The sequence below is a fragment of the Schistocerca serialis genome, chromosome 5 (genome assembly GCF_023864345.2).
Source record: "Schistocerca serialis cubense isolate TAMUIC-IGC-003099 chromosome 5, iqSchSeri2.2, whole genome shotgun sequence".
NCBI lineage: Eukaryota > Metazoa > Arthropoda > Insecta > Orthoptera > Acrididae > Schistocerca > Schistocerca serialis.
In genome coordinates this window covers 727,309,521-727,381,609 of record NC_064642.1, presented here as the reverse complement: position 1 = coordinate 727,381,609, position 72,089 = coordinate 727,309,521, and positions in this window count along the sequence as shown.

Genomic DNA, 72,089 nt, shown 5'->3' with positions numbered 1-72,089 from the left:
CATGTTTAAATAGTTTGCTACTGAATGGATAAATCTGATCTACTCTCATTACTTATTCTCCTCCAGGTGGTGGAGTTTTTTCAGCAGCAGCACAATCAAATCTGTAAAAAAGATTTACATTAGGTAAACGTTCTGACCTTGACCTAGTTTTTTGGAATATTTCTGCATGAAATCTAAACTCTTGTAACCCAATAGCATTTATTAACTCTGATTTCTCTGATTTACTGTATCCTCTCATACTAAGCTACTTACCTCTAGCTTTGAGTTCCCATATTTTCAGATTATCGAGAGTCTTTGTAGGAGAAGGTAAAATACATAAAAAATTTGATTATTAAAATCATCTCTTCTAAATGTGCTACACACCCATAAATTATTTCGTGTTGAGTGACTGAAAATCTCTCAATAAAGCTTCCTTTTATCTACATAAAAATATTAGCTTTGTGAAAAATGTGAATAGCAAAATTAAGTTTCATCTTCAGTTCATTTTTTATGCTTGTTTGTTCGCAATGATCTTTTATGATAGCTTTTAATTATTTATTTTCCGTATTTCCACACCATATTCTTTTATCCCTATCCTTAGCCGACAAATCTCGCATTTACTTGAGAGCTTGTCAGTAGATGTACGATTTAAGTAAAAACATCTAAACTCTGTAATTTCTTGACAACCAATACATCCTTTCTGCATTCATTTTTCAATAGTATCGAATGTTCATCACTTGGAAATACCTTCAAGCGTTATCTGTAATAATGTGCAGAAACATATTTTCCATGTACAAGCATACACGTTTGGGTGATGCTCACTATGAGGTTGTTTACATGAATTCTTATATTTGTTGTTTGTATATTTACATGAGTGAAAATTATGAGTTGATTTCTCCACTGCACAAATTTTGCACTTTATGACCACCTCCATTTGCAAAGAAAAATTTTCATTACATTAATTAACATTCAGATAATGGGTTCAGCTTGAAGTTCAACCAGAAATTCGAGAACATGGAGAATATAAGATAAGAAAAGAAATGATAGAATTCTACAGAAACGAAACAACGTATGTAAGATAAATACATAAGTGCGATGAAAACCGAATAAAAATGGAAAAGAAACAGTTGATATGTCCTTATGAAATAAACAGAAGAAACAGTGAAACAGATGCACTGTTACCTAATGTGGTTCCTCAAATTGAAAAACATAATTTAAGACCAACTTTTGTTTTGTTAAAATTATTTTTAGAACCGTTTGTCAACACAGTTATTGTAATATCTTGGGAGACTATACACAAGAATAATTTTTTACTGATATAATGAATTTCCACATAGCAGAGTTGTAATTTCCAGGATCAGTTTGATTAATTAATATTGCCAATTTTCATTTCCTTTTAACACATGTAAATTGGATGTGTTTAATTTTTCTAATGTAATAGTATCTTCTTTATCAATATGTTAAAATGCATTATATAGTTGATTATATTCCAGTATCTCTGCAACAGTAGCTTGTAGTTTTAAAGAGGAATTAACCGTCATGTTTGTCCCCCCCCCCCCCCCCTACAAAAATTCTACTTTTTCCTTTGCTGTAATTACAAGGAAAATGATCAATTGGAAAAGTCGATTACTGAATTTAATCCATTATCGAATCCCAGATGATACAATTATGCCAAAGAAAATTTTAAAGAAAAGAAAAAAGGATTACACTGACATTTTATCTTTTATGTATACTTCTCCAAGCATTAAACATTTAGCACCTGAAACTGTATCAGAAACGTTTACGTACCAATAATCTGGTTTCTAAAGTCATGATTATAAATAACATAATTGGTTTATAGATCTAAATGTATCTTCATTAGGATACCATATGGGTAGAAAAAGTGAAAGTGTAAGTTTCATTCATTCTTAGTGGGCTCATTTATATATCTAAATTTTGATAAATTTAGTCTTTATCTACCCAACTATTATGTGAGTTACCTAATCCCAACCATTCAATTCAAAGTTTATGATCTTAACTCCTAAAAACTTTTCCAACAAGATATATATCTGGATATTTTGTTTTCTATAGTTGTTGTTCATAGAAATTTCGATCACTATCTTTCAATTTATATGTAACTGGATTAGAATGAATAATATATTGAATTGTTTTACTCTTTCTTGTTGAATGTTTTGTGTTTTTGTATTCATTAACTAATTTTGAAACCTTATCGAACCATTTACAGTTTCTCTGAACAGCAAATTCCTACCACACATCGATCCTTTAAAGTATTTTATTGAACCTTTCAATATCAGATGCTTTTAATTCAGTAGAAGTTCGAAACTGGTTAATGTGGTGTCTTTTCATCAGTTCTTGTATATATTTATTCTAGAATTCCTTATGATTATGTGTCTGTAAACATTTTTTCAAATGTAACTACATTGTTACCTGTTTCCCTTTGAGTGGAATAGCCCAACCATATTTCGAACAGAAATCTATAACAGTTAATAAATATTTATAGCCTTTAATTATTTTTTAACTTCATTTTCATTTTCCTGAATCCATTTTTATTATATTTACTTATCATAAATCAACAGAGCCAAATGATACAACATTACTCAAATGGTTCAAATGGCTCTAAGCACTTTGGGACTTAACATCTGAGATCATTAGTCATGTAGACTTAGAACTACCTATACCAAACTAACCTAAGAATATCACACACATCCATGCCTGGGGCGGGATTTGGACATGTGATAGTAGCAGCAGCACTGTTCCAGACTGAAGCACTTAGAACCGCTTGGTCTAAGTGCCTGGCAAACATTTCTCCTCTTAATTTTGTTTTGTTTTATGTAATTCATTAATATTTTCTTCAAGTATATTGAGCTGTAAACCGTAACCAACAAATTTTGTAACGAATTTACTTTCTTTACTTTTACATATCCTACAAAGACCTTCAATCCTCTGTCTTCCGTTTTTAGTGGTGACTCGTTGAGGACTGTGTGTGTCAGTAAATTTTTTACACTTCAAACAGTAGATATGAATAAGAGTACCCATTAAATAGAATAAAAATTCATTAAATTTTAAATTATTGTTCCTTTCATCATTAGTGGTTTCTTACAAAAATTCACCAAAATTAGTAACTAACCTGAAACATGTACAGTTTTAACTGATTGATTTTGAGTTATAAATATTTTATTTTTCATATTCATTTCAATTAATGGATTATTGAATTGAGTTGGATATAAAACTTCTATTTCATTGATGTTATGTCTTTTTATCTCTATTTAAAAATTAGTAATTGACAAATTATCATCTGTATTGGTAGCTGACAAATCACCATCTGTATTAGCTCAAAATAAAGTAATTCTCTTGATTTTTTCATGATACTCAAATGAGTATTTTGATATTTATTCATTTCTAACAAAATTAAATTTAAGTTTCTGTTTATCACATATTCTTTTTTTCAGATTACTTATCTGGCTTCAGTATGGTGTTAAATCTGCCTTTGAGAAGTAATCTGAAAAATACATAATCTTGTTCCTTTTTTGTAGAGTAGTTGTTTCCTACCTTTGTTATAGAGCTACAGTTACCCATATGAATCTGTAAAATATTTTCCTTAAAATGTGTTATGGTGACATAGTTCCTGAGTTGTGTTGAAAAACTTGTGTATTCAGGTTCTGTATTACATAATTTTTCAGAGTATTGTTTCATACCTCCATCACGAAAGCTTCTTGGGTCTTTAAGTCAACCAATGTTTTCCTTCATAAATCAATATAACTCTTAGTGTGTTTAAAAAATTTTCCTTACAGTTTTTGACTAAATTATTTATTTTTGAATCAGTTTTTCCTCTTAGTCATGTAAGTTCATTTTTCCATTCTCTCATCATTACAGTATAGATATTTTTTCCCCAAACACTTAATTATTTTTTTTAGTGTATTACCTCCAAATAAATGAAACACAAATTTTATATCTTCAATCTTTTTTTGTTACTCTCATTCATTTTTCTTGCTAATTACTGCGTTTACAATAACTGCAGTATGTTTGGCTAGTGACCCAACGGCAGTTCAATATGTTGAAGCTGCGAAAAATAATGGTAAATGTCTACCATTATGCTTTGTTTCTTTCGTTTACATGAGATGCTGAACTATTTTTTACAAAGGGTATGAATAAATTTCCACCAGTTTCCTTATCTCTACTTCGTTTTTGTGTATCAGTTAAAAATTGTTCAGTACTATGTAGTTGAACATTATTGTTTTGAATTTTAATTCCTTTTTGTTTAATTTTGTCTCTATGTAGCAAAGTATAATCAATTGTAAAGTTGTTCATCTATATAGATAACAAATTTATATCGATTGATTATTTTATAGTCTCTGACCGTTTTTTCCCATAACTAAGCCAATTCATAAATTTCGTTTTCTATACATTATTCCAGTATTATTATACTGCAGTTGCAGCTAATTTTCCATCTACCGTAGCATTACTTACGTGCATTCGCCCTTTTGCTGCGAATTGAAGTTATTTATTTGCTGCATGACTTCTTTCTAAGTCTTTATTATCCCTAAAAGCAATATCATGTTTCTTTACATGCTTTGCATAATTTGTGTACTCCTGGATTACTAGTGCTAGTCTTTCTTATAGCTTAGAAAGTGGTCCACAGTCCGAATACCCTCGTAAATGCATCACTGACATTAATAAATCATTTAAAGCCTAATTTACTAGTACTTTTCCATTTATTTCACGTTTAAAAAATGTGTGAGGATGGTTATTCTAAAATATAATAAAATACCGAAATCCTTCTGAATTGTTGATTATGAAATCTCTGAGTTTCTCCGAACATTTGAGTTATTCCAACTTTCTTGGGTTGAGAATTTTTATTTCCAGCTAATTCTTCTCCATGAATTATAGCTAATCTATAAGTTAATTGAAAGATATTATCCATCCAAACACGTTCTGTTTGTTTTTGTGCATATTTTTTAACTAAACCTTCACCAACACTTTAATCTAAATCTGATGGCAATTTTTTTGAAAGATTAAGATCAACAAGTTCTTTTAACAAACATTTATATTTGTTGCCTTTACTTCATTTTATGTTATTGGGGTTAATGTCACACATAGTAATCTGTTTTTCAGTTACAAGACTCAATAATCCATCTATACCTTCATATGTTATATCACCAACTGTTAATAAATCTCCATCAAATATAACTGGTAATTTGCCAACCAATGTAAATGTGCCAACAGATCATCATAAAAAAACTTTTATTTTCACTGCAATTAATATATTCTAACATTCTTTCACTTATATTTACTTTTCTAATCACTTTTCCTTCTTTTGGAGCTATTCTTTTCCTCCCTTCATCATATTTTGTTAATAAACCTTATGTTTCAATATCACTTAGTGTACAATCTCTTTCATCTCTATCATATTGTTTATCTTCTGTTGGAATATCGTTAAATTCTTCTAAAAGTTTTTAATTATAAGGAACCCTGTGCTTTTCGACATTTCTATTTTCATCAGTTACTTTTGACACATTGTCACCTAACCCTTCAATTGTTTGATTAACTTGTTCAACTCCATCAATAATAGTTTGATATTTTTATGGTTTTTCAGATTCTGACCTTGGTTCTTACTTGCATTTTTTAAATCCTACTTTTAACTGTTCTTTTACTCTTCTACTTCATGTTGCTTTTTCAACAATGCCTGAGATGAAAAAAAAGAAGGAATAATTATTTTAAGAATGTTTTTATTTTATCTCTGAACTTGCCATTGTTTGGTTTCCTAGTCATGTGTATTGTACGAAATCCAGCCCGATATTTCCAACATTTAGTACACATATCGTTAAAATCATCAAATTTTAAATCACCTCCAGTAAACTTGTGATAAATATGTTTCAAATATGTGTCATCTTGAATGAAAATATTTTAGAAATTAAGATGATCTCTAAGTAATTGTTTCGGTTTTATTTTATGTCTTCCTCTACCAAAGTATTCTGTAACTGTATCCTGATTTTCAAGAATGAAGTCATCAAATACTACTCACTGAATTATTTAGACATTCATCTGAATGGAGTAATTTTACCATAATTTTCTATAAAACCAGCAATTTCTTCATTATGCTTATTTTCAATTTTTTTACACCTATCTATAAATTCTGAGTACATCGGTTGATCTAAATATTTGGAGTAAATATACAAATAATTAATTTTTTCCAATTCAACCATCCTGGAGCTGAAATAAAACTATGAGTTATTAATGTCATTCTTCCATGTTTATTTTGTCCTATGATAACACAGTGAGTAGAATTTGGTAAAAGTTTACCATGCTTACTTTTGATTTCTTCTCTGGAATTCTTACTTTTGGTTCCCAATCAGTTTTCATTTATTTAGTAATAATTTTAGTAGTTCATGGAATACAATCAAGACTGCTTCAGCTGTCACAGTAGATTATTTCAACAAAGCGATATATCATCTGTTGTCAAAGAAAGATTGAATGCACCTGTACAAGACAGCACTTGAAATGTCCTATTCAGTTTTTCTAACTCAAAATATTACATAAAAAATAATGAACTATATTGCAATGAAGAAATGGTAGAGATTTCTGTAGGTCATTATAATGTAAAAAATTTAAAAAATTGTTTGAAAAAGCCAGTCACATTAAAGCTGATAAAATTATAAACAAACCAACAATTGAGAGCTATGTATAATTATACATGGATATGAAAGATAGTATTGAAAGTATGGTTCGATCTAGTGAACAAACTACTAAAGCTAATGAACAGACTGATAGTAAAGATGTTCCTAAAATTATTGTATTCGAATTAATTATTATAAACTTAAAAGTAGCTGTTGCAACATTGTAAAATGTACTGATCATCTTCTCTAAGAAACTAATACTAATGCTTCATTTGAGCCTAACACTGCATTTGGTGTACCAATAATTTATGAATACATTATCTGTATTTATTCCCAATTTTGATTCTACTCAAGATTTAGAAATTATTGCAACTGATGAGACTGAGAACTTGATTTACCTTAACAGTGCTTGTGTAAGAGTTGTTTTAATGTCTTACTAAAATTTTTCTTTATTTAACCATGAACAAAATTGAGAGTTATCAGTTATACACATTCGCTGTGAATGGGAACACTAAAAATAATCTTAATTTCCAGAACAAAAACATGGAATTAATATAAATGTTGGAGATGATTGGGTTCATCCTAATCATATATCAGTTGTACATTAGCTGCAGTACTATTGGAGCTGATCATACAGATTGTTCCTTACATGATCGAAAATCCAATGAAAAATAAATTTATAACAATGTGCAAAGTTGTTCAAGGTTATCACTATAAGTAAAGGAAGCAATATTTTGCCTAGAATGGATTATCTATTCATTTCTTCATCTGTCCTTATGCAATTAATTTCAACAATAGCTCGTAAATTAATCATGGAAGGACTTATCTTCAATAATGGTTCAATAAAAAGTAAGAAAATTGAAGTACTTTTCCTGTTTGATGTGTTTGGTGGTTTTTATAGGGATTATAAAGAAGTTATTTGGGAAAGAGATTTAACAGTAATTTTTACTTGGAGACAAAGTGCTGGAGGTGTAGTTCTTAGAAGGCCTGATTATAATGACACTTGACTTGAAGGTGAAGATACTCTTCCTAAGGAAGGAAAAATTGCAGTACAATCGATGGAAATTCGTGAAGCATCCGTAAAATATGAACCACAGTAGTCACTATAGCTAGGGGAAAAAAGAGTAAAAAATCCATAAATTCCAATTTCTGCTATTTTGTCGAAAACTGACATTCTGAGCCTGCGATTGTGTACAAAATATAGGTTGACTCTTACATAGAAGGTAACAGTAACCAGTCACTTTTTAAAATGCTATTTATTTATTTAAGTAGCTCCATTACCGGTTTCGAACCGACCGGTTGGCGGTAATGCCCCTATTGAAGCAAATAAATATCATTGCAAAAAGTGGCTGATTGCTGTTATCGTCTATGTAAGTGTCAACCTATATTCCCGACTTCTTTCTTTGATCACAAACAGCTGAAATAGCCAGATTAGATGAAAAAAAGGTATTTTGAACTAGATATTAATAATTATTATAATTCTTCAGAATTTGATGTACCTTATTTTACTTTTGTTGTGCTTCAGACTAAAAGAAAACATAATCAGTTAATTGATTTTTCTTTACTCGAACATGTTAAATTACAGAAGACCTATATAATGAACAGATGAGATAAAATTTTCCTCGAGAAATATGGAATCTAGATCCACCAAATAATTATCTGAAAGCGCATGATGTTCTCCCAGAGTTGAAGAGAATCACTCAATTGAATGGTTATATCAATGCAAGCCCATTAAATCTGACTGAAAATTATCATATTTTTGTCATTAATGTGTCTATGAGAATGAATGTTTTAGCCACACAGAAAACAACAATGAAATTAATTGTTACTTTTAATGATAAAATTCTGAAAGATACAATTGCCTGTCAAGTATGGTAAGAAAAATTTAGCATATGATCCTCAGCATAGAGTTTTGAGTCAAAATTTTTAATTTTATCGTCTTTCATTCTATATAAATAGATGCTCTACTGAAAAAGCTTAATAATGTAAGCAATTCTAATTTTTTTTAAACGATTAGTGAGCTATAGGTAAATGAACTGTATTACATTATGGGCTGTGAATATTTAAAAACTAGATATGGAGAAAAATTTGCATAGAATTCGATAGTAAATTTAAAATTATTTTACCAAGGAAATATAATAAATTAATTAATATTTGGGATTTTCAGATTTTTGCAGAAGGTAATATTAAACTAAGCTATAAATGGATAGAGAAACTTATAAATTATGATAGTGAATTTCACAATCTGCTGTTTATTATGTGAGAATAAATTGTTTTGTTTTTGTATTAATTTTGTGGCTGGTTTGGATTTGTTCGGGAAATTAAGTCCTAGTACACTTAACCCACCCGCTTACTATGCATCAAGTGAACATTTTATGGTAGTTTGTGAAAATATGTGATGGCAAGATATTTATAGCTCTTGTGAACCTTTGCTAGTCTAGCATGTGGCTTGTCAATTTCATATTTATGTCTAGTGTTACTATGGTGTATTGACATCTTAGAGTAAAAATTATTGACATTTTCTTTAGTTTATGAGAGGTACTGTCATAATATGGATTTTCTTGAAACCGTGTCTACAAGGTCCTCATTGTGTGATTCCCAAAAGGCATCTGATGGCCTTTTTTCTAACCATTTAAACACAGGTTTAGATCCATGTGAGTTTCTCCAGAGCAAAATCCCATATGTTAGATGAGAATTAAAAGAGAAATAGTACACTTGCAGCTGCAGAGTGTCACTTACACAGTCTCTGAGCATATACAGCAGATAAATCACAAGTGGGAGTCTGGAGCATAACTTAACTGTATATGTATCATAGCTTAGATTTTGACTAATATGGAATCCAGGAAGTTTCATTGATTTATTGTCATTCTTGGTGGCATTTACAATAAATACAAAGTTTTCTGTTTTGCTACTAATTATATGTAGTCCATTAGCCTCTAATCAGGTGTTACAGCTGTCTATTGTTATTGCAGCATTCAGTTGTAACTCATACATGCTGACATTATGAACAGTTAATGTGGTGTTATCAGTGTATAGTACAGTGTCAATATGGAAGGCAGCTCAGTTGTATATATAATGAATAGAAAAGGGCCAAGAGTGAAGCCCTATGACACTCTTTTTTAACATGTAATGGATATGATTTTTGGTCATTCACACACACACACACACTAATTGTTTTCCAGTGCTTCATTATGACCACAATAAGAGGGTGCTTTCTCTCCTACTCCATAGTACTGTAATTTTCTTATTAGGATAGTGTGGGACACTGTATCAAAGTCTTTCCTTAATTCCTGTAGTATAATACGACTTACTGATTTACTCTTAGTGCACTCATATACTTTTGTATGATCCTGTCAACTGATTTGACAGTAGTGAGGGTAGCTCTACAGCCATACCGTGCAGGACAGATTATGTTATTTCCTTCGTCTGCTGGTACATCTCTTGGTGCTGTGTTATTTTAAATATAATTGGGACTAGTGAAATGGGTCGGTAAATGTTAGGTGGTGTTGTGCTATCTTTTTTATGGATCAGATTAATTGTGAACGTTTTTAGGCATTCAGATAAACATTTATTAAACATCGTCGGTCCCAAGAAAGGACCCTGTAGTACAAAGGACCTTCAGGGTACACATCAGATGCATTATCACCATTGGTTATGATCTATGTGATCAGAAGGATTTAATCTTTTAGTATATCACGGAAATTATAATTCGTTATCTTGCCTAATAAACCATTATGCCACTCTCTCGAAACGTTTGGAAAGTGTCCATTGTAATAGGCCAATTAGGCTACTATGTCTGTGGCATGTTTACCGATTGCTGTATCTTCACGGTGGTTTCGGCTGCATGAATGTATCTGCCTGAAAACTTTCTAGCGAGATTGACTTCGGCCAACATCTAGCAAGGGCGTGGTCGCCACACATGGCTTTCAACATTGGAAGCAAAACAAGCCTCCTCTTTCAATCGGTTCTGTTTGGGCTGCTCTGTAGTAATGATGTGTTTTTCTCGTACGTGACATGGTGTCCTTTGGATTGAGGCTTCATTGTATTACACTGACAAATATGGAGAGCGGTAACGGGAATCGCTTATAGCTTGCACTCATGCCGTCGCGGAGAGAACTGTACATATTTTTTTATATTACAAAATGCAAGGTAATTTGTTTCTTTATTTTACAATTCGGCGGGATCTATTGGAGCAGTGTGGTTGCTTAGACAATGTTATCAGATGAGTAGTAGAGTGACATTTCCGATTACAATCAATGTGGTGATACTCCATTCTGATTACGTGGTCCCTCTGATTCTTGACCGGTTCTAGCAAGGTAGTAGTTCACTCACTAAACGGGATATATGCCTCACATGTTTTTTTAAATGTACACTGAAGAACTAATCTTTGTATGGGTGTGATAAAGACAGAACGTGTTCCGTGTAACTTTTACCGATGTGGTCTGTATAAAGTTACATACACTTGAAGCACAGTAATAACCCAATGTTAACGCAAATCTTATGCCTTTATTTCATAAGCGTTGTATTCATATATCCATCTGAATAAAGCACAGTGTTGTGAGGTAATAGATGATAGAAAATATAAGGCCTTGCACGTACGTCGATGTAGAGGTAACTAAGCTAAATATATCTGTTGCATATTCAATTAACGTTTTGCTAGTCACCATTTTTACTAGAAGAGAATATTCAGAAATCGGCCATTCTATGCATTAGTAAATTATTTTTGCATTAAGAAACGTATGTTCGCAGAGACAGATTCACGGCAGTAGCTTTTTTGTAGTCTCATCATTATTTTCAGTAAGAGTATTGCAATACGAGGTCATCATAATCAGTAGCAGATCACTTCAGATGCCAAGAGACCGTTCGTTGTGTTACGTAAGCGATTCTAAGATAAATTCCTGTGGATAGCCAGATTGCTTAATACTATGATTTGCTTTTGGCTTATTCGCTTGTAAAGAGAGCATCTTTAATAAGGGCACTGTTACTGGCTAAGTGTCATCTAATTTAAAAGGTATCATACAGTTTTAGCAACGTCCAGGTATAAGAATGTCTAGAATTTTAGGAGTTATTACCATTCCAGCCACCTGTGACTACTTCGCCTAGCCACAAGAAATGCAGTGGAGCTGAGTGGTTTGGGCTACATCAAAACTGATTATATGTTGCAACTAACCTGTTATTGAATGTTTTGCCCATTAGAAGATATGTAATCCGCTCAGCTAGTTTCCAAACTGATGGCAAGAGTCTAGCTGGTGTGCAGGTTTCGGGTTACCTACGGTGTCTGTGTGGTTCAGGTGTAGTAAGTACATCTGTATATCTTCATCATTTATTTCCGCCCTTTTAGTCGTCTGCTGTTTGAGTTGCTAGCGGTAATAACGACTCATTGTTCGAATGCTTACCTACAGATTTTGTTATATCAGTTTCCCTGTTTGCCAAAGGATTTCTTCCCTAAGTGTCCTCTTATACAGTACTTGTTTCACGTCACATGTGAGTTTTCGTCTTCCGACACAGGCATAAGCACACAGCCTTTGTAGTCTCGTGGTTTGCGTTTATTTTCACTTGTAGTGATCAGGCAACAATATTGATCACCGTTGACCGCCTCAGATATTCTGAGCACGTGGGGCATGCTAGATTAGTCACTCAAAATGAGGAGTTCGTTGCACATAAAAGTAACAAAATTGACTACCGATTAACCAAAGTGGGGTCACATTGAAAGTCATGCACCGCGCTGGGTAGCACAGGACATTTATTTATTAGCAGCAAAAGCAGGAGCCGCTCTTCTAAGACTCCAGAGCGAGGTGCTTCACTATTTACACGAACGGATCTTAATTGTTGCAGGAGACCAGACCAGCTCCATAGGATTTGTATCTAGATGATATGGTGGCACCGGGAGGGAACCACTTTCTTCAAAATTTGAGTCAAAGAAGTAAATAAAACGACATTACTTAACCATAGCGTGCTAACATAAGCAAAAGAAAGTAATGGTTGAGACCAAACTATGCAGCAACTCCTCTTACTACCACCTGCGCACATCACCAGAAGATAACGTTATGCATATGGTGGAATAGAAAAGGTGTGGTATGCTACGATTTGCTTCCCTAAGGTGTAACCATCCCTGCTGGCATTTATTGTCAACAAGTGAGACGTCTTGCAGACAGAATTCAAAAGTAACGACCAGAAGAGTGCATGAAGTGACTGTACTCCACGATAACGCCGGCCCTCATTCTGCTAGACTGACAAAAGACACCACACAGGATTTGGGCTGGAAAGTCATTCCGCCCCCAACTTGTCGATCTGACTTTGCACACTCAAATTTTCATGTTTTCAGCTATCGAGAACTTTCCAGGAACTTCCTCTCACGATGAAAACACGCTCAGAACATGTGTCGACAAGTTCTTCGCCTCAAAGCCACATGAGTTCTACATTCTCGCAATCGAAGAATTACCATACTGTTGGCAATCTGTTGTAAATAGTGAAGGAAAACTATACTGTTGATGTTTAAATTCTCTGCTATGTATTATGTAAATTGTAGGGAGAGAGGGAAAAGGAAAATAGAGGGAAGGAACTAATGTTATCAGCTGCATCGAGACTTTGTGCGGAGTCATCGGCGACGAATGAAAATGTGTACTGGACCGGGACTCCAACCCGGGATCTCTTGCTTACAAGGTAGTTACGTTTACCACAGCACCATCCGGACATCTTGTTTATCGCAGATGCGCGGACTGTCTCGAAATGTTCCACAACGACCTATCCACAATCCCCGTCCACATCCTACATGCTCGATAGTATTAGATTCCCGCCAGAGGTGGTACGTAAATGTGCATCCGCACTAAAGATTGTGTACTAATTGTCCATCGAGACGAATCGATTACATGAATGAGTGGTGTCTGTTCTTTTCAACATATCTGAAATAACAGACACCACACATTTATACAATCTCAGTTATGTGTATCTATTGTGTATGTTAAATGTTTGGGAAACCCTGCTAACGTACGCGCTACCCTACTATACAGGGAAGAATATGAAGTGTAGAACACATTGGAGAAGCGTAACCCATATGTTCGTACATCTCCATTCGTAATTTTCCAATGTCTTAACGTGCAGTGCTGGACACCTATAGAATTTCCAAGACTTTGAAGATAAAAGGTCTGAAGTTCTAAATTTTTGGCGCTATTTGAGCTGAAATAAGTCGATCTGTAACAGTGGCCCAGTCTCACTCTGAAACAAAACAGTACGAAAGTCGTTAGACTATTTCAAATACAGAAAGTCCTAATCTTATATCTTAGCCACAAGAACATCCACTCAATCCCACCCATGAATGCTCATAAAACACTGGCTAATGGTCAGTTATATCATAGAAGGATCCGCCATTCACGCTGGAAATGGAAACATTTTCTGCTTCAAAATTTATGTAGGCAGTCTGATCCTACACTAAATACTGGAACACTTAGCACATTTGTCTCTTTGTAAATTGCATCGAGATCAGCTGGTAAAACGGTCGCTGCTCTACTAGCCGAAATACATGAAGTTAAAGATGATGTAGCGAAATCTGTATCCCACAGGCTATGTGCACTGGAGGATTTCGTCTAAGAAGTACTGCTAGGCGTCGTAGGACGGAGCCTAATTCTGGGGCCTGCAGACTGTCAATTCCGCTAATTACGGCTAGTGGTACATAACTTCTAACCATTCATGCTCGAAGTGCACATGACGCTGTTCCTCTACAAAGAGATGATAAAAAGAAATAAGGATGCAACAGAGAAGGCAGCAAACTGTTACGACTTCTGCACCACTTGTTAGAAGCAGACACAGTGGCTGCGCCAAAGACTGAGACGGCGTGGAGTTTTACTATTATTTATTGAACTTTCTTTACAATTTCTCCCTCGTCGTTGCTTCCCAGCCCTGTAGATCCCTCCGCCTTGCTGCTGCTTTGTAGATTTTCCGACAATGCGCGCAACGCGCGCCGCTGATCTCACTCGGGAGCCTCAGGCCACCAGTGCTCCGCTGAAGCCAGGATGCCCTGTGGTTGAGATGAACTCGTCGCCGCTTGGCGCCCCAGTACGGGCACGCCCACGGAGCTGCGTCGCCGTGAGGTCAGCTGCCGACGCCTGCTGCACCGGTAGCTGGGAAGCAATCAGTCGCGATGCCCACGAGGTCCCATCATGGATGGATCACGCACCGTGGGGCCGGGTTGCCGTGAAGTCGGGGCGTCAGTCCCTGGGGGCACCTGTAACCAAGACTGCACTGCGGCCGGTCCTGCTGGAAGTTCTCGCTGTAGTTAGTCAGCTATGGTGCCGACCGAACTCAGGCCGACCTCCAGAGCTCAAGTTGACATCTGGCAGCGAACGGATGACTACTATGAGCTGGAACAGACTTCTGTCACCTACGAAGATTGAGCATTCGGACACAGACCACGTCCGTCCTCATATCCGAACTGCCTCCTAATTGCTTCTCTCTGTTGCTGCCTGCGCTCCCTTATTTTGATCCAGCAAGAGGACGTTTTTTACCCTCGGTGGTAGTTTTTTGTTATTACTCCCTCAGTATATTGCAACATAGCTTAGCATGCTGGCCACACTTCCCCTTACTCAGCACTCTCCAGGCTTCGCTCGGCGCTCAGTCTGTGTGCGTCCTTGTGTCAGTCTGTTGGTAGACTGCTGCTGTCAGCAAGGCTATCTGTGCGTGCTTACTTCGCAACGCCTTGGTCGCCGGTGTGGCTCTGTTTAGCCATTCACCACTGCGTGAAGCAACGCTTACTACATGCGGCCGCAACACTGCTGCCTCCTAACAATTAAATTCGTCCCCAAATTTACCCTATACATTAGTTCTATCCTATATTCTACTTCTTCCCTATATACATCCAGGTTGCCCTGAATCATGCCCTACTGGTAATCCATTCTACAGGAATCTCATGGTGCGGTCTTGCGTTAACATGCTGAATCCTCCGTTTTGATAAGACATATACCATACCGATAAATACAAACAACATGGTAATAGTACTGGTTGAAATACCAATGGTCACTGTGCTACGTATCTGCCTGGTATCGTACCCCTCCACATGCATTAATAATTGCTGCATTGAAATTTGACCTTTGTCCGAATCTACTAGTTTATATATCGTTTGCAATAGTGTAGCAACCAAGGTGTTGTTAATATACATCAAATTTTCTCCTGGAATGATGCTGAATGACGCATCTGGCCAGTACAACGTCAGACGAGTATCTGTAACCTTGTTGACTCCCGTGACTGTAGCTGGTAAGCTGAAACTATCCCCTACTATTTCACAATATGTCCCGTTGATTAGCAAACCACTGTCCTGTAATTCCATCTCCGTGGTTGCTCTCCAATTCCCATTGTCGTAACACTTGGCTGATATCCTCTCCGTAACGAGTACTGAATACAACCAACGCCTCCCAACTTTCTGAAAATGTGGTGTAGGCTTCACTATTATTCTCTAACACTCTGAAGCTTCTGCTTTTGCCCTAAATACACTCCTGGAAATGGAAAAAAGAACACATTGACACCGGTGTGTCAGACCCACCATACTTGCTCCGGACACTGCGAGAGGGCTGTACAAGCAATGATCACACGCACGGCACAGCGGACACACCAGGAACCGTGGTGTTGGCCGTCGAATGGCGCTAGCTGCGCAGCATTTGTGCACCGCCGCCGTCAGTGTCAGCCAGTTTGCCGTGGCATATGGAGCTCCATCGCAGTCTTTAACACTGGTAGCATGCCGCGACAGCGTGGACGTGAACCGTATGTGCAGTTGACGGACTTTGAGCGAGGGCGTATAGTGGGCATGCGGGAGGCCGGGTGGACGTACCGCCGAATTGCTCAACACGTGGGGCGTGAGGTCTCCACAGTACATCGATGTTGTCGCCAGTGGTCGGCGGAAGGTGCACGTGCCCGTCGACCTGGGACCAGACCGCAGCGACGCACGGATGCACGCCAAGACCGTAGGATCCTACGCAGTGCCGTAGGGGACCGCACCACCACTTCCCAGCAAATTAGGGACACTGTTGCTCCTGGGGTATCGGCGAGGACCATTCGCAACCGTCTCCATGAAGCTGGGCTACGGTCCCGCACACCGTCAGGCCGTCTTCCGCTCACGCCCCAACATCGTGCAGCCCGCCTCCAGTGGTGTCGCGACAGGCGTGAATGGAGGGACGAATGGAGACGTGTCGTCTTCAGCGATGAGAGTCGCTTCTGCCTTGGTTCCAATGATGGTCGTATGCGTGTTTGGCGCCGGGCAGGTGAGCGCCACAATCAGGACTGCATACGACCGAGTCACACAGGGCCAACACCCGGCATCATGGTGTGGGGAGCGATCTCCTACACTGGCCGTACACCACTGGTGATCGTCGAGGGGACACTGAATAGTGCACGGTACATCCAAGCCGTCATCGAACCCATCGTTCTACCATTCCTAGACCGGCAAGGGAACTTGCTGTTCCAACAGGACAATGCACGTCCGCATGTATCCCGTGCCACCCAACGTGCTCTAGAAGGTGTAAGTCAACTACCCTGGCCAGCAAGATCTCCGGATCTGTCCCCCATTGAGCATGTTTGGGACTGGATGAAGCGTCGTCTCACGCGGTCTGCACGTCCAGCACGAACGCTGGTCCAACTGAGGCGCCAGGTGGAAATGGCATGGCAAGCCGTTCCACAGGACTACATCCAGCATCTCTACGATCGTCTCCATGGGAGAATAGCAGCCTGCATTGCTGCGAAAGGTGGATATACACTGTACTAGTGCCGACATTGTGCATGCTCTGTTGCCTGTGTCTATGTGCCTGTGGTTCTGTCAGTGTGATCATGTGATGTATCTGACCCCAGGAATGTGTCAATAAAGTTTCCCCTTCCTAGGACAATGAATTCACGGTGTTCTTATTTCAATTTCCAGGAGTGTAACTGGATCTCACACGACCCCTTGCCCGTGAAACAACCCATGATGGACAAATGGAAACTGACTCCGTTAGACATCTACTCAACTCTAAACTTGACATAGTAGCATGAGTATCCCCCTCCTTAGAAATTAATAAACCCTCCTGTGTCCTGAACTGTACGACCTTCCCCATGCACTCCCATCTGACCAGATAAGGATGCACTGTGTAACAGTGATACTGTCTTCCCACAAAAATAAAATTGTATCACCCAGAAGCAAGTTAATTCGTAGCACGTCTAATGGCAAGCCATCTAGACTTACCACATTGCCCCGTTACATGACCATAGAAGCCACACACATCACAAGTGCTTGGTACAATTTTTTCGCAAGAAGCGACGTGACCTGTTAATCTACCCACTACACACTTAGATGGTACTAAATTAACGTTACTATCGTTCCCACGAAACTGCGATAAGTCTACAGGGCTGCTAGGTCTTTCAAATGACACTCTCACATCCCTTAACGTTACCCTCGACATGTCTAGCTACACAGAAAACGCAGAGAGAAGGCAGTTGCTGGACTCACCCTATTCGGTGTTTCTCGGTTGCTCCGCATGGTGCTAGTCAAAGTCGTGCCGTGGGTGCACCTGACACCACTTGTTACGACTTCTGCACCACTTGATAGCAGCACACACAGTGGCTACGCCGAAGTCTGAGACGGCATGGAGTTTTACAATTACCTATTGAACTTCCCTTACAACTTCTCTGTCGCTGCCCAGCCCTACGGATCCCTCCACCTGGCTGCTGCTGTGTAGATTCTCCGACAATGCACGCAACGCACGCCGCTGATCGCACTCGGGATCCTCAGGCCACCAGTGCTCCGCTGAAGCAAGGATGCCCTGTGGTTGAGATGAACTCGTCCCCGCTCAGCGCCCCAGTACAGGCACGCCCATGGAGCCTCGTCGCTGTGAGGTCAGCTGCCGATGCCTGCTGCACCGGCAGCTGGGAACCCACCAGCAGCAATGTCTGCGAGGTCCCATAACTGGCGGACCACATGGCGTGGGGCCGTGTTGCCGTGAAGTCTGGGCGTCAGTCCCCAGCGGTGCCTGTGACCAAGAGTGCACTGCGGCCGGTCTTGCTGGAAGTTCTCACTGCAGTTAGTCAGCCATGGTGCAGACCGAACTGGGGCCGACCTCCAGAGCTCAAGATGACATCTGGCGGCAAACGGATGACTACTACGAGCTGGAACAGACTTCTGTCACCTACGAAGATTGAGCATTCGGACACGGACCCCATTCGTCCTCATATCCGAACTGTCTCCTAATGGCTTCTCTCTGTAGCTGCCGGCGATCCACTATTTATATCCGGCAGGTGGAGGTTTTTTTTCTCGGTGGTAGCTTATTTTATTACTCTCACAGTATATTGCAGCGTAACTTAGTGAGCTGGCCTCACTTGCCCTTACTCAGCACTCTCCAGGCTTTGCTCAGCACTCGGTCTGTGTGCGTCTTTGCGTCAGTCTGTTACTTCGCAACGCCTCGGTCACCAGCGTACCTCTGTTTGGCCATTCTCCACTGCGTGAAGCAATGCTTACTACATGTGGCCGCAACAAAACATATAAGAGGCACGACGAAGCCGTGAGCAGTGTCTTCAAAGGTATGAGCAACCACAAGTCCACCAGAATATCTTCCTTCTACCATGGCTGCCTGAGGATGATACCTAGAAGTTATATTGAATGAGCAACCTGATAAGAGCGCCGTAGGAGGACAAAGCGCGGTGGGAGGATACAGCTAGCATCTACAGTTATGGGGCATTTTTTATTTACTTCACTCTTAACGCTATTATTTTTTTTAATTTCATTGCATTTAGAACGACTGGCTCGTAAAGGGCTAAAGAATGTTTGCAAATGTAAGCCTGCAACTAGTTTTGAAGATCTATAAACAGTTTCTTGGGGGATATACAGCTTCTGTCTTCGACAGCAAGGTTTTCCTGTACCCACACTCCAGAGGTAACGATATAACCCTGTGGCTATTCGCGCCTTCCTTCGTATACATTTTATGACTTTCGTTGTTACAATCACATACAGAGCCTTACGTTGGAACAATATTCAAATAGAGATGACGCAATAGATTTTCAAGCGACTGGTTTCAAAGAAAACTTCAATTACCCGGTATTCTACCAATATGTCGAAGTCTGCTTTTTGTTTTAAGCGTAAATGAGCTTGCGTGATCGTTCCATTTCATATTCCAAAGCGTTAGTGAGTCCATGTATTCAGTCTACAACAAGTTATGATCTAATCAATGGCTACTATATTCCTATATTCCAAGAAGCAAACAACTTCGCAGTTACCTACGTTGAGAGGAAAGTACCAGTACACATACCATGCAGCTAACCTGCAAGATTTTGTCTGATGTTTTCATGAATTATGTCAGATAAATCTCTGCTAAAATCTGTGAAATGTGTGTGTCCGCCACTGATACTCTCTGCTAACTATTTAACGTAAGGCTTGGCTAGTAACGGTACGGTTACATTTCCTTGGGAACACCTGATAGTATTCTTGCATCTGTTGACTGCATTGAGTTCAACGTGTTGCCTTCTGCCCTTGTACTAAATTTTCAATCTAGTCACCAGAATTGTTAAGTACCCCGCGTGAACATATTTTATAGTGGCACTGAAACAAAAGATTTTCTGAAGCCTATGTGCACTAGATAAAGCCAATTACCTTTATCCATGGTAATTAAGATACGGTTTGTGTAACGCGAGGATTGGGTTTCCCAAATGGTTCAAATGGCTTTACCCACTATGGAACTTAACACCTGAGGTCATCAGTCCCCTAGACTTAGAACAACTTAAACCTAACTAATCTAAGGACATCATACACATCCATGCCCGAGGCATGATTCGAACCTGCGACCGTAGCAGCAGCGCGATTCCGGACTGAAGTGCCTAGAACCGCTCGGCCACAGCGGCCGAGATTGGGTTTCCCATGTTCGTTGTTTTCAGAATCCCTGTCAGTGTTCACAGAGGATCTAACTTTGTCGTTCAGTGGCACTCCCATTTTTAGGCTCATCTTCTCTGGCCTCATGTAAACTTACAAGCAACGTACCTTCAATTTCTTTGGTGTAATAATATTAGGATATATCGTTTTCATTTAGGGTATTTCGTTTTCGATTGATATTATAGTTGTCGGCTACAGCCCTGTTATAATTAGTATATGCACTTTTATTATTATACTACTAAAATTTGTTAGCTTATGGGTGACTTCTGCAGACATAGTGATGTTAAGGCTGTAATGAGGAGTTCACCCATTGATTATCGGGTACTCCAAGTGCGTTAGAGTTAAAATATGCCTATAGTACAATGTGTGTTTGCTGAAATTCATGATGAAAACCTTCAGCTGCCCTTTTCTACACGGTGCTACTAGTTTCGGTTACACCCCATTTTCATTCTTAGCAGGAATGTTATAACTACTAAGCTTGAAGATGGTATATGACCGAAACTAGTACCGCTCTGCAAAAGAAAAGACGGTTGATATTTTCACTATAAATTTCAGAGATTGTTTTGCAACTGATTTTCCGCACTTATGCGTCCATAGTGTGTGAGTCATCTTTAGTTTATCTAACCCCTGATTGCCGAAATTAAGTTATTCTAGCATCTGTGTTAGAAATGAGGTAACTCCCTGCTTACCCGTTTTAAGTTCAAAAAATGGCTCTGAGCACTATGCGACTTAACTTCTGAGGTCATCAGTCGCCTAGAACTTAGAACTAATTAAACCTAACTAACCTAAGGATATCACACACATCCATGCCCGAGGCAGGATTCGAACCTGCGACCGTAGCGGTCTCTCGGCTCCAGACTGTAGCGCCCAGAACCGTACGGCCACTCCGGCCGGCCCTCTATTAAGTATCACGGGAGTTTTGTAGCTATTTGCACTTCCATAATGACTAAAACTAATTCAATTTTCTTCCAAAAATATTGTTTATTATTGTAATATTATTTGAATTGTTAGATCTTTTGAGACATTTCTCTGATTCTTACAAAATATCCATTTGCAAGAGTAAAGAAGTGTTTGAGAATTGAAACTAAAATGGCGAGAAATCGTGGACTCCCTCACATGCGTATGTGCAGTAATCGATTGTTTAACGCCTGAGTTAAAGAAATAATATCAATCACGATACGTGGTTATATATCTTTTTTAACAGTGGGTGGCATGGTCTAATTCGATAAAAATCTAAAGCATATGTAAACAGCACGAGTGGTTTTGCTTTACATTTCGTTCCACAGACCCAAAAATGAGATGGTTCTCGTCGGTGGGCAACATGTCAGAAAGTATAACAAAAAAACATAGAATATTTGAATACAATACTCACTTCATTACAGCAAACTGCAACCGCAAATATTTACAGAATTAATACACTGTCGGAATGAAATACAGTTATGCACTTTTAATAAACACAAAACACCTATTATTAACTGTTGTGGCCAAGTACTGTCAAAACTGAAATCTAACAGACATTTTTTATTAGGCTACACTAACAGTCCTTGTTAAGATATTCATCCATAGAGTGGAAAGAGTTGCCAACTACAAAGTTTTTCGAACACTGTTTGAAGGGTAGTTTATTTGAAGTTTCTAATTGTAATTGGCGACTTAAAGAGAATTTGTATTCCTGAGTACTGGAGTCCTTTTGTACCATGGTAAATGATTTTAGGTCAGTAGGTAGATAGTTATTACGCCTAGTATTGGTAGTACATATTGAACTATTGGCTGGAAATAGAGACATATTAAGGAATACATATACTGAGATGCAGTGATTAGAATACCCAGTTTTTGAAGACGTTTCTACATGATGTTCTTGAATTTACGCCACAAATGAGTACTAATGGACGCTTTTGCCCTTTAAAACCTTTTCCTTGGTTGGACACATAACCCGAAAAAAGATCCAATAGGACATAATGGAATGAAAGTAAGAAAAGTATGCCAGGCTTTATATTTACAACAGCTACATCTAACATCATTCTCATTGCAAATACAGGCTTGTGTAGGCGCTTCTGCATTCTGTGATATGCCCGTCCCAACCGAATTATTTATCGAATTTAATTCCTTAAATTCAGTACTGTCAAGCTCTTACATCTACATGTCTTCACATATTATACAAATGCTGGAAGGAAATCCCTTCCAGGTTTTCAGCTGTGTATAGAGGGTCTATTCAAAGATTAATGACAGTGAACTGGCTATAATCCACTTACTAATGTTAGTGAAGCCTTGATTAGCAGCCATTTCTAAATCTGTACTGAACTTGCTATTGATTTCAGTGTTTGTATCACCTGCAAACAAAACAAAATTAGCATCTGGCAGTGAAACAGACGAGAGATAATTTATGTACACAAGAAAAAACAACGGACCCAAGTAGAAACACCAAATGTAATTAACTCCTGATCAGACGAAGACTGATTGCTTACTCCACAGGTATTTCGCATCGACACACTCTGTTTCCTGTTTGCTGGATAAGACTCGAGCCATTTTGGACCACTGCCAGTGACACCGTAATATTCTAATTCATATAAGAAAATGGTATAATGGTCTGGGTAGTTTTATTGTCATTCCCTGTTGTTGCTTGGCCATACTGGAATAAATGAGTACAACTAAAAGCAGTGAAAGAGTTTTTGGTGATAATTTCCAAGGAATGTTACAGGCACTATGAAGAGCGTGTTTGATGTATCGACATGGAGTATCGTTTTCCTCGAGTTAGTACGATCTCAAAAACCACAGAAAATGCATAAGCTTAATCTGATGAATATGTAAATGTCTTAGGCGGCCGCCGTAATATAACCACAAGAGTCAATGTAGGGGATTCTGAAAAAAAAAATCACTATTCATCTCCATCATCCTATAAGGAATTGAAACAGTTCCTATGTGAGGAAGCATTGGCAACCATTCAGCGTTTATACATATCGATCCCCAGTAGATTTCAAACTACTCTAAATTAGAAGGGCTTTCCTCCTAATTTATATCCTTTCGCACTACTGGATCTGGAGTGAATATAAATTTATCAACAGAATGTTTCAAGCTACATAATGTGAGTTGAGTCCTCACGTTAATTTATGTACATTTGTATTATTTCATGTAGCCCTATATAGCAACAACATTTTGCTATAGGTTATTGGAACATGAGTGCAATATAAGAACATCCATGAGGAACACATTTTGTCTTAAATATAAGTAGTTGATTTCGTATTCATTTTGTTTCAATTATGAAACAATTCATGTTTGTACGACATACGTTTTCTGTTCTTTTGTAGGTGCTGCAGATCATGCCAAAACGTCGAAGCCTCTATAAGTAGAACGTCAGGAACTGCAAGCCGTTTCTGCCGTTTCCAACATAGTTTAAGCAGATGTCTGAATGAAAGTTTCTGTATATCGTCGTGGTACTGCCATGCAACACAGTATAAATTCTGTAACTCTGGTAACATAGAGACGGCGTATTATCTTTCAGATCTGCAAATTAGTCTATTTTAGAATCAGAATAAATAGATTCTCTCTAAAGAATGTTACGGAAGACCTGTGAAAAGGAATATCTGGTAACGACTCCAACAACAAACTGTCATGAAGCTACCTGCCAGAAGTAATTACTTAATCGAAGAACGGAGACATATCTGTAGCAGACAACATAAATATGGAACTAATGTAATACTTTTCAGTTGCATGTATCAATAAATTCAGATGCTTCTGTCAATAAACTACAAATTTTTAATAGATGTTGGCGACGTGCTACTGAAGGGAATTTACTATATGCTCAGTCTTTTAAGAAAAATAAAAGCAATAAGTATTTCTATTTCAGGGACACAGGCGTAATTAATTATTTCTACAAATTACATGCTAAAGTACTGAATAAGGGACTACTACCTTTTTCATCAAAACTAGTAGATTCTAATATTCCTTGGAAACAGTATAGGGAAACCTTGGTCACAGAGTAAGGAAATATACTCTCCTTGAGTGGATCTTTATACTGGTTTCAAGTGCCTCACACGAATTCCTTTCCTTGGACAATCTCTTTATCCAAGAGTAGCACTTGCACCCAATATTCTTAATTATTTGTTTGATATACTTCAATATCTGTCATCCCCTAATGTTTTTACTCTCTGTAGCTCCCTCCAGTACGATGAAGTTTTTCCCTGATGGCTTAAAACATGTTCTACCGTACTGCCCCTTCTTGTTGTCACTGTTCTGCATGTGCTCCTTCCTTGTCGGATCTGTGAAGAATTTCGTGTATGACCTCTCCTCCACATTCTTTACATTCTCATATATCACCACACCTCAAACAATTCGAATCTCTTCCTTTTCGGTTTCCACACGATCCATGTTTCACTTACACACATTAACAGAAATTTCTTCCTTAAATGAGAACTGATGTTTGTTATTAGTAGACTTCTATCGGCAAGGAATGCACTCTGCGCAAGTCGTATTCTGAATTTTATGTCCTCTATGCTCTTTGAAGAAGGAGAAAACACTTCATGTTGTTTATTTCGTGGATCCCAGCTTTGGTTACATATTCATCGCCCATCACATTTCCGCTACTCCTCGGTTCGTTCGTATTTGCTTTGTTTACCCTCAATCGACTTTTGTGCTCTTTAGACTGTTCATTCCATTCAAGAGATCCTAACTCACTGAGGTGAGTCTGATGACTGATATTTTTCCACCTTGAATTTTAACCCATGTCCCGAACCTAAATTCCTACTTCAAATCGACGTTAGCAATATGGGTCCGTAATGCAATGCAATACTCCTCTTCCCCTTCTTGAGTACAGGTGTGACTTGCCCAACTTTCCAATTTTAGGTACGGATCTTTGGACTAGCAAGCGGTTTTATGTGATCGTGAAGTGTGGAGCTATTGTATCAGCATCCTCTGAAAGGAACCAGAATGGTATGCAATCTCGACTGGAAGCTTTGCTATTAGTAAATGATTTAAGCTGCTTCGCCACACCGAAGATATCTACTTCTAACTTACTCATGTTAGCAGTTGTTCTTGATTCGAATCATGTAACAGGTACTTCATTTTCCTTGATGAAAAGAGTGTTTAATAATTCTGATTTAATGGTACTGTCTCAGTAACGTACCAATTTTATCGTACAGTGAAAATATTGCCGCTGGTGTAATTCAGACGCGACCAGAATCTCTTCGAGTTTTCGCCCAGATTTCGAGAGAGAGTTGGATTGTGGAAAGTATTAAAAGCATCTCACATTGAAATTCGCACTACATTTCGAATTTCTGTAAAACTTCACCCGTCTAGGGGATGTTGTGTTCTTTTAAATTTGGAATACTGGTGTCCTTGCTTCAGCAACAGCAATCTGACCTGCTTTTTGTACCAAGATGGATCAGAACCTTCTTTAATTAATTTATTTGGTACATATCTCTCAAATGCTGTCGATTGTTTATATTTGAATGGAAACCAGGTCTGATCTACGACTACACATCCAAATTGAGGGATTGGAGACTCTCTCTTAGGAAGATGTCGAGTAAATTTTTGTCTGATTTTTTTAAATAGATGTCTTTTGCTTTTATTTGTAGTGAGATTGGATGTTCCGTTACTGGGACTGCCTAAAACAACATTGTGGCCACTGATACCTGCATCCACCATGATGCTTCCTATTTTTTCGGGATAATTTGTTGCTAAGAGGTCAAGCATGTTTCTGCAGCCATTTACACTTCGAATTAGCTCTTGAACTAATTGTTCAAAATAATTTTCCAGGAACGCATTCAGTACTATTTGTAAAGACGTTTTACACCTATTTTCAAGAATGTATCAAGGGCAGACTCAAGTCAGAACGAACTACAATTGTATGACTGATTTACCTATACGAAATGAGACTCGAGTTTTCTTTGAACGTTTCAGCAGCTATATCATCTGAGTCAAGAGGTTGCTAAAAGGAAGCAATTATTAATTTGTGCCGGTTGTTGAGTGTAACCTCTAGCGATACTCACAGGAATTATCTGCTTCAATTTCGTTACAAGATAGACTACTTCAGGCACTCCACCATCAAATGTATTTTATCTATCCCTTGTGAACATGGTTAGGTCCGGCTTTAGCCTACTTGCCGTTCGTGTAACGATTCGAGCTTCAGTGTTTTCAACCAATACTTAGACCTCTGGTTCTTTTCGAACACAGCTGCAGCAGGTTACAAGTGCAATACCAATTGGCTACCCTCCTTTGTTTCCCCTACACCCGTTTACATTGTCGCCTTTTTGCAGTGACCGAAGACCCTGTAAGCCAAAAGCCGCCTAGTCCCATCCACACACCCTCTGCTACCCGCGTAGCTGCTTCCTGTGTGTGGTGCACTCCTGAACTATTGCACAGAACCAACAAACCGCCGGCCCTATTGCGTAACTTAAGGAATCTGTAGCTTACACGGGCGCAGAAGGGTCTGAGCCTCCGATACACACCCTCCATTCCGTTCTGCATCAAAGGACCACAACTGGTTCTACCTGAAATAAAATTAAAGTAAAGAAGGTATAGTCTTAATGAATAGTGTCTGTACTCTACAAAACATGTTTACAAGTTGTACAATACTGTACTAAGCGCAAACTTACCGAAAATGAGGGAATGTTATTGCAATTACTGTCATTCAATCTTACATTCTCCATAGATGAGTAGCATGTCTAGCATCTCTTCATTGCTGTATAAGTAGTGTTGTTTTCACACAGACCTGCAACGAAACTAGCTCACTGAATGACCAGCGTGCATTTTCCTTGTGTTTCTATTTCTTCGCTGTGCGTTACAGCTAGTGTATAATTTACGTTAGCCCAGAAATCTGCACTGCTGACACAGGAGAGTCAAAGATAGTTCTGCGTTACATTTTCAATAACGTCATGTCTACATAAATGATACTGTGTGATAAGTTTCTGAACAGATTTTGAGCAGAGTATATGGATTAACGAACAAAAAAATGTTGTGTTACTTAAAATAGTCGCACTGCTGTGCATATCTTCGTAACAAACGAAGACACAAGACAGTCAGTCGCACTGGTTAATGTGACCCTGATAACTATGGAACACTGGCTTCATATAGTTCTAATTCTATTTCTGGACAGAAAGTTATAATGGTTCGTCAAGATAAATAGGATACCCTGTGTATATAGGCAGTTTCACTATTAGAAGGAGCACGTAGAGGACAATGAAACAAGCAGATAAGGCTAATAAACATTGGTCCTGAAACCGATGGTTTCTCTGATACGATGTGTTACGACTGAATACATTAACACCTAGTAACGGAGTTCCTGAGAACCAAAACTGCAATACGCACTTGAGGATAACAGCAGTACTTAGGTATGTGGAATGATGATAACATCAAACGTGGTCAGCTCTTTACTCTGTAATTTACGCTAGCGTCGTTCCAAAATAAACTTAGCCTCAGACGTCAACAGCGTTGTAACACTGCAGCGACTTCCCATACGGTGTGCAGAAATATCTGCTGGTGACTGAGGGCGGTGTAGAGAACAACATTACAACAGTATTAACGTCATTGGCAGACCTGATACTGCGCTTCCTTCTGTGGCAAATTAAGATTCACTTGAGAGAACTGCAGCTAAATATTTTGTGATATTTCATTAGTGAATAGACGTACTGTGAAACTGTTGTTAAGTTTCTGTATGAAGTGTGTATGAACTTGTGTGAACTGAACATACAGTTATATTTATTTCCTTTTGTACAAAGAATACGTTTGGCCTATTTCGCCTATGTGAAGACCTGTTGCAGATTATTATTTTGTTGAACATCAGCGAATTAAAATATGCCGAACGTGTTAACATAATACTAATTGCTGTGCCTACGAAGATGGCAATTATTTATGTGTCAAAAGCAGCTGAATCTAGACGTGTTAGCAGGTAGTACGAAATGGTTTGCACGAACGGGACCCACATTGTGCCAGTGAGAATGCCAATGACTACATTTCCGCCCAGTGTAGTCTATGGCTGCTAGGATCCCTGAATAATGAAAGACACAGAAATCTCACGCACATAAGGGGTGCATTTCTCATCAGATGGAATCGAACCTCCACACTCGTCGCTGTGCTCCAGCGCGTTTCCAACTATGTTCATCGTAAGTTGATCGTAGAAGAAAGCTGTATATTCTAGCGCCCACTGGATTCACGTTCCCGCGGAATGTAGAGCACACGTCCTCGATCACCGGATGAGAAGACTTAAATGGTCTGTATAAACTTCAAACGACATATTTGTGCATCCTGTAGGCACTCAATCTGTTCCGAGTGTGTGAATATAATGAAAATTTGCTCAAGTTTAGGGTTTTTGGAATTACATAAAATTGAACCTTACCTGATTAAGAACCTTCAACATCACAACGCGTCAGCAATCGTTGGTCAATATATTAAAAAACTAAAAACCCGCCTCGATTGCGAAATAAGCATCTAGTGTTAAGTGTTAACCCAGGTTTCGGCGTAGATAACTACACCTTCTTCAGAACATCATTAAAACTCACAAGTGCCTAAGAAGACCTTTGTCAATGATTAAAAGAACACCATAGCCATACATTTGTAGACGAAAAAGAAAAGGAAAACACAAACAGTACATATGTACAAAGTCAAAACCACTACTTGACTTAATGGTATACGCTCCACCCCACACCGGGCTATGTCCGATGGGCCACGACCCGCCATAAACTGCAGCTACAAACGGTCGCTCACTTACAAGCCTGACCCACTATCTATGCACATGCGCAAGACAAGGGAAGATACTTGAATGCGCATGCTCATACGAATACGAGAAAGTTTAAACATGGGTCGGGGCTAAATAGCCCACATATTCCCAGTCGTGGATCAACGTATATCAAAAAATGAAATGGATAGAAAAAGAGACGAGCTAAATAGGAAATGAAACCTAAAAATAACCGCACACATTTTCTTATGCTAGTAAAGAAAATAAATAAAAGTAATATTACGTCTTCCATCCTAGGGGAAGCGTTAGATGACAAACAGGTGGCAACGATATCTATATCCCTTACATTGGTCATATAAGTTACAAATTGGGGCGTTTACTCAGAGCCCATAACTTCAGAGTCGCCTATTCTACTAATAATAGTTTACATAGGAATTTAATTCACTCCCTGCAGAGTAAGAGCGACAAACTTTCCCAATCAGGAGTATATAAAATTACATGCGGGGATTGTCCAAAACTTTACATCGGGCAAACGGGACGAGCTCTGGGTCTCAGGTATAAAGAGCATATTCCTACTAGAAGTTGTGACGGTACTAAGCGCTCTACTTATGCGAAACACCTTGTGCAAGCGACTCATGCGCCGAGCCCTCCAGTTAATATTGAGTTACTTCATGCCGAGGTTACGGGCTTAAAACTGGATGTTTTGGAAGAAATGCAGATCTTTAAGCATCTGCGACATGTTAAAGACAATATCCTCAATGACCAACTCCTACTAAGAAGTAGAAATTTTTTTGATGGTTTCGCGCCTTTACTTTGTTCTTCATACTTGTAAAGCTGATAATCTGGGGATTATCACATGCGTGCGTTGATTGGCGTGTGGGGTTGGTTAATCTGTTCATCTTCTTTCTTTCTATCCTCATTTTGCTTTTACGATGAAAGTGATTTTAGCCCGTTGAACACCTCACGTTTTATCCCTATATCTGTATTACCGCAACTTCTGCTGCTTACATCCCCTCACTCTCCCTCCCCCCCCCCCCCCGCCGCCGCCACCCCTCCCTCCCCTCCCCCCCCCCCCCCCCCGAGGGTAACTACTGGCTTTAGGTATAGTTTTTAAGAGTTCCTCCTGTTGTCATAGGTAGCTTCATATATAAGTTTCTTTACTAGCATAAGCAAATGTATGCGGTTATTTTTAGGTTTCATTTCCTATTTAGCTCGTCTCTTTTTCTACCCATTTCATATTTTGATATACGTTGATCCACCGCTGGGAATATGTGGGCTATTTAGCCCCGACCCATGTTTAAACTTTCTCGTATTCGTATGCGCATGCGCATTCAAGTATCTTTCCTTGCCTTGCGCATCTGCATAGATAGCGGGTCAGGCTTGTATGTGAGCGACCGTTTGTAGCTGCAGTTTATGACGGGTCGTGGCCCATCGAACATAGGCCGGTGTGAGGTGGAGCGTACACCATTAAGTTAAGTAGTGGTTTTGACTTTGTACATATGTACTGCTTGTGTTTTCCTTTTCCTTTTCGTTTATAAATGTATAGCTATGGTGTTCTTTTAATCATTGACAAAGGTCTTCTTAGGCACTTGTGGGTTTTATTGTTGTTCTGAAGAGGGTGTAATTATCTACGCCGAAACCTGGGTTAACACTTAACACTAGATGCTTTTTTCGCAATCGAGGCGGGTTTTTAGTTTTTTAATATGTTACCTGATTAATCTTTCTTTTGTTTGATGGTTTGGACCTTAATGCATATAACTGTACTCCTCTTAATTTCCAAAGTTATGTTTTAAATTTTTTTCTGTAACCAACAGATACTTCGCAGTTTGAAAATGGCTCTGAGCACTATGGGACTTAACATCTGTGGTCATCAGTCCCCTAGAACTTAGAACTACTTAAACCTAACTAACCTAAGGACATCACACACATCCATGCCCGAGGCAGGATTCGAACCTGCGACCGTAGCAGTCGCGCGGTTCCGGACTGAGTGCCTAGAACCGCTAGACCACCGCGGCCGGCCGCAATTTTGAAGTTGGTGAACTAAGGAGGTATTAATTTTTAAAAAGACCATTATTATGTTTTGATTTAGCAAATGTGTTGTCACGGAAATACACTAAATAGCTATGGGAACGGCCTGTATTCATTAAATTATATTTATGTTCAAATATCTGTCTAGAAAATTCGATGAGTGTCTGGGGTATGTAAATACCCCACATCACAGTTTATTTCACGAAACATTCACGACACCGACTGAGGGATAATTTGCATCTGTTGAAAATCTAGTTATTCCTATCGATTAGTTAAAATAAATAACAATACTTGTATGCAAACTGTAGCTTCCACTTTCGAATGAGACCCATCCTTTGGTATTCAGGTTGTAGGTTACCTTTCCTTCTGACTATTACGTCTATTATCTTGTGGCACTGATATTATTCACGTCTGGTGCAAAGTGAGATCAAAAGTGCGCGAGAGTTCTTTTTGGTCATGTGTTGTTTTTTATCTTTGCCGTAAGGCTATAGGATCTCCTAGTTTTTGTTACTTCTCTATTGTTTTTAGTTTTCTTCTCATTGTGAGTTTTCATGAATAAATAATTTTTTTCGTTAACTCATTATACCTGACGGCTATGCAATTATTTGTTGTAGGCCAGTCGCTTACATAATTGGTGACCTCCGATTAAGGAACTTTAAATCTTTCGTTAGCTACGTCGAACATTAACTGCAAAAGCAATGAACGACGACGGCAAACGATACAGTTCGATAACGGAAGAAATTCATAGGCTTCAGAATGAGTTGGAAACTTTACAGTTGCATATTTCGAAAGATGTGAACTTAAAGCATATACCGGACCAAAGGAATGACGTTGGTTCAACAACCATGGCAGCACAACCACAGCAAGTAATAGCAACGGAAGTACCCGCTGATTTCAACGCTTCACCAACTCAACTATTGCAATTACGGTCGCCCCCATTCATGCCTTCTCAGCCACACACATGGTTCGCGGTAATGGAAAATATATTTCTACAACAAAGAATATTCAATGATCATGAGAAGTTCACCTTGGTGAAAAGTAATTTGGACCATCAGACCTCGGTTTTGATATCTGACATTATAGTGAACCCGCCTACTGAAGGAGCATACTGTAGACTGAAAGAAGAATTAATTTCTCGGTGTGTAAAATCAGTCAACATCAGAGTCAAACAAGTACTGTACCAAGAGAAACGGGGATATAGAACCCCGTCAGAATACTGGCGTCATTTACGCAGCCTGGTAGATAGATCGACAGTCTCTGATAGACTGTTACTCCACGTATGGCAACAACAGCTACCAATGCAAGTAAGAACTACACTAGCTATATACGACGAAAGATCAGTTGACAAACTGCTGCTCGCTGCAGACAGAATCTACGAGACGCACGAGCCTACTGCAACAGTCCCAATAACGTCGACAGATGCCACGTACGGTAACTACCATTACCAGCACGACCAAACTGACGATATAACAGGAAACTGTGCCGCGGTCGCAACGTGACAAACAACAAAAAGTTCAAACGATATTAGAGATTTAAAAACTGCAATAGAGGATTTGCGAGCGCAACTACGCACGCTAAAATGACCACAAGTTATCTTTAAGCGCAAGAGAGACGGGGCTGGGCGTGAAACACGAAGTCAACGAGAGGACGAGCGTAAGGTGTGTTGGTACCATAAACGTTTTGGGAGAGATGCTACAAGATGTACATCACCATGCGCCTACTCAGACAACCTAGGTATGTACAGAAACAGTGCAGTGTTTTCATGTCAGCGACAACAGTCGTCAATGCATATGCCTCCTGCTTCGAAAAGATTGTATGTATCGGACGTACTTAGGGGTACAAGGTTTTTGGTGGATACCGGGTCAGACATTAGTTCGCTTCCTGTCAGCCATGCGCCACACAACGAAAAAGACATACAGCCACGTTTAAAGGCAGTGAATAACTCGGTGATTAACACGTACGGATGTAAAGTGTGCAAGATTGATGTGGGTTTTTCCAAACAGTTTACCTGGTCTTTTGTGATAGCTGGTATATCAGAACCTATTTTGGGCGCTGATTTTCTGGCACATTTCGAGTTGGCGGTCGACTTACAAGGAAAACGTTTGTTGAATCTGACGGACAACAGTGCAATATCAAGCACTAAAGGGCATACAACTTGTGGGAAGCTACAGGCGATCGGCAACTCTGTAGCCGAAGAGCTACATGACGAAGAGAAGATTCGGAGATGTTCTGACGGACAGACAAAAGAAGTTAAACATAGTACGGTTCACTATAATCGTACCACGCCAGGACAACCAGTTTCACAACGAGCACGTAGAATCGCACCAGAGAGATTGACAGAAACAAAGGCGATATTCGAGGAAATGTTACAGGCGGGAATAATTCGCCGGTCAGACAGTCCGTGGTCTTCACCCCTACACTTAGTACGTAAGAAAGTTGGATCATGGAGACCGTGTGGGGATTACCGAGCATTAAACTCAAGAACCACTCCAGATAGATACCCATTACCTAATATACATGACTTCACACGTGCTTTGGCCGGCGCGAAAATTTTTAGCGTCCTCGATTGCAAGAAAGCATACAACCAGATACCGGTGGCTCCAATAGATGTTCAGAAGACAGCAGTGATTACACCATTTGGATTATTCGAGTTTTTATTTATGCCTTTTGGCCTTAAGAACGCAGCACAGACTTGGCAGCGTTTTATCGACGAGGTGATGAAGGGATTAACATTTTGCTTTGCTTATCTTGATGACATTTTGGTTTTCTCTCCGGATAGTCAAACACATGAACAGCATCTGTGTCAACTTCGCAAGCGTCTATCTGACTACGAAAATAAATGCGTAATGCACAAGAACCAAGTCACTTTCCTCGGCCATACTGTGTGTGGTGTCACCGCCAGACACCACACTTTCTAGGTGGTAGCCTTTAAATCGGCCGCGGTCCGTTAGTATACGTCGGAACCGCGTGTCGCCACTATCAGTGATTGCAGACCGAGCACCGCCACACGGCAGATCTAGAGAGACTTCCTAGCACTCTCCCCAGTTGTACAGCCGACTTTGCTAGCGATGGTTCACTGACAAAATACGCTCTCATTTGTCGAGACGATAGTTAGCACAGCCTTCAGCTACGTCATTTGCTATGACCTAGCAAGGCGCCATTATCAGTTACTATTGATATTGTAAATAATGTACAGACAAGAGCTACGTTCAACATTAATGGATTAAAGTTAAGTATTCTACTAGTTACCTCATTTTTTCTAAGTTCTAATTTCCTTGTCCTGTTCCAGACCTCTCGCCAGCCTGCGTGAGCTTAAACGCGTGCCTTTCGGCTTCCTCTCAATTTAGTGGGTTGGTCTCCTGCCAATCCACAACACTGTGTCATCAGAAGGTATATTGCCTCTGCCAGAGAAGATCGCGGCGATACAGGCCCTTCCGAAACCGACAGACTACCATGAGCTACGACGATACATGGGATTAATAAATTTTTATAGACGTCACCTACCAGCAACGGCTGCGGTGCAAGCACCACTCACTGATGCACTCAAGGGACACGACGCCAAAGGTCGACGAATAGTTAAGTGGACACAATAAATGGACAGAGAATTTAATGATCTTCAAGCAAGTCTCAGCAAAGCAGTGTTGCTCGCTCACCCAGTTCACTACGCACAGCTAGCTATTGTTGTAGACGCGAGCCAGTCAGCAATAGGGGCGGCGCTGCACCAGCGTGTAGAAGGGCAATGGCAACCAATACGGTTTTTCTCTAAAAAGTTACAGACTGCACAAGAGAAGTGGAGCGCGTATGACAGAATTGTTCGCGATCTACGAAGCAATTCGATACTTCCGCCCACAAATAGAGGCTAGACCAGTGACTGTGTTTACAGACCACAAACCCATAACATCGGCTTTTAAAAACACCAGTGATAAATGCTCACCAAGACAGTTCCGTTATATTGAGTTCATAAGTCAGTTCACGACGTATATACGCCATTTAAGAGGCGCAGAAAATTTAGTGGCTGACTATTTTTCACGTATTTGCGGGATTTCAGAAATTATAGACTATGATAATCTTGCAGTGGAACAGACCAAGGATGCAGAGCTACGACAGCTGTTAAAGGACCCGTCTACAGGTCTGAAGTCCGAGCAAATTCTGTTGCCTAACTCCAAGCGGAAGCTGTGGTGCGACTATTCTCAAGGCAGACGAAGACCATTCATTTCAGAAATATTGCGGAGGACGGCATTCGACAGTGTCCACACACTATCGCACCCAGGAGCCAACGCTACAATAAAGCTGCTGACAGACCGCTATGTGTGGCCTTCTATGAAAAGAGACGTGAGCCTTTGGGTACGTTCCTGCATTCCCTGTCAACAGAGTAAAGTAGGACGACATGTGCGTGCTGATATTGGAGATTTTCAAGGTACCTCTGCTAGATTCGCACACGTTCACGTGGCCCTGGTTGGACCTCTCCCACAGTCAGAGGGTTACAGATATTTGTTTACGGCCATAGATAGGTGCACAAGATGGGCAGAAGCAACTCCAATAGTCGATATTTCAGCCGAAACTACTGCTAAGACGTTTCTGTGTACGTGGGTTGCCCGTTTTGGATGCCCCCTTCATGTCACAACTGACCAAGGACGTCAGTTCGAATCTACGTTGCTCCTCGAGTTATCCAAAGTGTGCGGTTTCCAACGCCACCACACGACTGCCTATCATCCTGCCAGTAATGGTATGGTCGAACAATGGCACAGAACACTCAAAGCAGCATTGATGTGTCATCAAGAGAGATGGACGGAAGCATTACCATTAGTGTTGTTAGGCCTGCGGACAGCTCACAAACCCGATATTGGTACATCAGGTTCCGAGATGGTTTACGGCGCGCCGCTACGGATTCCTACAGATTATTTAGTACCAACCCTACTACCTGGATCAGAGGGCCTCACACACTGGGTGCAGCAGCTAAAACGTCACTGCACAAATATACGTTGCCCGCCACCTTCTCGCCATGGTAACCGTGTTTGTACACAAAGGCTTGTACAATTGCTCTCACGTAATGTTGCGAACAGACTCAGTCAAATCGCCTTTACAACCACCATACACGGGCCCATTTCAGGTGCTGAGTAGAAATAAGCATACCGTGGACATAATGTACAATGGTGTTCCGACAAAGGTATCGATTGAACGTGTCAAGCCAGCATGGGTTTTACCCTCTCCGACCTCTGACACCACGCCTGTGCATCAACACATGATGGACGCAAAGCATACCAAAACACCGCTCAGTACATCGTCCGAGACAGGTGAATCACCACCACAAACAACAACGTCACCGCCCCCGAGACACCCGACGCACACCAGAGCTGGACGTCGAATAAAATTCAAGTATCAAGATATCCCTGGGGCTCCGCACTTTAAGGGGGGGCTGTGTGGCAGTGATATTTTTCATGTCTGATGCAAAGTTAGATCAAAAGTGCGCGAGAGTTTTTTTGGTCATTTGTTGTTTTTTATCTTTGCTGTAAGACTATAGGATCTCCTAGTTTTTGTTACTTCTCTGTTGTTTTTAGTTTTCTTCTCATTGTGAGTTCTCATGAATAAATATTTTTTTCGTTAACTCATTATACCGGACGGCTATGCAATTATTTGTTGTAGGCAAGTCGCCTATAATCTTTATACGCTCCAGTACTCTCCAGCAGACAAAATCTCACATACCAGACAAGATCCTACCTCATAATTTCTATACATGAAGTGACATATCAACTATACTTACAGTATGCAAAGCAGAGCTCAGAGGATTGTTACATTACCATGAACTCCACATGACATTATCTGCCAGGATTCGCGTAACTTTTACATACATTACCTACACTTCGCTGTTATAATACACCACGATTTCTCTCTATGTTTAACTTTCTTACTGATCCTCATCCATCGAGCTTCTGCTCTCCTGTAGGATATTAAAGAAACAAAACAAATTTAAGAAGTATACGCTACTTTTTATTACATTCTTTCACTGGAGACTGGACTGTTGCAGATTGGTGAACATCTGAATGTTCCGCAATGCAGCACGTATTCCATAATCATCACTCGCCCTTGTTATCCGCCCCTCGAAAAACAGCCCTGTTCGCCGCCTCAACACATACGACTCATGCTCAAATACAAACACAACATACACTATTCATACTGAACATCATATCATTTGGACGTTTTATGACGTCAAACTACTATAGACACATATAACCCAACAAATTCACATCCACTGGCATCACTGGCGAGGACATCAATACATATACATTTTAACCTGATTTATACATACGTCAAGCGGAAGAGAAAAAATTACTTGGAACTCAAAACTACTTAGAAGACACATGTAGATACGGTAATACACATTATATTTTTCGCTTAAAAACGTATAATCTGCCTGCATGTGCGAACTTTACAAACTACGAAGATACAACAAAGTATTAAAAGAAAATACATTATTCGGTCCTGCTCTAGAGAAACTGGATACTGTACTCTAATTTGGCATTTTGTACTGTACACACCACAGCGATTCAGTATTAAAGATAAAGTGTATTATTTTCCACTTGATCTTGCTTTTAAGAACTTAGATAATTTGGCTTCTTTCACTTACCGTGCAATACATCTATTCACCTCAGTCTGCTAACTTATTAATCCATTCAGAACTTTTTCATTACAACATTTTGCAATGATTTACCGCCTGCACGCACTGTTTGCACATAACAATTCACTCAGTTTAAGTGTTTCCAGATTCACGTCGTCATCTCCATCTCCATCACTGTCAGGCGAAGCCGGCCAAAGTGGCCGTGCGGTTAAAGGCGCTGCAGTCTGGAACCGCAAGACCGCTACGGTCGTAGGTTCGAATCCTGCCTCGGGCATGGATGTTTGTGTTGTCCTTAGGTTAGTTAGGTTTAACTAGTTCTAAGTTCTAGGGGACTAATGACCTCAGCAGTTGAGTCCCATAGTGCTCAGAGCCATTTTGAACCGTCAGGCGAAGCTGGTCCACCTTCTTGATCATCATCGCGTTGTTGGAAGACATCAGCAATAATCTCATCTTGTAGCTCCGCGTGCACGACGAGATAATCATCAAATTGTACAAAATTGTCGAAATATGCACCCTCCACTACAGCTAGCTCATTACGAGACACGACTTCACCATCTCCACTGCCATTATCATCAGCGGCAGTGTCTTACAGTAAGGCACTTGGTTTACGGAAATAGTTGTTTATTGTGGAAGATGACACCAGCGGCCACGCAGCCGAAAAAAAAATCCATGGCTTGCAGTAAGTCCATGGAGAGACTTATTTCCGGCATCAGTCACTGCTACCAAATGCTGAACCAGTTTCTTTTATCTATGATGCACTGTGAAATTTGTAATAATGCCCAAATCAAATGGCTGCAAAACACTGGAACAGTATTGAGGGGCAAATTCCACTCGAACATTTTCCAAAACTGCTTGAGGTGAATATGCTGCACATCGATCCGTAAGAAGAACGATCCTCTTCTTTTTTTTTTTTTCATTCTAATGTATAGCTTTTTTTTAACCGTAGATACATAAAAATCACAGTTATCCAAGAATATTTATTGTATTTGTATTCCGTAGGTTTCTTCTTTACACCTTTCTAGTTCGTTGAACTATCGGACTGGGTTCTCGAATCTCGTCTCTCTTATTGCGCCTAAACATAACATTTCCTCTTTAATGTTGTTGCTGTGGTATTCAGTCAGAAGACTGGTTTCATGTGGCTCTCCATGCAACTATGTCCATGGAAGCCTCGTCATCTCTGAGTAACTACTGCAACCTACGTCCTTTTGAATCTCCTTAGTGTATTCATCTCTTGGCCTTCTTTTTCTAGTTAGGTTGTGCCACCAATTTCTTTTCTCCCGAATACTATTCAGTTCCTCCTCATTAGTTACGTGCTCTACCCACCTAATCTTCAGCACTCTTCTGTAGCTCAAAAATGGCTCTAAGAACTATGGGACTTAACATCTAAGGTCATCAGTCCCCTAGACTTAGAACCACTTAAACCGAACTAACCTAAGGACATCACACAGTCCCAATCCCGAAGCAGGATTCGAACCTGCGACCGTAGCAGCAGCGGGGTTCCGGACTGAAGCATCTAGAACCGCTTGGCCACAGCGGCCGGCTCTTCTGTAGCATTACGTTCCAAAAGCTAGTCTCGTCTGAAGTGTTTATCGTCCTTGTTTCACTTCCATACTCGACTACACCCCACACAAATACTTTCAGAAAAGATTACCTGGCACTTAAATATAAACTCCATGTTAACAAATTTCTCTTATTCGGGTACGCTTTTCTTCACATTGTCAGTCAACATTTTATTTCCTCTCTACTTCGACCTTCATCAATTATTTCATGTAGGAAAACTCATCTATTGCTTTTACAGTCTCATTTCCTTATCTAAATCCTTCAGCTGCACCTGATTTCATTCGACTACATTCCATTATGCTCGTTTGGCGTTGTTGTTGTTCATCTTTTATCATCCTATCAATACGCTGTCCATTCCTGTCAACTGCTCATTCTAGTCCTTTGCTGTCTCTGACAGTATTACAATGACATCAGGAAACCTTGAAGTTTGTTTTTCTTCTCACTCGACTTAAATTCCAACTCAGTTGTTTTCCTTTACCGCTTGCTCAAAATACAGATTGAATAACATTGGAGATAGGCTACAGCCCTGTCTCACTCCCTTCTTAACAATTGCTTCCCTCGCATGCCCCTCGACTCTTATAACAGCAGTCTGGTTTCTGGACAAATTGTGTAGTTCCCTGTATTCTACCCGATTCACCTGTAGAATTTTAACTTCCTTAGTCTGTCTTCTATGAGAAGTCGTAGGGTCAGTATTGCCTGGAGTTTTCCTTGTTTTTCAGGAACCCAAAATGATCTTCTGTGAGGCCTCCTTCTACGAGTTCTTCCATTGTTTTAAAATGTTCTGATCTAGATGCATGGTTCAGGGATCTGACATTCCACGCTCCGATCCGTAGAACGCCAGTTCTGTTTCTCCTGATAGCGACGTTCTCCTGAGTAGTCTCCTCCAGGAGATCCGAATGGGGGACTATTGTACCTCCAGAATATTTTACCCAAGTGGATTCCATCATGTTTTAACCATACAGCCTCTTTAAAATGAACACACCGCCATTTGACTCTAATATTGTTATTTAATTACGATCTAGGTTTCGGCGTTTTATGGTATTTTCAGGTCATTGAGTTGGTTCATTAACATATCTTACGGGATTGTTTACTAAGCACTCAGAAGTGCTTCATGCCCTTGGGAAAAATGACGGTTGCAGTTTCCTCTTGCTTTGAGCCGTTCTCAGTACGAGCATGGCAAAGCCGTTTTGGTTGATTTTACAAGGCCAGATCACTCAATCATCCAGAGTATTGCTCCCGCAACTACTAAAAAGGCTGCTGCCCCTCTCCAGGAACCACACATTTGTGTAGTTTGTCCTCTTTAATATTATATTCTTTTACGTGTAGTCAATATATCTTGAGAACTTCCTCTCAGAGAGGCACAAACGAAGAGCATTTCCTATTCACTGCCTGTTGGTTTATATGCGCCATTACCAACCGAGGTGACGAAGTCCTGATCATTTTGGATGAAAGAAATTATCGAATAGTCGCACCGAAGCCATCGGATGGATCGATGTCTCTGAATTCCGTGAACATATAGGATAACGCTTAAATCTCGTAGCACATTTCCTTTCCCTAAAAGCAAAATCCATACTATGTTCACAATTTCTGTTCGTTACGGGCTTGTCAACAACCACGACTCTAACTGCTGGTGCGTTAATGACTGATTTTGCACTACCAGTTTGGTGCACACTTTTATTCATGGTCGTTCCGCAATATGTGTTGCTTAGTTTATTCTTTGTGTTCCCCCTTTTCGCACATTTCCTCTGTTTCAAATTTAACAGAATTCTCTAGCCTCATGTCTACTTCCTTCCTCTCGAAGTGGATGACTTTATCCTAAGCTTTATCAAGATCTGAACGCAACCACACATCTGTGAATTTTACCTTGAACTCTACGTGCGTGCCATGTAATCCAGCCTGTGCCTCTGTAATCACCTCGGCTATCATTTCCCGGTTCTGTGATCGATACAAGGCCTATTGGAGTTTGTCCCTTTGTCCCCATATATTCTTCTAGTTGGTCCATATGTTTCTTCGACTTATCTGGCAGTCGCTCCCTCTCCTCACGGTGCTTCTCTAGGATTTCTAAGCTAGTCTCTAATTTTAACATTGCCTCTCGACTAATTTCTTGTATTTTCTTACTCTCTTCCTTTGCCTGCTTTGCTACCCTTCTTGCTTGTAGCTCTTCGTCCTGGCCTCCTCAGAAATTTTCTTCGTTTCTTCTGCTAATACGTAGTGGGACTAATCAACACCACTACTCACAGCGATTGGAGGAATCAGTGTTAACTGTTCTAAGGCCGTGTTGCGTTTCCAGTATGTTTCATTAAATTCTGACCCAACCTCAATGTTCTTGAAAAATTAGTGACTCTATAAGTGATATCTTTGTATGTCTCTCAATAAAATTGTTGTTGCTTTTGTGTGTTTTCATTTTTGACGAATTCCATGTAATGTTCTTTCTAAACATCGACTACTGATTCATTTCATATAATACAGAACTTTTATAGGTCCCTAGGTCAAAAACTTTACATCTGGGCAGTCTCTACATCTCCAAAAGACTGAGGACAAACGAAAGCAGTTCACCTCTGAAGCCCACTCTGTGAATTGCTTCATTTAAAACTAAAAAAATACAACTACTTTGGTAAATGTTAAATTCTAAAGCTCCTATTTCAGCTGTTATCTGAAAATGGTTCCGCTGAATTGCTTCAGTTTACTGTTTTATCTCTTCCCACTGAGTTTTGAAGTGTATCCCCCAAGATCAATAGTAAAAATAAAATGTGTATTAATATTTTTAACTACGAGAGAGAGAAACTTTACAAATTCTCTACGTACCTGTATTAACTAGTGTGGACTGACTGCTATGAAAAACTTATTACCATCGCTAAGTTATTAACTGGGCACTCAGAAGTTAGTGAAGTACTTTGAACGTCGTTGTAACTGAATGATCCTTCTGGTGGAAGTAGCAGACTGGGCACCATAAAATGTTTCTGATGTTTACACATCAGAAATGAGCATTTTTTTTATTTTTTTATTTTTATTTTTATTTATTTTTTTTTTTTTTTTGCTGCTGAAACAAGCAAAGCACTTGGTGGTTTTGTTTGAAAATAATATATGAAATATATGTCAGCAACTCTTTCGTTTCACAAGCGTGTGAGAACTACAGAACCATTTCTTAGATTTCACGTCCCAGTGAGATTCTTCTAAATGTCATACATGAATGACTGAGAACCTACTCAGATAAAGAAATATCACCAGAGCAAGCTGGGTTTATTAATGATAAAGGAAAACGAAAATAGATTATCAATGTCAGACAGCTAACTGAAAAATGTAGGGAATTATACACCCCATTATTTCTTTATTTTTTTGGATTATAGCAAGGCTTTCGACTGTATACTCTGGAGTATACTAGCAGAAAGGGCGTTCCTGAATATCTTAATACCATTTCAGAAATCTCTTCTCTGATAGTAGGCAGTAATTAGACTAAGTAAGACTATTTCAGGTCCTTTTTTTGAACCATGTTAGAAGGGATGCATTCTATTGCCAGTTATACTTAAAATCTATGGAGAGTATGTTATGAGAAAAATTCTTCATGGCTGAACTACTTGGATCTGATTTGTAGGACAATAAACCAGAAATTTAAGGTTGTAGGCAGAAAGTGGTGCTGAAAAAACTACTGGACAGAGTTAGGAGAGAAAGCGAGATACCTGGACTGTCAGTTAGCAAGAAAAAGACTAAGATCATGATGACCGACAGATGTGAGTCACTTCTAGCTTGTGATGTGTCATCAGAATACAAAGAAGGCGAACTCTTTGTCTACCTGGGCTCAGTTGTTCACAAAGAGGGAGGCTCTACACAGGAGATACGACACAGGATTTTTCTGGGTAGGGATGCTGCATCGAAGCTTACAGTGATTTGGAAAGATCGAGCCCTAACCAGACATACTAAATTGAGATGGCTGAAATCTCTGTTTCCAGTTTTCCTTTATGGCGCTGAAACATGGAAAATAACTGAAGGGAACGGGAAAAGAATTGATGCTTTTGAGATGTGGACATATAGCAGGTTGCTAAGAGTATCATGGATAGACAAGCGGACCAACGAATCAATATTTCAGTAAATGAGTGTGGAGAAGAAATTGTACAGTATTTGTTTCCAGTAAACCCTGCAGTTCTTTGATCACATAATTCGAAGACATGAGGATGACTCTGAAAAGATGATCATACAAGGTAAGGTCGAAGGGAGAAAGCGGCAGTAAAGACCACAGAGATGGTGGATCGACCAGACAAAGGAGATAACATACCAGACATGGGGCCGGCTACTGCGAGATTCCAAAGACCATGAAAAATGAAGGCAAACTGTTAAAAGGATTTTATAATGAGTCACCAACTTAAATTTATGAAAGACTGAGTGTTGATAAGCTATCCACAGTAGTGGTTGACTTGTGCTCTTGCGTCCTACAGTGTAAGTAAAGCAGTGGGTCAGAAGATATGTGTCAGAGTGTCAAAGACTGATCAATATATTTCTGACCGAGCTAAGTGGTTCGGTGGTTAAAAAACTGGACTCGCTGTCGGGAGGACGACACTTTACACTCGTGTCCGGCAGGCTAGCTTTAGGATTTCCGTAATATCTACGTATCTCTGCAGGTAAATGCCGGGATGGTATTTTTGAAAGGTCACGGCTTGTGCACCGCCTCTAAGAAGCTCGTTTTCGACGGGACGTAAAACCCAAATCTTCCTTCCTGTATTTCATGTGGTTGTTGGAACCGTGCCGTAAGTCATAGACGGGTTGAAGTACCTCATATTATCCAGTTAGTTCTCGTTCAACTTCAGCGACGCTGCTTTGGAAAATGTACATTGTTCGTGTTAAGAGTGTGGAGTATCGGGGCAGAGTCTGACGCGAGGCGCTGGGTCACATTACAACTGTCGCCTGTACAATGTCTTTTCGAAACACCTCTTCACCGACCGGTTTACCCTCGTTGGGCAATCGCTCCGTCTTCTCTACACCTCCCTACTAAACTCACTCGCCCTGGCCTCCCGATCCGTTCCCTGCCGCGCCACCTCGCGACGGGCTCACAAGCGCCGAAATGTTAGCATCTCTGAACAAATATCGGTAGCCGCAAGCCGGCATGGCTCAATCACCATCTCTTCATGCCCTAGAAAAATATAATCAGATCTTTCCCCTTGAGCTGAACAAGAAACTTAGACCTGTACTTATACTTCCAGTTGTTGATTACAACGGTTATTATCCTGCAGGCGTTTCTAAGGAATGCTCACCGCGTCTGGAACTGGTTACGAGCGCCTGTGTTCGTTATGTCTACGATGTTTGACTCGTTTATCATACTTCACCATCGTACGCACAACTACCCTGGCTGTGTGCAGACAAGCGTCGAGATTCCCGAACCCTCTTTCTTCTCTCTTGCCTTACGAACGTACACTGGTCATCATATCTCTTCTCGGCCTTCACGCTCTTGTATGAAAAAATGGCAAGAAACACTTGTTCCCATGACAGCAAAATTCTTTCTGTCCAATTTCACCATTCTGCCACTTTCCCGAAGCCATTCCCTGTCTCAGGAATCCGACTCTGGAATAACTTCGCGCTCTATGTTAGAGAACTGATTAACATCTACACCTTGAGAAGACAGTTAATGACATATCTGCTAAAGCAACAACAATGATTACCATTGTGCCTGCACGCACTTGTTACTCTTGTACATTCTTGTTGCCAACCAGATCTCCCTCGTTTTACAGTATTCTTAGTTGATGCAGCCTCCTTAAATTTCCTTTCCCCCAGAACTCTCTCTATCAGAAAATATTTATTTTATACACCTACAACTCCTATTTATATCTGCCATTAACATTATTGTTATTATTGTCATTACTGGTATTCTTGTCACTATTATTATCATTACCTTTATTATTACTATTACAACTATTACTCTTAGTAATAGTAGCAACAATAGTACAAATACTCCCAGTAGTAACCTAATTAGTTCATAGTCAGTATTATTTACTAAAATTGCCACTATAGACACTCAATCAATTTATTACTATGTGTCATTTTAAAACTTTTATTTATTAGGTAGTAATAAATTAGGTAGGAATTGTATGTTTGCAATCTTTGTCCAATGTAAGAGAGGGCCATATGGTCTTAATCATATCAGGTTCAATGAAAAAATAAAAGCATTTGGTAATCATGAACGTCATAATGGTTTCATTTTATTTTTTTCTCGTTTTTATGCAACTTTAACGGCGTCGTTAGAATTACATCATTTATGATTGTTTCAGTATGATGTATGCTCTGTAGATTCGAAATGTTAGGAAACATCCGGCATCAAAGGAAGTATCTTTTGAGGTGTATTGTGTAAGTCCTGCGTTTAGTTTCAAATGTGTACCAAACCTATGTACTTCAGGATCGCTGGAGAGAATTAATGGTTTGCGAGGCTATATAAGAAAACAGTACACAAATACTCCGGGAAAGACAGATAAAGAGCAATATAGATCCTTTAGGATTGAAATAAATAGCAAATACAAGTCAGCCAAGGTGAAAAGGCTATGGAATGCAGAGCACATCTACTGAAGGGCTCTTCGAAGGGTGTCACTCGTTTAATGTATTGGAGGAAGAAATTGGAGTCAGTAGGGGTGACATCCGAGCACCTAATTTGCAGTCAGATTTGAAAGAGCTCTGGTTGACTTGTGATTAAATAAGGCAGAAAGCATAGAAAATATTCCGTCGAAATTTCTAAACCATTGGGAGAAGCCTCTACCAAACGACCATGTTTGTGTATAAAATCTATGAGACTGGCGACGTACCATCCGACTTTCGGATAAATATCATCAACACATTTCCAAAGAGAGCAAGGGCAGATAGGGGCGAAAAATTGTTGCAGAATCAGCCTAACACGTGATGCATCCGAGATGCTGACAACAGTAATATATTGAAAATGGGAAAAAAACGTAGGATCTGTCAGATGACGATCTGTTTGGATTAAAGGCACTAAACAGGCGGTTCTCACGTTGCACTCGATAATTGACCTGAGGTTGAAGAAAAATCAAGACACGTTCACGGCATTCTTCAATCCACAGGAAGCGTTCGACAAGGCAAAATTTTGTAACGTGTTCGAATTTCTGATAAAATAGGCGTAAACTGTAGGGAAATACGGGTAATATACAATATGTACAATAACCATGACGAAACAATGTGACTGGAAGATAAAGAACGAAGTGCTTGGATTAGAATGCGTGTAACAAAAGGATACAATCTTTCACCCTACTGTAAAATCTATACATCGAAGAAGCAATGACAGAACTGAAAGAGTTTCTAGAGTGGAGTTAAAATTTAGCGTAAAATGATATCAATGATAAAACTCGTTGATGAGATTGCTATTCTCAGTGACTGTGCAGAATAATTACACGATCTGTTAGATGAAATGAACAGGTCAACGAACAGAGAATATAAACTCAGACTAAACTTGAAAAAGAGAAAGGTACTGACACGTACCACAAATCAGAACAGCGAGAAACAAAGCGTCATGATTGGTGATCACGATTAGACGATAAGATGAGGAATGAGGAGGTTCTCCACAGAATCGGCGAAGGAAGGAACGTATAGAAAACACTGACGAGAAGAAGAGACAAGGTGAGAGGACATTTGTTAAGGCATCAGGGAGCAACGCCCGTGGTACTATAGCGAACTGTAGAGGGTAAAAATTACACAACACAGAGATTTGAATGCACCCAACAAATATTTGAGGACGTAGGGTGCAAGTGATAGTCTCAGATAAGAAAATTAGCGCAGGAGCAGAATTCATGGCGGACCGAATCGCACAAGACAGAAGACTGATGGCTCAAAATAAGAAAGTCAGTTATGGACAACCTTTGCGACAAATATGTGATTCTCGATGATACTCGGGAAGAGGCCTCACTGTTTGAACCAACTAAAATATTTTCTCTTGTAATTTACTACTGATTCCTGCTATAGTCACATGTAAGTTTCAGATTCTAATTATGGACACCTGTCCGGCAGTTTGACAGTGGTTTGGCTTTGGAATGTTGTTGATTAGAGGGAACTTCACCCTTAATTTCATTTGGTTTCATTGCTGCAAGGCCTAATATTTACATAGAAGCACGTTACGGTAGCTACTGTTACGATGGTTCTGGACTTTCAATTGATGTGCCCCTCGGGTGAAGGGGATTGGATATTCTGCTCAAGTTCCGTAATTTCAACCTTAATATCAGGTCAGTTCTGTAATTCCTATCATGATTCTCATTCATACTCGTAAACTTGTAATGTGCACCAATGTTTCATCTCTGTTCAAAAAATGGCTCTGAGCACTATGGGACTCAACTACTGAGGTCATTAGTCCCCTAGAACTTAGAACTAGTTAAACCTAACTAACCTAAGGACATCACAAACATCCATGCCCGAGGCAGGATTCGAACCTGCGACCGTAGCGGTCTTGCGGTTCCAGACTGCAGCGCCTTTAACCGCACGGCCACTTCGGCCGGCTTCATCTCTGTTGTTTATTGAATAAACAATACACGCTATTCGATAACAGATTCCATTTCACTCAATGAAACCTTATTGTCAGGAGGAAATACGAAGACTTTAATAAAATGGTTGAAGTATCGTCAGTGTCATGACACCTGTCAAGTATGTGTGTGTGTGTGTGTGTGTGTGTGTGTGTGTGTTTGTGTGTGTGTATGTATGTGTGTGTGTGTATGTGGTATGAGTTATAATTAGTGTATTTTAGTGTGTGCCTGCGTGTGGTGTGGGCAGTGGGAAGAAATGTGACACAAGTGAATAACGTTAAATTATTCGAGCCGTTCCAGGAGAGTCTCTGCCATAGCTGTCAGAGGGGCTGCATCTCGTGGTCGTGCGGTAGCGTTCTCGCTTCCCACGCCCGGGTTCCCGGGTTCGATTCCCGGCGGGGTCAGGGATTTTCTCTGCCTCGTGATGGCTGGGTGTTGTGTGCTGTCCTTAGGTTAGTTAGGTTTAAGTAGTTCTAAGTTCTAGGGGACTGATGACCGTAGCAGTTAAGTCCCATAGTGCTCAGAGCCATTTGATCCATCAGAGGGGCTTTCCAGGCGTGCTATATGGTGAATGTTATCTGTGGCCGCACTGGAACTGGAGCAGCATTGGCAATAGCAGAGTCCAGTAGGATAGGCAACACTTCGTCGGCTGGAGTGCGATGGTATCAGCCAGTCTATGTTTCAAGTCACTGAGGTGCGACCACTAGCCCACGTCGGCAGTGTCTGTCCTCCGCTAAAGGTAATAGGCCGCCCGGCCGTAGTTTGCTCCCTGTCTGTTATGCAGTTCAGTGTCCGGATGGTTTGTGGGTACTGGCTGTCAATGCAGCCTGTGTTCTTGCCTTATTCGCCGCCGTGTACAGAGTACGATGCCCAGATTGATGCAGTGGAATTAAAGACAATGTGTGCAGGATCTTTACCTGCCATCTTATTGTTGAGGGTGTGTAGTCCGGAGCTCCATTTCATGCTATGTTTGTCACGTTCTAGTGAGTTTGGAAGTGATATGAGCATATTAGCAAGGTTAGCAACTGTGGTTGCTTGAGGGTAAAGAGCGGTACCGCTATTGATCGCCGGGTTGTAGTCACGGACTGCTTATTGTGATCGGCAAAGCGTCTCTTGTAGTAGAAGCTATTTGCGTGTTTTCCTCTTTACTAGAGCTTACCTAGAATGTGGGTTAACAGTGTTTGAGCGACATTGTGTGCTAGACATTGTGTCATTCTGTTCTGAATGACGTTGCTTGGGAGACACTGTGCTTCACTAGTGTAAGGCCGACGTTTTTTCTAGGCGTCTTGTCATGTACAACGGCCTTGTCCTTGTCTTGGTGTTCTTTTGATTATGTTGGTGTCCACTATTGTGGTGCGTTAGTGTTCCCTTCTTACATGAATTCCTGTCTTATTATGTTGTACAGTGGGGTAACAGAAGTCATGGGACAGGAATGTGCACCAGCCGCTGTGGCCGAGCGGTTCTCGGCACTTCAGTCCGGAACCGCGCTGCTGCTACGGTCGCAGGTTCGAATCCTGCCTCGGACATGGATGTGTGTGTTGTCCTTAGGTGTGGTGTCACCGCCAGACACCACATTTGCTAGGTGGTAGCCTTTAAATCGGCCGCGGTCCGCAAGTATACGTCGGATCCGCGTGTCGCCACTGTCAGTCGTTGCAGACGGAGCGCCGCCATACGGCAGGTCTAGAGAGACTTCCTAGCACTCGCTCCAGTTGTACAGCCGACTTTGCTAGCGATGGTTCACTGACAAATTACGCTCTCATTTGCCGAGACGATAGTTAGCATAGCCTTCAGCTACGTCATTTGCTACGACCTAGCAAGGCGCCATTATCATTTGCCATTGATCTTGTGATGCACGTACCGTCAGACCGATGTTCACCAATTATGGATTAAAGTTAAGAATTCCAGAAGCTCCGTACTTTTTTGACTAGACTCAACTCCTTTAACTGTTCCAGACCTCACGCCAGCCTGCGTGAGCTTAAACGCGTGCCTTTCGGCTTCATCTCCTCGTGGCTTGGCTGTCTTGCCAAGTCACAACATTAGGTTAGGTTTAAGTAGTTCTAAGTCTAGGGGACTGATGACCGCAGGTGTTAAGTCCCATAGTGCTTACATCCATTTGAACCATTTGAACAGCGATGTGCACATCCACAGGTGCCTGTGGCGTAGTGTATCAAGATATATTAGGATAGTGCACTGACGGAGCTGTTATTTGTAAGCAGGTGATTCATGTGCGAAGGTTTCTAACGTGATTATGGCCGTACGAGAGCAGTTAACAGACTTCGAACGCGGAGTGGTAGTTGGAGATAGACAATGGGACATTCCAATTCGGATATCGTTAGAGAATGCAGTACTTCGAGACACACAGTGTCAAGAGTATGGCGTGGGTATCAAATTTCAGATTACCTCTCACCACGAGCAAAGCAGTAGCCGACGTCCTTCACGTAACGACCGAGAACAGCAGCGTTCGCGTAGAGTTGCCAGTGCCAACAGACAAAGAACGTTGCTTGAAACAACAGCAGAATTCAATGTGAGATGTACGACGAACGTACCTGTTAGGACAGGGTTGCAAAATTTGACGTTAATGGTTTATGGCAGCCGTCGACTAATGCCAATGCCTTTGCGAAAGGCGCGACATCGCCAGCAGGGCCTCTCCGGCGCTTGTGACCATTTCAGTTGGATCCTAGACAACTGGGAAACTGTCGCTTTGTCAGATGAGCCCCGATTTCACTTGCCAAGAGGTGATGTAAGGATTCAAGTTTGGAGCAGACCCCACCAAGCCATGGAACGATGTTGTCAACAAGACACTGCGCAATCCAGTGCTGGGGCCATAATGGTGTGGGTTGTGCTTCCATGGAATGGACTGGATCCTGTGGCATAACAGGACCAATGATTGACTGATAGTGGTTATGTTCAGCTACTTGGAAGCCATATACAGCCAGTCAAGTACCTCATGTCCCCAAGCGATTATGGAAATTCTATCGATGACATTGCACCATGGCAGTACCTCTATTGTTTGCGACTGGTCTGAAGAAAATTCTGGACAATTCGAGGGAATGGTTTGGCATCCCAGATCACCGTGAATCCCATCGAACATGTATGGCACATAATGGAGAGTTCAGTTCGTATCCAAGCTCCTGCACCGGTAACACTTTTTCAATTATGGACGGCTATCGGGGCAACGTGGCTCAATATTTCTGCAGAGAACTTCTAACGACTTGTTGTGTCAATGCCACGTCGGGTTGCTACACTACGCTGGGCAAAAGGAGGTCCGACACGATTTTAGGAGGTATCCCATGACTTTTAACATCTCAGTCAGTACGTTAGTGTAATTGTATCTATCCAGTACAAGTGAGAGTTCGGTTTACGATGGCAAAATTGTTTCTCCTCTTCCCTTCTCGTAACTGAAAATGGTTTTTTCTTTCCCCTTGTTCATCACGTATTTCTTTTAATCTAATCTGCTTTATATTGAGTTGTGAAAGGAGCCTGCATGTGTTAGTTTTAAATTTACTTGTGCTCCGGTATCGCTGAAAGTATGTGCAGACGGTACCATGCGTATGGGAGAGGTTTCATGATTAAAAATTTAATTTGATGGCTACCGTTGATTGTTTAGGTAAATCGTTCGACTGTGTTCAGGTTAAGAGTGTTTGTTGCACTAGAGCTATATGAAGAGTTTAAGAACTGTGAAATAATTTTTTATATTTGTACTACGTTTTGATACGTGTGTCGGACAGATTTTTAATAGATAGAGAACTACGTTGTAAATGTGTCTTTGATTGACTAGAACAAAGGTTTCACTTATTGGCTAATGAGGCCAAACGCAAATGACTGTTGCAATGGGTCACGATTGATGTTTCTGCCTTCAAATGCCACAATGTGACGCTACCTTTATTAATAAATGACAACTGGAAACTGTGTGCAGTAAACCTTCCAGGACGTTCTACTCCACACCACCCACATCCCTACTGTTTATAAGGTATTATTATTGTAACCATGAGTCAGTAATTTCGATACTTGTTTCATTTTCAGTTAAACTGAAACGTCTGATAGTATTCTGTAATTGTCCTACAAATGGGAAAGCCAACTAAATAAATGTAATAACACAGCTCCAAGACAGGGCCTGGTGGCAAAATTCAGGAGCTTGCCAACACTTGCTGCGTCAGCATTACGCCATGCCAGTGACTCTGTAACTACTACCTGACCATTGAGGCAATGGGCAGTTTAAAGACACTTCGGTGACGCTTAGTAGGCTGCACATATGATCTCAGTGGAAACAAGAACTGCCTGTTGTGTGTAAAATGTAGCCATCCATTCCCACAGCTGGGCCTTGAATCCCCACTAGTTGTGTGTTGGCTTCTGCCTCAACTCCATCAAAATCCTAATGCCATCCTGGTGGGGCCATGTGCTACGGGTCTTCCCACAAAGGTGAGTGTCGAACCAACACTGTCCTATTCACTGAGATGCAGGGTTCTTTCCAGTGCCTGACACCCACCTCAGCTACACGGGACGCAGCCACCATGACTGAAATGTATCAACATCTGACATAGCACCACCAAGATACACAGACCATGCAAGGCTTTGGCAATACTGGGGCATCAGTTGCACTGTCATCGTAACACCACTTATCACTGCTGAGGGCCGTGAGATCAATGCCTGACAAGGGCAGTGTAGGTCGACGCCATGCTTTGGTACTGGACAAGGGCCTGCATCTGCCACTCATTTGGCCCCTTGTAGTAATAATGAGTTGTTGCACAAACTCCCTGTCTTACTGCAGCCACTCTTCTCCTTACGCTGGCCCCACGTAGCTCTTTAGAACCCATAAAATCCCCGTAGCCCAAGTGGGAGGGCCATCAGCGTCCTGATCAATACAGGAATCGCTCTTACACCCCTCTGTAGCAGTCGCTGCACGTCCGACCCTCTACATGTCCGTGTCACAAGTGGTATTTGTGGAGGTGCTATGGTTATCGGCTACACAAGTAAGTAGCAACATGCGCAATTTATGTCCACTGCTTTGTTATTGTACCTATGGTTCCTGTATTTGTCCCTTTCCCAGAGTCTTATTTTTCATTGTGTCAGGTACAGATACAGTTATGATGACTGGGAAGGGCCCAAGAAATGAACCAATGACACCAGTTGTGTTGCGTACGACTTGATACGCATTGGTAATGAGAGGTGGACTACACAGTGTAGTGGCAACTCTCGTCGTAGGAAAGCTGGACAGGAGCAGTATCATTAACGAACAAACTAACAAGGTAAATGGAAGATTTGCATAACTTGTATTTCTTCAAGTGAAGGAAGACTCAATACAAATGATGAAGGAAGAATCAGGGTCCAGCTCATCAGTATCAGCAAGCAAGAGTCTTGCTGTAATAAGCATGAACAACGTTGTGAGTGCCGCAGCTAGATGGAGTCTGCATAGCGTCACATGACGAAGTGGCTCCGAGCACAAGTGGGTTGAGTGGCTGCTGCTGCCTCCCATCCTGTATCGCAGCAACAGGTGGCGCTCGTAGTACAGAGCCACTGGAGGTGTGGCTCAGTGGATATACGCCATTATGTCCGCCAGATCCTGTGTTGGTGTCAGACAGAAACTTGCTACTCCATTAACAACTGTAGAGTACAAGTGGGGTGATATCGATATGTGATAGCATGGGTTGGGTGTATACAATGTAACCCTTTGGGGCAAACGGCCACATGCACTGAATCACACAGTGTAGTGTGTTTCGTATGTCAAAGGAAATGGCATTTCTAAAGGCTCTGTAGGGAATTTGCGAGGTTCAAACGAAGAAGGCCGTGGGTGTCAGTGTACAGTAATTTAACTAAATATAAAACGAGTGTAGATGTCATTTATTTTTGTCGTGTAAGTTATAGGTTAATAGTTCTCCAAAGATATACACTAGTATATGCAAGTATGTGATTTGTCTTCCACAGTGTGCTTTACGCATGTGTGGAGTTGCTTCTTTTCCCTTCCATTTCTGCTCCACACTCATGCTGCTTACTTTATTTCCTACAAAAGTAGTTGTAAACCGTGAGACAGTACTGACAAATTGAAGTGTAGATCATTGACTCCAGAGTATCTTACGGTTCAGATTTTTGCCTTCCATCATTCGGCACTGACTCAGAGCAGCAATATGCTGAGATACCCCATGGACGTAAGATGCTCTTTGGACCTCACATCCTCACGATACTGCTCCAGAGTCTACCAGCACAGCAGGCATGACAACAGAAAATGCACTACGGTAACTGTCCAAATCATTGTATGGAAGAACTTCTTGGTTACAATCAAATTTTATGAAAAAAAATTAAGTGACCGTATGACATTGCTGGCCAGGAGGCCCCATCTGGGGAAGCTCGGCCGCCGAGTGCGGGTCTTATTTAAGTCGGCGCCACAGAGAGCGACTCGCGTGCCAGTGATGAGGATGAAATGCTGATGAGGACAACGCAACACCCAGTCCATGAGCGGAGCGGAGAAAATCTCCAACACCGATGGGAATCTAACCTGGGCCCGCTGCATGAGAGGCAAGCAAGTTACCATCCAGTTAAGCAGGCGCACAGTTTTATGAAATATCTTAGGTACACCAAACGCTAAGCATAACAGCTGAAAAACGACTGGGACCCAGGAAGTAAGTCAGTGATATTGGGGAGCTCATACAGTCCAATATAATGGACCAAACCCTCTGGCAGGTATTTTTTGATTGAGACATTGAGGTTTGTTAGGAAGTACATCAGAATTATGGCAACGGCCTACCCGCACTGGTAACACCAGTTCCAGTCAGATCACCGAAGATCAGCGGTGTTGGGCTTGGCTAACACTTGGGTGGGTGACCAACGTGGTCTGCTGAGCACTCTCGGCAAGTGGGCTACACTCAGCCGTTGTAAGGCAAATTGAGGAGCTACTTGATTGAGAAGTAGTGGCTCCAGTCACGAAAACGGACAACAGATAGGAGAGCAGTGTGCTGATCACAGGCCCCTTCGTATCCGCATGAAATGATCTCTATCGCCAGAAAATGACACGGCAGTTGTTCAGTAGTTTTGGGCCTTCCAAGGTCTCTTCGAACAGTGTTTAGTTTCGTTTATTGAGGGTTTATAGAGAAGACGATGTATTAGGATAACAAACATCAGTCTATGAATAATCCTGCAATTGGTGAAGACTATAGGCAGAAACAGATGTAGCTGTCACCAATCAGGTCTTAATTAATATCTTAGACACTATGTGAGCGACTGCAAAAAATGACAGTGATAGGAGAACGCACCGTAATTATGTCTTGGGCATCTGGTACTAGCTCCTCTTGCAGCTGTGTCATTCCACTGTACTGGTGTCGATCTCATGCGGAGGTTCCCGAAGTTGACAAATGAGAAAAGATGGATAACTGCACTGACAATCACAGCCAATTCGTTGTCACAAAAGCTTTCCTAACTGCCTAAGCTCGGCGTATTACCTATATTCTGGAATGCGCATGCAATGTAGCAAATACGATGTTTGTATAAATAGCAGCACTCTCAAAAATACCCTGCTTTCGGATTTGGACTTGGGTGTGGTTAGGAAGTGACAATATTTATGGCATTATTGTAACTATATCTCTTCAAGCATCTAATGAATCATTACAGGTCCATTCATTCAAAACTCAACTGCGAGATGACTTAAACGGAAACAGAATATCACAACTAAAGGCATTATAGGAGTCTGCAAGAACACAGTCTGATAGACCCTGAGACTACGGAAAACTGTTCTTTAGCAAGAACGCAGTTTGACAGGTCCTGAGACAATGGAACACTATTCCACTATTAACACATTCAAGTATGGATCCACAAACTGATACCGTTTTGTGGAAAACTTGAAAGCTTTCTCACATATCTTAAGTGCCTTTAAAGAATAATATATTTTTAAAAAATCCAGGTAAATATTGAAAGCATTGCGTTAAATGACGTGAAATTCATCAGTCATGATTACACTTACATGACACAGTAGTTTTTTATTCAGCATGTTGTTTATTTTTGTTTGAGTAATCGACAACCATTAATGGACTGTTCAGTAACAAGAATAATATACCAGAAAAGAATTGTACTCGTCAACCGTTTAACTATAGTAACATTCTCAAGTTCAAATAATCCATGAACCCATATTGACACAGTATGAAATCAGTTACTAATATCAGGCATACATACAGACTGAAATAACAGGGCAAGCAATTTCCAACAGGAAAACAGTTTTGTACTCAATGTACAGTACTCAAACCAGAGAAACAAATGTGACGACATATGCCCAAAGACTTACATTCGAGGTGATAAGAAATCAGTTGTGACAGAGAGATTTATACACAAAAATAAAACGTATAGTGCTATAACTATATCGTTATGCAGCGTTAAATTTATAAATTCTTCTTGTAGTCTCAGTAGTTTTGCAATGAAACTGGTATACATGAAATAATTACAAAACAGTCTGGATGTAATCAGTACATACATGCAATTCCACTATAAATATGAACATAATATTACAAAAATAATACGCTAAATGGGATTATTTACCAATTGTGACCTTACAGAATGAAGCTACTAACATCACTGATGATGATAATATGCTACTTCAGGTTTGTAGATCCTACGTGGTATTGTTGCAAGTTCTGTAAATGAAAACTAACTCACTCACAATTTCATAGCTGTAATATGGTCATGTGACAAGTTTATTCATTCGATAACTGCATTTATCTAGTACTGTCAGTCCAGTTCACCAGTACATAATTTTGTGACCTATGTCTCATGGTACAATAAATATTAATCGTGACATAAGTCATTCAACTGTTGTATTATAACAAAACGTATAGTTAACACAATATCTACTCCACCAGAATGATGGGAACCACCAACTCATTAGCACATACGGCTGTATGTGGTAAGAAGTTAAATTGTTATCATGTATACAAATAATAAAAGAGCTGAAAGTATATAGAGATGGGGATAAAATTATGATATCTCTATTCGTTCAATTTAAAATATAAATCACAAGACTAACCAGTACAGATACAGTGAAAGGACTGCCGCAGTCTAGTAGAATACAGTGAATATCTTTATTGTTGTTTCATCTCCCTCACCAGCGAGGTGGGGAGTGTGTTCTCAGTGCTACATATAACCCGCTCTTCAGCCAAAATGTGACATAATTATGAAACAATGTAAATAGACGATAAATAATTCACATGTTTTTAAAATTAAAAAAATGAATTTCACTGGTGGTGGCTCTGTAAAATTCAGATGTTGAATTTCTTCGCTTTTCATTTGGTCGCAAAGACTAAAAGGCCTCATTAAAAAAATCTTATTTAAAACGTGTTGGAGAAAGGTGACGATCATAAAGAGAAGAACTGCACTTTCACATAATCTTGAAGGACATACTATTGGTAAAAATATTTGTGGGAGTGAAACTATAGAAGTGGTGTAGGGTTGTAGAGTGTGGCTGCAAACATAGGGTTCCCTTTGGATGTAGCCATATGGATGATGGTAGGTGATAGGTGGGAAAACGGAAAGAGAGTAGAAGATAGGTGTGTCGTTAAAGCTGTAGTATTAAGGAGAACGTGACACAGACACTTGGACTGAGAAGGGGGAGCTCCGATGTGAAGGGCCAGTATCACAGCGGATTTAACTGTATTGCAGGGGGAGTCGAAGAAGTTTCGTTGGGAAAGTATATGAAGTGAGTCCATGTGTAAAGTTGGTGGAATTTTTTGATCTGACGCCGTAGTTTAGCATGAGTGCTACTAGAAGAAAAACAATAGGATCTTTGGAGTGAGAATTGCGGTAATTTCAACTCTGCTATTTGTTACAGTAATCTTTTCACCTAAATCTTCTTTGTATGAACTGGAGCAAAATAATACTTTTCGTTTTGGAATGACATTTTCTCGCAAATAACAACGCAGAGTTAAAACACTTTAAAAACATTACAACTTTGGGACCAGTAACTTGTAGTGATGTACAGCATCTGAGTTCACAGTTCGCTGCAACTTTTAAAACAAAATATTTACTCCATATGTGACTTCATTGGCGCGTTTTTCTGTCGCCAGCAGTTGTACTAGCTCTGCAGATGATAAATAGAGGGCAAGGCTGTATGATAAGTTGAAAGAAAGTATTTTCGTTATTTAGGAAAATGAATATTTAATCCTAATGGGTAGCTAGAACTGGACAGTGGTAGCGGAAAGAGAAGCAAAAATAGTTCAAAACAGGAACTGGGCTAGAGAAACGAAAGGTAAATCCGTTTTTCACAATGTAATCATTGCTAACACTTTGTTTCAGAATCTTAAAAGAAGTCTGTATACGTGGAAGAGACTAGGAGATACTGAAATAGGTTATGTAATGACATATAACGTTAAGTCAGAGACTTAGAAACCTGTTTCTAAACTCCAAAATATTTACATAGACAGGTCTATACTTTGACAGCACTTTGTTGGTCATGAACAACAGATTAAAACTAAGAAAATGAATAAATGTAGAAAACAAAGGAGATAAGACCTCGATGAAATGAAAGAACCACATGTTGCTAAGAGCTCCAAATTGAGCTTTGTGACAAAACAGAGGAAAGGAATAGCCCTACAATAAAAGAAGAGTGGGTAACTTTAGAGAAGACATAGCGAAATCAGTAGATTATCGAATAAACAAAAAGACAGGGCATAGTAGAAATCCACGAATAACACACGAGATATTTAGTTCAATCTACGAAAGAAGAAAACAAAATACACAATCAAGGAAAATGCCAAAAGGGTGTACAATAATGTGAAGAAAGGGACAGACAGCAAATGCAAAGCGGCTGATCTGGTACGGCTGGAAAACGAAAGCAAGGTTCTATAAACATGCATGGCTGTGGGAAAGATAGATGCCTCCTATAAGAAACTTAAAGAAACGTAAGGACAAAGGGGAGGAACTGTATGAATACGAAGAGGTCATTTTGCAAGGCAGCAGTAAGGAAAGGAAGGGAAGGGAAGTTTAAACGTCGATGGAATATATACAAGGTAGAAGAAGTTGATAACAGTGTAATGGAACTGAAAGAAGGGGTTAATGAGAAGAAATGCGGTGAGAAAAATTTTATAGAGAACTGAAAGACCTGCGTCGAAATAAGGCCGCTAGGGTCAAAGCCTCTCCCTCATAATTATAGAGATCGCAGGGCGGGCCAACAGCAGTAAAACCATACCACCGTTTAAGCAAGATATCTGAGACACGCGAATTATCCTCACACTTCCAGAAGATTGTAATAACAGCAATTCCAAAACCCTCCACCAGTTTAATAAGTCATGGCTGCAAAACATTGCCATGAATTACATACAGAAGAATGGAACAACAAATAAAAGCTGACCTTGGGGACGATCACGATGAATTCGGGAGATATGTACGTATACATTACGCGATTTATCTGAAGTTTATAGAATTAGTCACAATCGAGTCTTTTAGACATATTCCCATAGACTGTAGAACATCTTAAAATCCTGGGTTCGATAAATGTTCAAGATCTCTCCTTCGGAAATACGAAGATTTACTGGAATCCGACCCGCTCCCCGAAGTAAAATATTAGACTGACGAGGACCTGTTGAATGCTTCATCGGCAATCAGCAGAGAGAAATGGTATAGTATAGTGTCACGATTAGACACAAAACAGGGCAGCCATAAGACTTGTAAATCGCTACTTAATGTCACGACCCACATCTTCTTCTGCTGAATGGGGAAAATAAAAGCAGATCTATGAACTAGAACTTTCAGAGAAATGCTGATGAAGAAGGTTACCTTGATACTCCTTTCACCGTGAAAGAACTGAAGTAACTTTCCAATCTATGAAGGATATTAAAGATGCAGGCTTACATGATTTATGACCAGATAAAACTAAAATATTTTGGCCAATAACAACGCAATGAATCTTGAACTTAACTAACACCAGCGTTTCCTAATTACAGAATCCTAAGATCTGACGAACGGTCAGAGTTGAAGCACTTCTGAAGCCGAGTAAAGAACCAAACGTTCCTAACACTTTCGAACAGTTTCACCTCTTTACCACCTGTATAAAGGATTGTAAAGGCTGATCAGTCGCCAACCTACCAGAGTAGTATTCATAGGTTTATTAGCAAGATATGACACCGTCAAGTTGATTAGAAAGGTGTATCGAATCACAAAGACTACCTTTTAAAACAGTTTGTCCACTGTTTCCTGCGAAACAGAAGGATGTATTGTCACTCTTCACAATAAGTAGAGTCGGTGGAAAGCCTTGAACAATGGTCTGCCTCAGAGTAGTGTACTAGCATCCCAGCTGTACAACATCTACACAAATGGCAAACCAGTCAATCCTGGAGCAAGAACATTTATTTATTCAGACGACACTGCAAATGTAACTCAAGACAAAATCTTTGAGGAAGAGGAGATGAAGCTAACAGCAGCCCTTGGAGAACTCGGCAAGTTTTATGATGGTTACCACGCAAATCCTAATCCTGGTGAGTCGCAGGTCTGTGTGTTTCATCTGAGAAACTGGGAGGCCGGGAGGAAATTAAATAATATCTGGCGTGGGCATGTGTCTTGTCAATACGATACTACAAAACACCTATGATTAAAATTGGATCGTAGTCTCCCAATCAAAGATAATTGCCAAGAGACAAATGTAAATGTATTTGCCCAGAACGACATCATCCGTAAACGTACTTACAGTACCTGGGCCTCATTACCAACATGCTCCGTACATGTTTCCTGGCACTACCCTTCTCTGTAGCAGAATACACAGTACCAGTTGACGAAATTCCAGATATGGGAAAAAGGCGTTTAATGAGGCTGAATGCATTATGGCTGTCCCCGACAACCTCCTGCCCCAGAATTTGTCAGATTACGGGTAGAGCGCCACCAAACAACCTCACAGGGACGGTGGCAGAAAAGTAGAATAAGAAGCGGGAAATCGATCCCAGATGCCCCGTTTTTGGATATAAACCACAAGTACCTAGGCTGAGGTCAAGGAGAAGCTTCATGCACACAACATCAACACCTGGAACATCAGCACCTGAAACTCACTGCACAAGGCTAAGGCGACATCTATGAACTGAATGGTTGGGAAAAACATCAACGTGGAACCAGCTGCGAGCTTTCATCTGCTGTATGTGGCATGGAAGGCACTAAAGCGATTGAAGACAAATATTGGCAGTTTTGTATGTGCACTGCTTTGACGATAATATAACACAGCATGTATGTATTGTCATAAAACACACAACTACTGATCCATATCGAACACTTTTCCTCGTTTTTTTTACATTTATCTATGGAACAGTGTCTCGAAATCTGCTCTGGCTGCTATTTGGAAAAGAGTGTATATCAAGGAAAACTATCATAAATTTTAGAGTAACAATGTCTCAGATTACTGGTAGTTGCTGACATAGTTTTCAACGACGTTAGCTTCAAGGACGGGGATCTGCGACGTCCGTATGGATGTTGTGGTGAAACTTCGCAATACGGTGACTGGCCCTGCTGACAGACTTGCCTAGTCTGCCGCATTGCTGTCTCTGGCAGCTGATGCGTTCTCTGTAAATCGAGAGACGACAGTGTTATAACACTAATCTCACTTTCCAAATTAACTAGTCATTTTAGATGGAGTTATTCGACAGTATATTAGTACTTAAATCACCTCGGCATTAATTATCGCATCATGTATTTCAAAAGGGTAGGCAGGATCACCTTGACTGCTAGTCTCAAGTGTGGCAGGTTAATGTAATGAATTTTTTTGTGATAAAGTATTGTTATGAGCCGCAAGTCCTGATAATAATAACGAGCAGTTGTACATTTTGCCTCTATTGGAAATTAAATTAGTTTTTGCTCTTCTAGGTAATAGCTCTGTGATTACGGAATGCTTATTTACGGTTAGGAGTAGCTCTGCCTGCACTATGTCTCTCTGGCGGGATAAAATACCGCAGTCTCACTTTACAACAGAACTTGGGCTCCGAATACATCGCCCAGACTACCTCCTGATATTCTTCCATGACTACGTGGACTTTGTGAAATGGTTAATAGGTTCTGGTATTTGCGACACAATCTCTTCTTACTGTCGTCAATAACTCGACAGTATTTTGTTCTCGGTAGCCAAATTCGTGAGACTCTCGGAAATGAATCAACATTTGGAGGGGTGCAGAGTCACATGCTTTTTGCTGATCGGAAAGTGACAATACTCACTCGACCTGAGAACATGCAGACACGGAAATGTATTGAAGAACGCTTTCTTGATTCTAAAATACAGCCAATTTGAAGTGTTCACTCCATTCCATCATTGGCCGACTGACACATCAACCGGCATTCATTGTTGTATTGTAAATAAAAGAGTCATTGTTCCTGAGTAATTTTTATTTCAAAGTAACGCGTTTCGCGTTGGACATGGATTATTAGATTATCATAAAGGAAAAAATTGTTCAAATGGTTCTGAGCACTATGGGACTTAACATCTGAGGTCGTGCGGTTCCAGACTGAAGCGTCTAGAACCGCTCGGCCACACCAGCCGGCTAAAACGAAAAACTAAGCTAGTTAAATAACTATCAATAGACACTATAATGCATGGTTCTAAGCTGCGCCAATAATGAAATTAAAGTTGTAACAGCATTCACGCAGAAGAGTCAAGTGAATTCCATTGCGGCTGCTACCACAGCTCTATGTCAACCACATACCATGAAAGCGTCAGAGTAACTAAATGGAACTATGGGAATCTAGACGCAAAATTTCGAAAGTCATCCCACAGTCACAACGGAAACAAAGTCTCAGAAAACCGGTATAGGAAAGCAACGAACAGTTACAAATACCTTTGAGCTGTTATATCAGCAAGTAGAGCACAACATAGAGCCTTGCGTACATCATGCTGGCCTGGATGCCAAACGGCTGGGCGGTCCAACTGGCAGCGCCACTAGAATTATTAAATGGGGATGGCCGTATCTTTCCGCGCTAACAGAATGAAAGGCAGATGGGCTTAATATTTTAAGTTACGGACAAGGCTAATATGTAGCTGATTAATTTATACTTGAAAAGGAGGATTGCATTAGATTGAAATTACTTTAAAGTGCAATAAAAGTTAAAATTATTGAACAGGTAATATGGGCCATACAAATCACGTATAATACTAAGGCGATTACTGTACATACTAGGGGAACACCATTGTGGTAAACGACGTCAAGTTACCCAGCAAGTATGACATGGGTAAAGCACAGAAAAGTAGCATCCACGAGCATTTAAATAAATAAATTAATGAATGCTATGACACTGTACCATTAAATTCACGCTCAGATATCTGTAGTGACTGTTAATATAGGGCGAAAAAAACCTTAATATTTGGGAGTGTATATGGCGGTCATTGGAATAAATCACATATACACTTATACAAAAACACGATAAATAGAAGGTCATAGCCAGTGATACACACTGAATAGATCTTACATCAGATACGAGAGTATAACGATAAAACAAATTACTGGAATAATAGTCAATGGAGTCAATGGAGGGACTCTATGAAAGGGATCATTAACCCTAAAATGTTTGGTTTTTCCAGACCAACTAATCGTTAAGAAAAAGTATCATTTGAAACTTCCTGGCAGATTAAAACTGTGTGCCAGACCGAGACTCGAATTCAGGACCTTTCCCGATTTCGAGTCTCGTTCCGGCACACAGTTTTAATCTGCCAGGAAGTTTCGTATCATCGCACACTCAGCTGTAGGCCTAGAGTGAAATACTTCTAGAAACAACCCCCCCGGCTGTGGCTAAGCTATGTCTCCACAATATCCTTTCTTCCTGAAGTGCTAGTTCTGCAAGGTTCGCAGGAGAGCTGCTGTGAAGTTTGGAAGGTAGGAGACGAGGTACTGACAGAAGTAGAGCTGTGAGGACTGGGCGTCAGTCGTGCTTGTGTAGCTCAGTTGGTGCCGGCACGGTTGCTCAGCATGTTCGGTCATCGGGTTAGCTGCCCTCTGTAATTAAAAAAACTGAGCTAACGGATCGACGATGAACTGTAACAGGTGTCATGGGACATCCACCCCGAAAATATCCAATGAACAATTACGAAAAAAATGAGACCAGAAAAAAAGGTAGTAGAGCACTTTCCCACAAAAGGAAAAGGTCCTGAGTTCGAGTCTCGGTCCGGCACACAGCTGTAATCCACTGCAGAGTGAAAATTTCATTATAGTATCATTTGTTCACATGACTGTATAGCAGTTCCCATCTCTTCTAATTAATTGAGCTATTCTCCATTTTTGGCAGTAAGGAGTTCTTTTAAATTGCTTAGCGTCGGCGGCTGATGGCCACAGACGCTGAGTGGGGTTAGAACTGTTCTTCTCCGTTGAGTAGATCCTCATGAACTCCAGCCTTAAACGTCCTACGTATGAAGCATCACATTCACTACAGGTAATCTTGTACACGTCTAGTCAGCAAATTTATCCCAATACGACTGTTCATTGTGAATATAAGGGTCCTGGAGGCTGTTGGCCGAAGCAAAAATGTGGTCTACATGCTGTACCCTAAAAAAATCAGAATTAGTAGCTATTGAAGAGAGTGGAATTTTGTATTCATTTTGAGAAGTCATTTTTCAGCACAGATTATCAACTACCACTGTGTCGTAACTGATACAAACAGCTATGTGCTTAACATTAGACAGCTGTTTTTCTATAGATGCTAGACTTAACAGGATTTCACTGATACTTTGGACCATAATCCTGGAAAAGGCCCGCTTGTAGCGGAAAGGGTGACAGGAAGAGGCGTGTATCCCAGAGTCACTTGTGATTGGTTTTCGGTATATGTCAATCCGAATATAACCCCGACAGGGTTCTAAATGTGAACCCAAGTTGTTCCGTACTTTACTTCCATACAGTATTTCATGAGCGATTTTCAGTTTTGGTATAATGTTACGAGTATGTAGGCGAGCCACTCGTCTACCTAGGGCTGGTTTTATAGAGAGTTGAATTTGCTTGCTTGGCTGGCGTATCTGGGGTGCCTTGCAAAGTGCTGTTCAGAAGAGATCTCCATCGCCTCTTACTCTTACGGATTTATGGACAGTCCTGCAGGATTCATGGTGTCAGTTCATCTACATCTACATCTACATCTATACTCCGCGAGCCACCTTACGGTGTGTGGCGGAGGGTACTTATTGTACCACTATATGATCCCCCCTTCCCTGTTCCATTCACGAATTGTGCGTGGGAAGAACGACTGCTTGTAAGTCTCCGTATTTGCTCTAATTTCTCGGATCTTTTCGTTGTGATCATTACGCGAGATATATGTGGGCGGTAGTAATATGTTGCCCATCTCTTCCCGGAATGTGCTCTCTCGTAATTTCGATAATAAACCTCTCCGTATTGCGTAACGCCTTTCTTGAAGTGTCCGCCACTGGAGCTTGTTCAGCATCTCCGTAACGCTCTCGCGCTGACTAAATGTCCCCATGACGAATCGCGCTGCTTTTCGCTGGATCATGTCTATCTCTTCTATTAATCCAACCTGGTAAGGGTCCCATACTGATGAGCAATACTCAAGAATCGGACGAACAAGCGTTTTGTAAGCTACTTCTTTCGTCGATGAGTCACATTTTCTTAGAATTCTTCCTATGAATCTCAACCTGGCGCCTGCTTTTCCCACTATTTGTTTTATGTGATCATTCCACTTCAGATCGCTCCGGATAGTAACTCCTAAGTATTTTACGGTCGTTACCGCTTCCAATGATTTACCACCTATGACATAATCGTACTGGAATGGATTTCTGCCCCTATGTATGCGCATTATATTACATTTATCTACGTTTAGGGAAAGCTGCCAGCTGTCGCACCATGCATTAATCATCTGCAGGTCCTCCTGGAGTACGTACGAGTCTTCTGATGTTGCTACTTTCTTGTAGACAACCGTGTCATCTGCAAATAGCCTCACGGAGCTACCGATGTTGTCAACTAAGTCATTTATGTATATTGTAAACAATAAAGGTCCTATCACGCTTCCCTGCGGTACTCCCGAAATTACCTCTACATCTGCAGATTTTGAACCGTTAAGAATGACATGTTGTGTTCTTTCTTCTAGGAAATCCTGAATCCAATCACAAACCTGGTCCGATATTCCGTAAGCTCGTATTTTTTTCACTAAACGTAAGTGCGGAACCGTATCAAATGCCTTCCTGAAGTCCAGGAATACGGCATCAATCTGCTCGCCAGTGTCTACGGCACTGTGAATTTCTTGGGCAAATAGGGCGAGCTGAGTTTCACATGATCTCTGTTTGCGGAATCCATGTTGGTTATGATGAAGGAGATTTGTATTATCTAAGAACGTCATAATACGAGAACACAAAACATGTTCCATTATTCTACAACAGATTGACGTAAGCGAAATAGGCCTATAATTATTCGCATCTGATTTATGACCCTTCTTGAAAATGGGAACGACCTGCGCTTTCTTCCAGTCGCTAGGTACTTTACGTTCTTCCAGCGATCTACGATAAATTGCTGATAGAAAGGGGGCAAGTTCTTTAGCATAATCACTGTAGAATCTTAAGGGTATCTCGTCTGGTCCGGATGCTTTTCCGCTACTAAGTGATAGCAGTTGTTTTTCAATTCCGATATCGTTTATTTCAATATTTTCCATTTTGGCGTCCGTGCGACGGCTGAAATCAGGGACCGTGTTACGATTTTCCGCAGTGAAACAGTTTCGGAACACTGAATTCAGTATTTCTGCCTTTCTTCGGTCGTCCTCTGTTTCGGTGCCATCGTGGTCAACGAGTGACTGAATAGGGGATTTAGATCCGCTTACCGATTTTACATATGACCAAAACTTTTTAGGGTTCTTGTTTAGATTGTTTGCCAATGTTTTATGTTCGAATTCGTTGAATGCTTCTCTCATTGCTCTCTTTACGCTCTTTTTCGCTTCGTTCAGCTTTTCCTTATCAGCTATGATTCGACTACTCTTAAACCTATGATGAAGCTTTCTTTGTTTCCGTAGTACCTTTCGTACATGATTGTTATACCACGGTGGATCTTTCCCCTCGCTTTGGACCTTAGTCGGTACGAACTTATCTAAGGCGTACTGGACGATGTTTCTGAATTTTTTCCATTTTTGTTCCACATCCTGTTCCTCAGAAATGAACGTTTGATGGTGGTCACTCAGATATTCTGCGATTTGTGCCCTATCACTCTTGTTAAGCAAATATATTTTCCTTCCTTTCTTGGCATTTCTTATTACACTTGTAGTCATTGATGCAACCACTGACTTATGATCACTGATACCCTCTTCTACATTCACGGAGTCGAAAAGTTCCGGTCTATTTGTTGCCATGAGGTCTAAAACGTTAGCTTCACGAGTTGGTTCTCTAACTATCTGCTCGAAGTAATTCTCGGACAAGGCAGTCAGGATAATGTCACAAGAGTCTCTGTCCCTGGCTCCAGTTCTGATTGTGTGACTATCCCATTCTATACCTGGTAGATTGAAGTCTCCCCCTATTACAATAGTATGATCACGAAACTTCTTCACGACGTTCTGCAGGTTCTCTCTGAGGCGCTCAACTACTACGGTTGATGATGCAGGTGGTCTATAGAAGCATCCGACTATCATATCTGACCCACCTTTGATACTTAACTTAACCCAGATTATTTCACATTCGCATTCGCTAATAACTTCACTGGATATTATTGAATTCTTTACTGCTATAAATACTCCTCCACCATTGGCGTTTATCCTATCCTTGCGGTATATATTCCATTCTGTGTCTAGGATTTCGTTACTGTTCACTTCCGGTTTTAACCAACTTTCCGTTCCTAATACTATATGCGCACTATTTCCTTCAATAAGAGATACTAATTCAGGAACCTTGCCCTGGATACTCCTGCAGTTTACCAATATTACGTTAACTTTTCCTGTTTTTGGTCTCTGAGGACGGACGTTCTTTATCAACGATGATAATGTCCTCTCTGGTAAGCCGTCAGGTATTTTATCGTTTCGCCCAAGGGGGGGTCCCTCTAACCTAAAAAACCCCCGTGTGCACGCCACACGTACTCTGCTACCCTAGTAGCTGCTTCCGGTGTGTAGTGCACGCCTGACCTGTCTAGGGGGGCCCTACAGTTCTCCACCCAATAACGGAGGTCGATGAATTTGCAACCATTATAGTCGCAGAGTCGTCTGAGCCTCTGGTTTAGACCCTCCACACGGCTCCAAACCAGAGGACCGCGATCGACTCTGGGCACTATGCTGCAGATATTAAGCTCAGCTTGCACTCCGCGTGCGATGCTGGTTGTCTTCACCAAATCAGCCAGCCGCCGGAAGGAACCAAGGATGGCCTCAGAACCCAAGCGGCAGGCGTCATTCGTTCCGACATGTGCTACTATCTGCAGCCGGTCACACCCAGTGCGTTCAATAGCTGACGGAAGGGCCTCCTCCACATTACGGACGAGACCCCCCGGCAAGCACACCGAGTGCACACTGGCATTCTTCCCCGACCTACCCGCTATTTTCCTGAGGGGCTCCATAACCCGCCTAACGTTGGAGCTCCCTATAACTAATAGGCCCGCCCTCTGTGACTGTCGGGACCTTGCCGGAGAATCGGCCACTGGCCCAACACGCGAGGCATCCTGTGGTGGCTCGGAAACGATGTCATCACCACTAGGAAGCACCCCGTACCTGTTGGAAAGGGGTAAGGCAGCTGCCACGCGGCCAGATCCCACCTTCGCCTTTCGGCCAGGCACGCGCGAGCCCACCACTGTCCGCCATTCACCCTGGAGTGATGGCTGACCGGTAAGATGCTCACTGCCGGAAGACGCAGCGACATCAGGGGTTCCATGTGATTTCAAGGCCACCGAAGTAGGCATAGGTCTCACCACAGTTGCCCCAACGCCACTACGAGCCGACGCCTGCGCCTCGAGCTCGATGAGCCTAACAGACAAAGCCTCCACCTGCCCCCGAAGAGTGGCCAATTCTCCTTGCGTCCGCTCACAACAACCACAGTCCCTACACATGACTATGTTTACCCTACTCTATACGGTGACAAATTCCCAAGATAATAAGTTCCTTCCAGAACTACTTCAGACATTAGTGGAGTCCATGCCACGTCGTGTTGCGGCACTTCTGAGTGCTCACTGGGGCCCTACACGAAATTAGGCAGGTGTAGCAGTTCCTTTGGCTCTTCATTGTATATCTTTCCGTGTTAGTTTGCACTTCGCAGAAAAGCAGTTTGATGCAACCTAATCTGTTTTCCAGGGGCATCAACAATAATTCTAGTATCTCTTTGGGTAAAACAAAGAAGAGCATCACGCCAACTTAACAAAATCAGCGAACGAAGAAATCATAGAATCAAACGCAGTCTTCATATGCCACGAGGCAGGAGAGATTTCTTCACGGATATCTTCGGGAATCAACAATCATTGACAGAAAAAGTTAAAAAATGGACAATTGTCACATATTGACATCAAGAACAAACATACACTTACAGAGCCTCTACTGACATGAGACAAGTTGTTTATTTAGAAGCAAACTCCCATTCCAAGTTAAATGGAGATTGTGTTATTTATTCTGTTGCCCTGGTGTATAGGCGTTTAAACATAGTCATAACTCACAACATGCATTGTACTTTGTAGCTAGCAGTACATAAAAGGGTAAAATATTTTTGAAGCAGTGTTAAACTAAATAAAGACACAAAATATTGCAATTTTTGCTAGGGGAATCTATTGCATTTCGTAAAGTACACGATCATCGGATGTTGTGTACTTATATGAAACTGAAATGTCTGAAGCGAATGCTAATTTGGCACAAAAGTAAAGTTACATAGCGACAGCGCGTTAGTAAACAAGTAAATAAATTAATGTAGAATACCCCTGAGCCGTCCTTTGAACTGGAAGATATTGTTTACGTATAGATCAAGTTGTGTTTCGCATATGTGCTTTTACCTGAATCAGTACTGATTCCTTAGAGAATATTTTTTTTTTCTTTAGGAACGTCCTCGATATTAAAAGTGTACATTGGCGTCTTGGCTAAGCTGCCAATTAGTGTAGTTGCCGTAGGGTTTTCTATGGAACACTTTGCTCGAATGCTGGTTACCGAATACACATTAATCTTTTGTGGTTTGTGAAAGACTTCACCAGTGTGGCTCCCCTTCCAACATCTAGGTGTAATCTGAGCCGGTGCACGGCAAAAACGAAGAGTGCACTACCTCAAGCCATTCTCAGCAAAACAATGGGACGAGTAGCTGCTGTCTGCATGCTTGTAATGCGTCTTGTGGTGAGAAAAGTAAGGATTCGTGACGGGTAAATGAAAACTTTAATTTTAAACGTAAGTGTATAAAGAATACCTTTTAATATATATTTTTCCCACTAAACCTAATAACGTTCTAGTACTGTGCATAGGTGAAAATGTATCTCACTTATTAGTCTCATTCATGTAGAAGACATAGTCTTGTCAAAGCGCATTAACCTTTCTGAAACACCACGTAGTTTCGTGATGCCCTTAGAAATTTCTGTCCGTTTTTCCATTTTTCTACGCCCTTGGAGGTAATTTTATTAATCTAAAGCACGCTGAACTTAAATATACAAAAAAATTAGAAATCTGTGATGTACTTCAGTGATATGGTTAACAGTGCACTAGTGGGGATGGATATGCTGAGGAGACATCGAAAAGACCAGGAATTGATGTAACGTTCCCTCCTGCTAATCAACGCATTTAACTGTCTGACTTTGAGTATCGGAGATATAGAGGCACCATGGTGAGATAACAGGGGTGGTCTCAGTAGCTGGAAAGGGAGTGGTGGGTTTCACGTGGTTGCTAGGTAGAAGGTGATGCGATGATTCTGCAGTGACCATTTGTGCTAACTGTTTCTTCAGTATTATTAATGTTTTAGTTTTTACTGATGGAGGACGAAATTAATTTGGTTTTCACACACTGCCTTCGGAAGCCCCAGCTGCACTCAATGTTACAGGTTGCTATCAAGACGTTTAAATGTAGATTGCCATAAAGAATCGTTAGCAAGAAGATACTGATGGAATGATAGTACACGAAGACTGGAGGAATACAAGTCTTAGCGGTGTAATAGGATTTACTCATGAATGTAACACTGTAATGGGGATAGTGTAGTTGACAGGTTTAGTGTATTGTAGAAGGCACAGTGGGTCGTATTAAGTGAGGTAGTAAGGATATACAAGGGCTACAAAAGAGCAAACTTGCGTAGTGGGGGGCGGGATGAAACACTGTGTACAGATGCAGGTGTACGATATTTCATGAAATTAAATTACTTTGGTGAAGCATGCGAATCCTATGAAATGTAAAACGTAGTAAGAACTTGGTAAGAGAAAAGGGAGTAGAGATTTTAGATGACAATGGAACTGCCAAAATCCTTAAAAATTTCAATAAATTAACGTGACCAGTATTTCATGGTAGTGTTTTTCTCATTGGCTAGGAACTGACGATTCCATGGCAAATTTCAGGTGAGTGTTATCACAAACAATTTATCAGTTATCTTGGCTGACCAGATGACGAAACGGCAGAAACCATTACAGCAAATCTGGTAGTAATTGACTTCTAGTCACAAGAACACATTGCATCCATCAGTAGTGTGGATGCGTAACGAAGTTCTGGCAAGCAAAGAGATTTCAGAACTTAAGTGGAATGTTGTTGTGGTCGAAGACTAATTTGATGCAACTCCCCATACTGGTCTATCCTGCGCAGGTCCCTTTAACCGGATAACTACTGCAATCTACATGAATTTGAACCTGGTGTCTGTATTCAAGCCTTCAGCTCCTATAACGCTCCCCCATCCGTGATCCTTCACTGCAATATCACACTGACGAGTCTTTAATGCCTCGGGATGAGTGCTGTCTACCAATACCTGATTTTAAACAAGTTGTGCCATTCATTTCTCTTTTACCCTTTTCTGTTCAGTAGCTCTTCATTACTTACTAATTTTCAGCATTTTTATGTAACACCGCATCTCTAAAGTTTCTGTTCTCTTCGTCTCTACATTAATTTGAACCTGGTGACTGTATTCAAGCCTTCAGCTCCTATAACGCTGCCCCATCCGTGATCCTTCACTGCAATATAAAACTGACGAGTCTTTGATGCCTCGGGATGAGTGCTGTCTACCAATACCTGGTTTTAAACAGGTTGTGCCATTCACTTCTCTTTTACCCTTTTCTGTTCAGTAGCTCTTCATTAGTTACTAATTTTCAGCATTTTTATGTAAGACCACATCTCTAAAGTTTCTGTTCTCTTCGTCTCTGCGCTGTTCGTCATCCATGTTTAACTCCTGTACAAAGCTGCATTGCAGATAAATACTGTCAGAAAAGAATTTATA